Source organism: Notechis scutatus, chromosome 6 (assembly GCF_049901735.1).
Source record: "Notechis scutatus isolate UNSWTSFEM ecotype Mainland chromosome 6, rNotScu1.2, whole genome shotgun sequence".
Lineage (NCBI taxonomy): Eukaryota > Metazoa > Chordata > Lepidosauria > Squamata > Elapidae > Notechis > Notechis scutatus.
This window is the reverse complement of record NC_142014.1, coordinates 36,611,775-36,683,863: the sequence shown is the minus strand read 5'-3', so window position 1 is coordinate 36,683,863 and position 72,089 is coordinate 36,611,775. Positions and strand designations below refer to the sequence as shown.

The following is a 72,089-nucleotide window of genomic DNA, read 5'->3' as shown; positions in this document are numbered from 1 at the left end:
GTTGTATCATCTGCAAATTTAGCAATAGTATTACTAGTGTGAGTGGGAATGCAGTCTCATCCAAGGGAATGCTTCTCATCCAAGGAGCTTTTTCAGCTGACTGGATGGCGGGTTAGGATATCTAAAATGTGGCATTGGCTGACAAAATTTGCCCATAGTTTCAAATAAATGATAATTAGTCAAGGACTACCTGCATTCTGAAGCCTCCAGGTAATTGCATTCTTCATTATCCAGACATTTTTATCTTTATTATCAACAATAGTTAAGTCTGGGGTGTTGTGTGGCAATTGTTTATCTGTTTGTAGAATCCAGACCCAGAGCACTTTAGTTCCTCCATATTATTATGGTTTGTTACACTATATTTTGTTGCACAGTCAGCCTGATATTTAGTTTGAAGGATCTGAGATAGGTGGATGTGGATGTTTGATGGATTGCTTTGTATTTTTATGTGTTGTAAAGATTTCATAGGACTATCACATAGTAATTCTATTAACACTGAGGGTTTTTTGGGGGATGCTTGTATACTTGTGTCAACACTTAGTTTTTCATTCTAATTTTTGCAATGCCAGCTAATTTCCTACTTGGAGTTCACTCTTAAAAATAATCACATGCCCCATGTGTTTCATAACGTAAATCCAATGAAGGATCTGTTGAGGCAGACTCCATGTTCAGTCTGTGTCTGGATTTTTCCAATCTATTTAGAGCTGAACCTTATTTGACAATGCCTACTGTAACCCTTGTGTTCTTTATTGGAAGTGTTACAACACTTTCTCAAAGTGCTGGAGATTTGATATCGAGATAGATACAGACATATAGCCAGTGGCATCAGCAGGGTGTCTGTGCATGGTCAAATATGGCAGCCATGGCAATATAAATGGAGCCTTCCCCTTTTGAATACGCATCAGCATACAAAATAGCAGTTAAAAAAAGAGGGTAACATTTATATCTTATTTTTAAAAAATGTTTCATTCTGTTTATTTTTCTCATATTAACTTCTAAAGCAGGAGGGATAATTTTAGGACTGCATGAAATTCTTGGCTTAAACTTGATGAGTATTCTGACAGTGTGCTATTATAGACAGTTTAGCAACTTTAGAAATGGAACGTATTTCTCTGATAGTATAGGTAGCAATGCAATCTACAAAACTGAATGTTAACATTTTTCCATTCCACCATTAGATGGCAACCTTGTATATTGCTATTTTCTCTCCCTTTTTACTCTCCAAGTTTAACGTCCTTCAAGCCAAACTTAACCTGGAGAATCTTATTTAGGATCTTCATGATACATATTTGTCTATATTTTCCTATTTCAAATCAGGGATGAGTCTGCTTGGACATTTTTTTGTTTTTGAATATATGTTGAATTCTGTTGACTACAGTTTTCTAGGCAAGATTTTGGAGGTGCCATGCCATTTCCTCCTTCCCCGGGCTGAGAGAGTGTGACCAAGTCCATGGTCACCATCTTAGCTTCATGCCTAAGGTGGGCTCAGAACTCATAATCTCCTGATTAGTAACCTGATGCCTTAACTACTACACCAAACTGTCTATTTGTAGTGTTTGATTAATGGATATTTAAACTCTTGTCTCCTGTATGCTTTTCTTCGTAGCTGCTGTTTTTCTCATAAAAGAAAACAATTGTGGGTACCCATATTGCATGTATGTTTTGCAAACAAATGCTACAAGCTTAGCTATTGCTGCAACCTTGTTCCTACCAGAAAACAAATTTGCAATAATCTCAATAATGCAGATGACTTCTGAAAGGGTTTTCTTTGCAGTTGGTATGAGCTCCTTGCTCTTAGCTTTGCAGTCAGCCTTGAGCTGTTTCTACACAGCACACTGTCTAGTCTTGTTTTGATTAATATTACAGTTAATGGTGCTTCCTGGACCGGAAACTGCTCTGCCAGCAGAAATACTGAAAAATGGGCCATAAATTCTTCAAACTCCACTGTATATAAGATTAGAATTAGTTGGGGTGTATATTAAGTAATCTGGGTTTATATTTGTTTTAGCAGGTTAGCTAGTGTTTTAGCTTCTGTTTGCTAGTTTTGTCACTACAGTCAGCAGAGCGCACTCCCAATTTTTGATGCTATTGATTCAAAATAATCACAGCCATTTGCACCTACCATATAAAATTGTCATTCACAAGTAGATCCAGAACTGCATACATGCCTGAATCATTATCCAGTGCCAACATTTTTTCTCAAAGTTAGGTAAATGCTCCTATTTGCAAAACAGTAATTTGTATTACCGGAACAGCTCAACTTGGAAATCGACAGGGAAAGAAATATACATGGAGGTCCAGAATGCACAAGAAATAGGCTGTTGCACCTTTCTTGTAAATAAAGCAAAGGCAAAATTTGAACTGATGCAGAAAAGCAACCTGGGAAAACTCACACTGAACTGGGGTTTCTGAGAAAAGGTGTAAATGTTCTTTTATTCACTGCTAGAATATGAAAACCACTTTGCAGAATCCCTCTGTCAATTGTAATAAACTATGTGTCTGTGACCTAGAGTGTGTGTGTGGGGAGATGGAAGAATCTAGGCTATTGTCTTTGTAATTACTAATAGTAAATACTGCTATCAAAAATTTTATTGAAGAATTTTTGGTTTTTTTCTCAAGGACTTTAATGAAAGCATCCACAAGTTGTGCTGCCTATTGTTAGTTAATGCACATTCCTAGAATGAAACTTTGTTTTTTCTTCTTAGTAACCCAGAGGTACTATCTAGATTAGGTATAACAGGTTGAAATAATAATTTATCCTTCAAAAGGAGAAATTGCAAAACAGTTAACAATTAGAATATACCTACATGTCTTCAAAAAGCAATATTATTTTAACAAAGATAAAAAATATAACAAGTTGCTACATCAATAATACAATAGTTATCAAACTCTTCAGTGCCGGAAATTATTAAAATTTAAAATAGGATTGCTCCTTTTTATCACTTTGATATCACAAATTCAGCAATCAGTTTAACCCTACTATTTAATTTAAATTATTGGATTACTGCACTAGGCAACAGTGGACTAGGCGTCTCTTCCAACCTTGCCATTCTCCAGTTTTGATTCTGGAACTTAAAACTGGCAAGATTTAAAGGTTAGAAAAATCAGTCTGGTTCTATCACTGAGATCTTAAAACATAAGGAGAACTAGCTTGATATACCTCTTGACTATACATGGTGAAAGTCTAAGACCCTAGAGAATATTTCCCCTGGCAATTATAGAATATGTAATTTGTTTACTAAAATAATTTTAAAGACTTTGCTAGTTTGCAGGCATCAATTGTAATCTAAACAGTCATGTGCCTTTTAGAATTGGGTTGCTATAACGCAACTTTGTTCCCAGAATCCCATGGAACTAAGTAGAGTCATATATATATATATATATAATATATATAATATATATAAATATATAAATATATAAATATATAAATAAATAAATAAATAAATAAATAAATAAATAAATAAATAAATAAATAAATAAATAAATAAATAAATATTTGGAAGATTTTTTTTGCATTTTAAAACTTCAATTATGCTCATAACGTTCTGTAAAAAGGAACCAATAGTAGCTAAAGTGCCAGACTGACTGCCTGGCTGTGCAAAACCTTGTCAGTTGTGTTGTGGACCTTCTTTTATTCTCTGCCTGGACAAGCAGGAAAAGATGAGTTTTACACTTCTCTGTAATTTGTACAACAACTTAACAACCAGTTCTCATGAATTAGAGTGTGATAGCTAGATATTACCTCTCTGGCAACCTTGTAAGAAAAGGAACAAAAACAATGCTTTTAATATCAACAATCATTTTATTAGGCTTAAAAGGTCACCAGATAAAAATATTCAAGGTGGCACATAAAGTTAAATCTAAATAAATAAAAAAACCTCCCACAAACATGCAATACCAAACAAAGAGATGCTTTGGGGGGGGGGGGGAGGAATGTCCCCCCCCCTCAAAAAAAACCATGCACCAGCACCCTTTATCTACCAGCCAGAATCACAAATAGCCTGGTCTGTTTACAAACTCAGATTTTTGGAGTTCATGACGTGGTTGGAGCTGGGATGATATTCCAGAGGGCAGGAATGGCATCAGAGCAGTAAAATGGTCTCCATAAACAATTGCTCGTCTCCCTTGCCACCTAAGTGCATCCTGCCTTTCTAGGCCAAACAAACATAACCCACTTCATTTTGCATCTCATAAACATTTCTCTGTAAATCCTACTTTTGCTATCTCAATCTGTGAATCAATTCCTGCAATGCAACAAATTGGCAAAGATCAGAATATCCATGAGCACAAAGGACCTGTCCATCAAGGGAAGAGGATTAGTTGTATTATTTCAGTTTCATGTGAGTAGCTTCATGCTGCCCAATCTCTTCTTGGCCATAGGAGATGATGGGTACTAGTGGAGCTCCAAGAGAGATGTCCCACCAGAAAGGCACTGCAGCTTGGTTCTGGCATTCTAATTGGGCATGCTGCTATTCTGGCTCCCCTGGTCAGAAGATCAGGGGAAGTTGTAATATCTATCAGGGCTTGCCAGTTTTTGTAACCCTGTTGCTTCCTAAAGTGGGTTTTTGTTTTAGGGATTAGGAAATTATTATTGGTTTCTGCTGACTCCTCTGTATCTCCTTAGAACTAAATCCACTAAAAATGGAAGTTTGAATAGTAATAGTAAGAAGTTCATTAAATTCTTAATGCACTGCATTAAGGAATAGTGCACTACAGGAACAGGGCAAATAGAGCGATAAGCGTGCACAACTATCTTCTCTGTATGGCCACAATGAAAAATGTGCCAAGAAAGATTTTGACAAAGAATATGCTATTAAGACAAAAGGAAGAACTGGCAGACCTATTGAAAATTCAAGTCACGAATAAGATCAAGTATTTGGGGATATACTTGACAGCAAGATGTAGTACATTAAAAGAGAATAATTATATTAAACTTAAACAGCAGATAGTGCTAGATTTGGCGAAATGGGAAAACTTACAACTCTCACTAATAGGGAGAATCTCAACAATCAAGATGAATATATTACCCAGAATTTTATATCTGTTTCAAACAATTCCAATTAGGCTTGGAAAAGATTATTTTGAAGATTTAAATAAAATTGTGTTGAAATATATATGGCAAGGTAAGAAAGCGAGAATAAAGTTAAAACTTTTGCAAGATGCTAGAATTAGAGGAGGATTTGGTTTGCCTAATTGGGAATTGTACTACCAAGCTACAAATCTGATGTGGGTTAAGGAATGGTTAACACTAAGAAATGCTAGATTATTGACATTAGAAGGACATGATCTGTTGTTGGGGTGGCATGCTTTTTTTATGGTACAAAGGAACTACAACACAGGGGTATTTTAGAAGACATCATATACGGGAGTCTCTGTGGTTAAACTGGGAGAAGGTTAAAAGACAATGTTATTTGAAAATTCCAGTCTGGTTATCGACTATTGAAGCATTTTCGTATCCTATAATATACAAAAAGGAACAAACAGTTAGATATGGTGAAATACTGAATGAAAAGGGTGAACTTAAATCTATGCAAAAACTAGAGGAACAAGGTATGAAGATGAATTGGTTTTCATATGCGCAAATACATTCAAGGTATAATAAAGATTCTAAAACAGAAGGTTTCTATGATAAATTGACTGATTTAGATAAGATTTTGACAGGTACTGATGAAAAGGTGATTAAAAAATTGTATGGATATTTATTCGAAATTAAACTAGAAGAACAAGTTAAAGAAACTATGATTGCTTGGGGGAAGAATTTTGGATATGGGATTGATTTAGAGAAATGGCAAAAATTGTGGTCTCAAAATTATAAAATGACAATGTCAACAGCATATAAAGAAAATCTGTATAAGATGTTTTACAGGTGGCATTTCCCCCTGACAAGAATAGCAAGAATGTTCAAGAACAAATCCAAAAAATGTTGGAAATGTCATCAGGTACCTGGCTCATATTACCATATGTGGTGGACTTGTGCGGATGGCAAAAAATACTGGACTAAAATCCACATGTGGTTGGAGAAAATGACGAAAAAACATATAGACTTGAAACCAGAAATATTTTTATTGAATTTTACCTGAAATATATAGTAAAGAGTTGAAATACCTAATTGTAAATGTATTAACAGCGGCTAGGATTGTATTGGCTAAAAACTGGAAAAATGAGAAGATACCATCACAGGAGGAAACCATTAAGAAAATATTGGAATTGATTAGATAATAAAGTACAGTAATGAAATATGTAGATTTCTAGAAAATAATAAATATATAAAGATGTACTTCTTTCTTATTATAACTACAAAATGATTTTAGGATAGATTTGGGATGATAATATGAATTGTTATACAATAAATTAAGTAAATTATGGTTATCTTCTAAAATATGAATGAATAAAAGTATAGTCAAATGATTGATTAATAATGATACTAAGATATTTAGTTTTTGATTAACAATATGAGATTATATGTAATGTAATTGTAATTAAAGACTACGAAATGGAAGCACAAAACAATTTGTAAGCCAACCGGCACACTGTATGTACACCTATGGAAGACAGCTTGATGTTTTTATGTTTTGTTTGTTTATGTTTGTTTTTTAAAAAAACCAATAAAATTTTATAAAAAAAGAAAAGAAAAATGTGCCAAGCAAAAATAGAATAATAATTACAAAGCTGTCAGAAAAATAGTTATGAGAAGAAAGGCATAGATACCTAAATGAATAATATCAACATACACACACCAGAAAGCTTATTATCTTGCCATAGAGTTTATTTTATTTTTTTTAAAAATAATTCCTAGTGCAAGATAAGATTTTTGTGTTTATGATGATATTATTCATTTACATTTTTTAAATTATTTTATTTGGTTTTCAAATTATTAGGAGCTGTTAGATAACCCATTGATGGAATGATGCCTCTCTTGATTTTTCAATAATGTTAATTTTAGGTGACAAGATAGGTGACAACTCGCAAGACAACAGGAAATATTCTCAGCCAGAAACGAAGCCAAGAGCACTTCTGACTGATCAGTTCTGTTTAGATGAGTGAACAGAGAACTTGCTGGACAAGAAGTGAAAACACAGTATTTCCACTGCTGTGTTTGGAAGAAAAGATGGGTGAATACTCAAAGCTTTCTCTTTTATGCCTTTCAGTTTTGAAAAAGCTGGGGTTTCAAAGCTGAGGGTGACATCTTAGAGAAAAAAAACCACAATGCTTTGAGTTACTTCCTGGTTGATTTCTCAAAGAAAGAAAAAAAGAAAAAAGAAAGAAAGAAAAAAGAAAGAGTTCTATGTATAATAGCTCTTCATCCCTAACTGCAAGAACCAAGTCATTGTTGCTTGAAATACCAAAATCAGTCATAAAGCATCATTTTTTTCTGCTCAGCATTCTAGGGAGTGAGTTGAAATCTTTTCCAAGTGGTGTGAAGGATTGTCGTAATGACCCGCAAACTGGAACATTGCTGCTGTTTTGTCATTTTTGTAACATTCCCTGTTAACAAGGAAAACTACATTAATTTTTTTAAAAATCTAAGCGTAGGACATCAGCGGAAAAAAACGATTCTTTCTGCTGAAGAAGAAAATTTACTTTCCAGTGGGTAATTCTAGTTAGAGAAATCAAAATGAGAGAAAGAGCATTGTAATACGGCAGTAACCTCAACTATAGTACTGGAAGCCTAAGAGAAGCCGGCAGAGAAGCTTCTAAAAGAAATTTCTGTGCTTTAAACTGTCTATAATGAGGATGGACTGACTGCAAGGGGTTTCAGAGCCCTGTTTTTATGGTTCTTAGATCCTCCTAGTCCCTAGATTCCAACCAAATCAAATAGCTATTTGTATCACCTTGATAAGCTAAACATTTCTATGTTGGATGAACCCTGTTATCCTCTCCACCCCAAATTTCAACTTTATTTCTTTTAGGATGTCAATGAGTAAAATGTATACCCTTCAGTGCTCAGAGGCCACAAGTTTGCCCACTCTGAGTTACAGGAAGCCTGAGTAAAGAACTGACTTTTCACAAATAAACCACACTATGAATTTTAAGCATGCTCTACAGGTTATCACCGTGTAAAGTGATAAGAAATGAGGAACAGCAGTATTAAAAGTGGCCTAATAAAGTGGGCCTAACAAAGCTAATTTTTGCCAGCAAATCCCATACTTTTCAGAGCCTGACTACTGAGCAGCACGAGGCAGCCACCAGAGGCAATGCAGAAGAGGCCATGTCAAAACCTGTTTTCCATATGTCAAACTGGCCCAATTGGCCTTGACAGTAATATACTAAGCTTGGAATGGGCACCATTTGTGCAGATGATAATAGGGTTTTCTTACTGTTTCTGAATGCCACAGGAGTTTTGCTTGTTGTGGCAAGAAAATAAAATGGCTGTATCTTTTTAAAAAATCAAATGTGAAGTATAAAAGCTGATCTAAAGTATGTTTGTAGCTATTTAATGTGGGGTGAAGGACTTCTGGCCCCTCAGGATAGAAGGTGTACCCTGCAATGCAGGTAGTCCTCTACTTATGACCACATTTGAGCCCAGAATTTCTGTTGTTAAGTGAGACATTTTTAAGTGAGATTTGCCCCATTTTACAACCTTTCTTGCCACAGTAGTTAAGTGAATCACTGCAGTTGGTAAGTTAGTAACACAATTGTTAAGTGACTCCAGCTTTCCCATTAACTTTGCTTGTCAGAAGGTCTCAAACGATGATCAAATGACCCTGGGACACAGCAACAGTCATAAATATAAACCAGTTGCCAAGCATCTGAATTTTGATCCCACGATCATGGGGATGCTGCAAAGACCGTAAAATTTGAAAAATGATCATAAGCCACACTTTTCAATGCCGTTGTAACTTTCAACAGTCACTAAATAAACTGTTGTAAATCAAGGACTGCCTGTATCTAGTGGCAACAAGACGCAGCATGGATTTTCATTTGTTCACAATGCATCTACTGCTCAATGTATTCTACACAAGTGCTTGGAGTGAGGCTGAACGAACAATATGAAAGGCACCTCCTGTCTAGGACTTAAATGCTGTCAGAATGCAGAATTTTGCAGGGTGTGTATAGTTCAATGCATCTTGAAACCTCAGAGGAGTTGCAGATTGTTTCACATATGCACTTAAGGTGGGCTGGAAATTCTTCATAACAAATTTTTCATTAGATGGCTTGGTTTCACCTAAATTGTCACCAGTGGTTGGGCTGAATAATGACGGAGTTTCTCACCTAGTCATAGGTGGTAAATCTTACTTTGTATGGTGGCTTTTGTTTCTTTAAAAAAAAATCACCTCGCTTAGTCATTGTAGCTAAAAATGGCAATTTTATATGATGGAAAGTTAAAAAGAAGAGCTTTCCTGCACAGACATACCTGGAACTGTATATTCCCTTTCAAAATTGGGACAGTGTGAAATGTGCTTTCATTCTTTTTTATACACTGTTTGTTTTAGTTTTACTGATAGCTTAGGGGGAAAAAAAAGAAATAAAGTAAATTTGCCTATTGATAGTATTCATTTAGTTGCTGCATAGCAAACATTGGCACTTCACTAAAATGTAGCACTACAAAATTCCCTCTAGTGAAAGTCTGGAATATCAGAAGCTGCATGAAGGCATAAGAGAAAGTTCAGATACTCTTGGTAACCATCTTATTTCTTCATTTTTATAAGTGTAGTACTGATTTTTAAAAAAATGTATTTTCTATCATTGAGAACCAGTTTGGTATAATGGTTAACTATAGCTATAGAAACTGGGAGATCATGAATTACATTAGGCATGAAGCCAGCTGGGTGATGTTTGAGTCCTAGAATTAGGCAATGGCAAATCACTTCCAAAATTTGTCAAGAAAACTGCAGGGACTTGTCCAGGTAGTCACCAGGAATCAACATTGACTAAAAACAATAGCAATAGCATCTAGTGCTTTAGATGTTTCATAGTGCTTTACAGCCCTCTCTACATGCTTTACAGAGTCAGCATATTGCCTACAACAATCTGGACCCTCATTTTACAGACCTCTGAAGGATGGAAGGCTGAGTCAGTGTTGAGCTGGATAGGATTGAACAGCTGGCAATCAGCAGAGTTAGCCTGCAATATTGCATTCTAACCACTGTACCACCATGGCTCTAAAGCAATAAAGGAGAATATGTGTAGCTCAAAGTTGAAATGAGGAGTCCCTGGTACTCTCTGAGCTTGGTTGTTTTCTTGCAGATATTACCCAAACTAGGTAACATCATCATTGCTAGTCCTAGCATCTAGCACTATGATGTTACCTAGTTTTAGTAATGAAATATCTGCAAGAAAACAACCAAGCTCAGAAAGCACTAAGGATCCCTTACAAACTAAAAATGCAGCTTTTTGTTTATTTTTATTTCTTTATTTATTTTGTCAAGCGATTACTAAGATAACAGATATAAGCATAAACATAGTTATGAATACATGAAATGGATACATATAAGAAAAATAAAAAAGAAACAATAGGATAGGGACAGTAGGCACCTTGGTGCGCTTATGCACGCCCCCTATAGACCTCTTAGGAAAGGGGTGAGGTCAATAGTAGACAGTCTAAGGTAAAAGTTTTTAGGGTTTGGGGAAGAAACCACAGAGTCAGTAGAGTATTCCAGACATTGACACTCTGTTGCTGAAGTCGTATTTCCCGCAATCAAGATTGGTGCGGTTTACCTTGCGTTTATATCTATTGTGTGCTCTGGTATTGTTATGGTTGAAGCTGAAGTATTCATTGACAGGTAGGATATTGCAATGTATAATTTTATATACTATACTTAGATTGGACTGAAGGCGGCGTAGTTCTAGGTTTTCTAGGTCTAGAATTTCAAGTCTGGTGGCATAAGGTATTCTGCAATGAGTAGAGGAGTGGAGAACTCTTCTTGTGAAATATTTCTGGACTTTCTCAACTGTGTTAATACCAGATACGTAATGTGGGTTACAGACTGATGAGCTGTATTTAAGTACTGGTCTAGCAAATGTTTTGTATGCTCTAGTTAGTAGTATGATATTACCAGAGAAAAAGCTACGTAGGATTAGGTTAACAACTCTTAATGCCTTTTTGGCTATGTAGTTACAGTGGGCTCTAGCACTTAGATCAGTAGAGATGAGTACTCCAAAGTCCTTGACAGAGTTTGGATCATCAACAAGGTCTTGACTATTCAGCTTGTATTTTATTTTCTGATCTTTTTTTTGCCAGTATGTAAGACAGAGCATTTATTTGTTGAGATTTGAAGTTGCCATTTGTTTGAAGATTCTGATACATAGTCGAGGTCTTTTTGAAGGGTAGCAGTATTGTTTATGGTGTTGAATAGCTTTACATCATCAGCAAAGAGAATGCAGTTATTTATGTAGAGCATGAAGAGAGTTGGTCCTAGAATACTGCCCTGGGGGACACCACTGTTGACAGGTACAGAATTTGATAGGACGCTCCCAATTTTGACCATTTGTTGTCTGTTTGACAGGAATGCTTCTATCCAGTTATGCAGGTGTCCAGAGATACCATAAGATTTTAGTTTTAGGAGTAGTTTGTCGTGTACCACTGAATCAAAGGCTTCACAGAAGTCTATGTAAATTGTGTCTATTGCTTTGCCCTGATTGAGATGTGTAGTCCATGTTTTTGCAGTGTAAGAGTTGCAGATTACAGGATAGTTTTTTGTTGTTATGTTATATTTCAGTTATGTTCACCTTCTCTCTGAATTTGCAATGCACTTGCCTCTACTGGTTCCATAATTTGTAATTCCATATTATGGTATAAGCTTATTTGGATTCAATATATTTCCTTATAGGTTTTGTATATTATCTGATTCTTTAAACATGCTGCTCTGCCTTTTATGCAAAAGTCACAAGATTTCACACTGCCTAACATTTTAGCATGGCTAATTGAGTTATTCTAAACTGAAAAGTTAAAATAAAGGGTTAATTTGCATCCATACAATATTTGGTCCTCATGCTAGAATAACAGAGAATGGATGGAATGGCTGCCTGTTTACTTTTTTGGTTGATAGAACCACAGAAGTCCTAACATGTAAAATATATACATTTTCTGCAAAAAAATAAAGCCCACATGTCTAAAAGTTGCCAAGTTTAGAGATCCCTGTTCTAAATCTTCTTTAGAATCGCAGTTTTTTTTTTTTTTTTAAACAAGTTTTATTAAAAGTTTCAACAACAAACAAATCATTACATATTAAATCTTTCCCTGTCTTTCTACAATAATTTCCCCAATATTCTCATAAAACACAAACAAACACAAACAAACATAAAAAAATCTTTTAGTAAAGTACCTTGGCCCCAGTTACCTCTCTTTGCATGGGCTAAAATAATAGCGCATATCACTCTTCACAATTCTATCTTATTTAATCCATCTTAATTAAATCATTAAATTTGTATCTTTTGCCCATTCATTATCCCTCTATCTCTTCTTATAATAAAAGAATTTCTCCTGAAATCACTAATCAGAGTATGATGCCTTTCTATCCTCCCCTAAGTTAGTAAAATTAAAATTCAACATAACAAATACCCAATTTGGTTCTGCTTGGTACATTCTATCCACCAAAAATGTTTAAATACATTGTATCCTCCTTTCCTTCGATATTTTATTACATTTCAAAAATCAATCATTATTAAATCAATGATTATTAAAAACTTCAACATTTCAATTTTAAACTTCAACATTTTAATTTCTTATTCAATCTTAAACCATTCTAATTTACTATTTCAAATATAAATGTTACAATACCATCTTCTGTACCTTAGCAGAATCTTTCTTACAGAAATTTATATTTCATCCTTTGTCTCTAAAAAAAACCCTCTTCTCCCATCCAATTTTAAAGCTTTGAGGCTTTTCTCCGCCTTTCCCTTTCTTTCTTCCCCCACCAAATCTTCCTACCCCCTTCTTCTTCTAACCTCTGCCTTGCTGGGATCCCTTCTCTGTTGTGTTCCCTTTTTCTCTTGTTTGTTATCATTATATTTATTTTGCATCATATTTTTCTCTTTCTCAAATGTTTTTTAAATCTTAAGTCCTTCATTTTCCTTGCTCTCTTCCTTCCTTCTTCCTTAGATAAGTTTTGGGATTCAATGAAGATGGCGTCTTCGTCTCTTCCTTGTTGTTCTTCTTCCGTTTCCATCTGTTCCATTGTCTGTTGGTAATTGACCAGCGCCATTTCTAGAAATAGAAAAGCTTTTTCCATGCCATCTTTGCAGGCTGCTTTTGTTTGCTCATATTCATCCCTCAGGTCTTCAAAAGGAAAGCCATTATAAATAAATCTTTTCTTTTCTTTATTCCTCTTCCTTCTTACACCAACCAAATATTCCGAGAGAAAGGCAAAACAATCCCAAAATCCACAATCCTCAATAAATCCAAGCAAGCCAAAATTCCCCCTTCCTCTTCCAGGGGTGGTATCAAACAAATAAAAAAAAAAGAGTCCAAATCTATATTTTAAAGCCTTATTAAGATTATATTTCTGTCCTCAAGTCTTCAAGGCATCTCCTCCAACAAGATCCAAATTTATATATTTTCTTTATCCTCTCCCTTCCGGCTTAATTCCGTCGGGAGGGAGAGTAAACTTTCCCTTCAGCACCTCAAAATAGCCGCTTTTTTTCTCTTGTGGAAAAAATCATCAAAAAACCATCTTTTCCAGGAATTAAATTAGATAAATCTCAAAGCCCTGGGTAAACCAAGAAGAACTTTCACTTTCAATAACTTTCTCTTCTTCCTCCTGCGCATACTTGCCCGGCTGTCAACTTCTTTGTGGCGGCCATTACGGACCGCCGCTGCACCGTCCTGGTAAAAGGGGTTCTGCCGGCCAGGGAGGGGTCTGCAACACCCCCAAACCCTTCCTCCGGATCCCCTTACCTTCAGCTACCCCTGCAGGGCAGCCTTGCTCCGCACCCGTCCGGGTCGGAGCCCCAAACGAGCTAGCGCGGCAGGGATCGCGCCAGCCAGCGAATCCCTACCGCTCGCGAAGCCGACAAACCGGAAACCTTTAGAATCGCAGTTTTGAAAAGCAGAGAAAACTCCTTTTCAACCAGAGTGATTAAATAATTACGGCCTTTAAAGAGTGGTGGGGATTGGGGAAAAATACAGGAACACCAGGAGGAGCATGCTGATCAAAATGGGAAATATGCATGTCAAAAATTCCACACAAGAATCAGCCTATCAGCCTGACACCAATACATCAAGCTATCAGCCTGACATGAATACCTAGGAAAAGTCCAGAAAAAAATAATCAAGCAATGAATATATGAAAACCTAGAGGTTTTCATAGTCAAAAGCCAACATTGGTTTATCAAAAATAGATCATGCCAGACAAATCTTGCATTCTTTGACAAAGTGATGAAATTATTTTCAAATTCTGTGGATATAATTTACTTGGACTTCAGTAAGTCATTTGATAAAGTAGACTACAACCTTTTACTTGATAAGATAGAAAAATGTGGGTTAGCCAACATCACCACCAGATGAAATTGTAACTGACTGAACATGGTTCATTCATCAATGCTTTAGATCAGTGGTCACCAACCAGTGGGCTGGGGACCACTGGTGGTCCACAAGAAAATTTTGGTGGTCCGCAGAGAAATGTCAACCCCAAAGCAATTAATCCAGGGTGCACGGGAACACAAGGCTGCGCTGCCCACATGGCCCGTGGGAACAATGCAACGCTTGCATTGTGAACAACACAAGGTAGTGAGGGGAGGGGGGAAAGGGTGGAGTGGGGGAACTTGCCCCACATGCCTGGCCTGGCCACTGGGCTGTTTCTTTCCACTTCTTTCTTCTTCTGCTTTTGGATGCATGCAAGGAAAGCAGCAAAAGTCTTTCTCTCCCCCAAACTCTGCCAGAAATGACCCTTTGGGACCCTGCAAGGCATCCTGCTCCAAGAGGCTGTGCTGGCAAAGACTCATTTCTGGCAAAGTTTGGGGGAGAGAAAGAAAGATTTCTGCTGCTTCTGCTGTTTTCCTTGCATGAAGCCAAAAGTCTCTCTCTCTCTCTCCTCTTGAGAATGGAGCTGGAAATGGTATCCCATGATCCCAAATAAAGAATGATTGATCGGAAGAAAAACAGGGTGGGGGATTTTCCTGCAGACTTTTTGGGGATTTAAAATTAGTTTGGTCTCCCGGAGGTCCAAAAGGTTGGCGACCCCTGCTTTAGATGAGGGGATAGATGGGGAACTCATCAAATTTGCAGAGAATAATCAACACTCCAAAAGATAGGCTTAAGATGCAGAAGGATCTTGACAGACTTGAACATTGGGCCTCATCTAACAAAATGAAATTCAATGGTGAAGAAAGTAAGGTTCTACATTGAGGCAAGAAAAAACAACTGTACAGGTATATATGGGTTGTACCTGGCTCAATAGTAGTAACTGTGAGAGCGATCTTGGAGTCCTAGTGGACAATCACTTAGCAGTGTACTGCAGCTGCCAAAAAAGCCAACATAGTCCTAGGTTGCATTAACAGAGGGATAGAATCAAGATTATGTGAAGTATTAATATCACTTTATAATATTTTAGTAAGACTACACTTGGAATACTGCATCCAATTTTGATCACCATGATCTAAAAAAGATGTTGACACTCTAGAAACAGTACAGAGAAGAGCAGCAAAGATGATTAGGGAACTGGAGGCTAAAACATATAAAGAATGGTTTCTGGAATTGGGTATGTCTTGTTTAATGAAAAGAAGGATGGGGTAATATGATAGCAGTATTCTAATATCTCAGGGGTTGCCACAAAGAAGAGACGGTCAACCTATTCTCCAAAGCACCTAAAAGCAGGACAAGAAGCAGTAGATGGAAACTAATCAAGAAGAGAAGCAACTGAGAACTAAGGAGACATTTCCTGACAGAACAATTAATCAGTGGAACAACTTATTCCAGAAGTTGTGGGTGCTCGAACACTGGAAGTTTTTAAAGAAGAAACATTGGATAACCATTTGTCTGAAATGGTGTAGGGCTTCCTGCTTGAGGAGAGGTTGGACTAGAAGATCTCCAAGGTCCCTTCCAAGTCTGTTATTCTGGTTAAGAAGAAGGAGGAATGCAGGAATATAGTTTTATTTCCATACCTCATCCTATTTTCTGTGGTAAGGCTATACTCATCAATGATACAGTCTTGCCCAAGATATAAGATACAACATAACATCAATTTTGGTGAGAATTCATCCACCATGTTGTTATTATTATTTGTAATGCCCAATGGCACATTATTTCTCTTACCCATCACTGAAAAGCAATATTGCAAAAATTTACTATGGAATTACATTGGGTCAGTTTCCAGGTGGGTTGTTATAGACTTAACAGAGAACCAAATGTCAACTTTATCCTTATTTCTTGATTTTATAAAAAAATATGTAAATATGGTATAAACTCATCTATATATATATTTATTACATTATTTATGCAAAATGTGCTTTAGCCTTCTGGTTTTTTTTCTTTGAAAGATAAGGGGTTATATTTACTTTAAGTAAATAACATATGCTGCAAATGTATCAAACTGACCCATTAATGACATGAATTGAATATCTGAATGATTGAAATGCATTCTTTGAGCATTATTCCTCATATTCCAATTTCCTATCATGCACCTTTCCCCACACAGAAAGGGTACAGAGGGGTTTTCTTTCAAGAGGTGAGCATGGGGCTTCACAGGGAAATTTTATTCTGCCTTTTGCTGATGTAGTCATGCTTTCGAAGGATCCTTATAGGGTTGATTGCTGGATAAGTAATATTCAACACATTAAGAGGTTTGTCATTTAAAGGAAACTCTAACATGGTGAAATCCCACACCAGACCTACTAATAAAAACCAAACACCTCTTCTCTAATACCATTTCCTGAATTGTGTTAAAACACGTAATTCTCTTGGTTGAAAATTTTCAGTGATCAAGTATATATATCACCACCCAGAGAGGCAAAGAGCAGACTTGCAAGTAGATAACCAAGTTACTAGTAGATACACTACTCTGATTCTAGTTTCCAAATCTGCAGCAAAGTAGTTTTTCTATTTAATTTAGATATAATGGCTTGGAGGATTTGTCTCTTTTTCATTCTAATGACTACTTGTTCTGATGCCATCACTGGTTCAATTTTTGAACATATCAAAGACTCTATTCTGAAGCTAGAGAATGATTTTGTAAGTATGCCTTCAAACTTTATTTTAAATGTCTCTTTTCTCCTTTCAGTTGAATACTACCCATAGCTACAGCTATATTTTGGTGCAACAACCCAATTTGATGTAATGGGGCTGGATATAGACTTTTAATAATTTGGAAAACATTGCAATTTATTTCTTTGAGTTTGGGGTGAATTATTTAGAACTTGCTTTTACTAGAGATTCTGTTGACAAAATTTTTTGCAATTATAACTACTAGTTCACTTATACATTACTGTTTATTTTAATACATCTGACAAAGTTATAAAACTGGTGTATGTATGATCTTTTTTCTAGGAGTTCATAGTTAAAAATTGACTATTTAAGAGAAATGGGCAGAGTTGTTTACTTGTTCAAATACATAATCCTATCATTTCATTTTGAATGAGCAACCTCTACTACTTTTTCATTGACTAACACTAGAACATATAAGTTGGCTAATGCCTTCTCATAGTTCTATACAAATGTATTTTTTCTCCAAAGCTTTCATTTTAAAAAGTGTCAAACAATTATCTTATTTTGTACTTTATAATGATACAAGATTGTTGAAAGTAAAGATAGTTTAAGTGTTGAGCTTGACAGTTTATTCATATCATTCTCAACAGATTGATATCTTCACCCAAAGCAGGTTTTGGTGTTAATAAAATTTGGCTAATGTATCACACAAGCTGAATTACATACAGTAAATACACACTAGTGGTACTTCTCAAGGGATATTTTCATGAAAATACTTATTGACTCCACACTTGAAAATGCAGCCTATTTATCTTAATTTTTTAATGTTAAAAATAATGCCATATTTCAGTTCAGAAGAAGTTTTTAAGCACTAGGCTTCATTAAATGTTACAGTATACTAGCATTTTAAGGCATTCTCCTTGTTTGTGTTGTCAAAGTAGCTATAACTGGAAACTTTGTTTAACTATGTTGAATTAATTAGTGCTACATTTTCTTATCTAATTCTTGGAAAATAAGTTTTCTTGGAAACCCAGAACCAATGGAATGTAATTGCTGAATCTAATGCTTATATTTACTAGTTTATTTTTAAAATAATAACAATATAGCAATTTAGCATTAGTAATGCTTATGGATTAAAACTAAAAACAGCTGCAAATGGTGTGATACATTATTTTGCTTCTGCTAATATGCTGTGTTTGGGAAGTAAAAACCATTCCTTGAGTTCTTCTTACTTCTAATTTAAAAGGAAGGCAACAACGATGACAAACATGTGCTTACTTCTAAAACATTTATTTCATTTTCTAGCAGAAGTAAAGCAGAGACCAAGAATTACTGTAGCTTTTAAAAATATCCTATACATAGTTTGGATTTGAACTAGAGTTTTCACTTTAAAGATTAATTATGTTATATTGTGGATTGAGCCATTTGTATCTTGTATTTCAGAACACCAGTCAGTCTGACATAGCTGATAATGGATCTATTTTCACTCAGAGATTTAAAAGTGGATTATGGACAGAGGTAATTTCTTCCATTTGTTCGGTGGAGGGGGACACATATTTATCTCTAATCCTGAGTTGAAATATCAATTACTCCAAAACACTTGGCAATAGAAGATTTTCCCTATATTGTCAGCTTTGTTAAATTATGCAATACTAACATTTTTATATAAAACTTATATGTCAAGCAGAGGTGGTATTCAGCAGGTTCTAACCAGTTCTGGAGAACTGGTAGCGGAAATTATGAGTAGTTCAGAGAATCGGCAAATACCACCTCTGACTGGAGATTTTACAGTATCCTTCCCCTGCCACACCCACCAAGCCATGCCCACGGAACCAGTTGTAAAAACATTTGAATCTCACCACTGATGTCAAGGATGGAACTTTATCAACCATACTGACACAATTTTGGAGATACATCAGGACAAACTTAAGAAGTCACTTTGATTTCAGAAACAACTAGCCATTGTTTTGCCAAAGATATCAGTTACAGTGTGAGGATATTTCCAGCAAAATGAAAAAAAAATTAGACACCTTCTTTTTGAATTGTTCAAATTTCCGTTACTGGAGAAATGTCACTAATATATTTATTTTTTGTTGATTTTCTGGCAGGCCAATGAAAAAAAGATCTTACTTGCACAGATGATTTCCACATACAGCAACATGTTGAAAAACAAAACCAAAACTCAAACTCCAGAGCATCTCAGAGAGATAATAGAAGCCCTTGAACAATATAAAACAGAATTCAGTGAAAGTTTGAAGAAAGCAAATGATATTATTGAGGTGGCAAATCTTCCGGTAAGTATCAACAATTTGCTTTATAATATAGGATAAAATTAAAAGAAAATTAATAAATCAACACTATGTAGACCAATACTATTTCTATTGTAAAGTTATAATATTAGAATCCAACAAGTTTGTTTGTTTGAACTAAGAGGCTTGTCTGAGACTGAAGTAATCTGACAAACAATTATTAAATAGCAAAGACAAGTTCAGGCTTTAGTGCAGTAATTGTGAAAAACAAAAATTTCCTCATGTACATCCATTACCCCCACACAGGCAATGCTAGTTAGGGTGATGGGAGGCAAGACAAATGAATCTAGACCATTTCCTATTGGAGAATATTGATACTGTAGAGGAGTACTGAAATAACCATGAAAAAGAAATGTGAGAGCATTTGCACAAGCACCAGCTCAGGCCTGAGAAAGAGGAAGGGATGAGAAAGAAACTTTAGGTTGCAGAGAGAATAGGGACTGTCCTTGAGGAACAGGAGGAAGAGCCAAGCAATGGTCTGATAAAAGAAACCTGACCCCAGGGCAGGAACGCAATGTGAGTAAAAGTCTCAGATAGGGCCCTTAGTTCATACAAAGGAAGGAGGGGGAGTCACATTTCAGAATTGCAGGATTCTAATATTATAACTTTACAAAAGAAGTAGTGTTGGTCTACATCAGGGCTGTCATACCTGCGGCCCCTGGGCCAGATGCATCACCCGCTGGCCATGCCATATACCCGGTTTTTCCTGAAGAGGAAAAAAGTCATGATATATCACGTGACAACGCCATGGCAACATGAGATTTACACCCATCGTTTACATAATGTTGATTTCTTAATCTTGTCTACCATTTCTCCATAAAATAGCAAATGGGAAAACCAGCCAGGGGTCATTACAAAGATAGCCAGTGCAAAACAACAACAACAACCCATGTGTTAAGTACATGGTGGAAAAGTATAAGAAAATTAGACTGACTCAGACTGGCTCCCCCATGATTTGCTGAAGTATAAAACAAGGAATAGGTACTGAAAGGAAAGCACAGAACCCTTGCAAGGTTCTGCATTATAAGAATTATCCTCCTTGGATGCTCTTTGGTGTAAAAAGGACAGAGAAAACTCAGTCAAGCTTTCAAAATTAATGGTAACCCTTCAAGGCCAGGCCAGGAAGCTGATATCACAAGACTACTGGAACTGCTTTAATATAGCAGAATATAATAACAAAGTCTTGAAATCCTGTCAAAGTTTCTCCCTGCCCTCAAACATTACCCATGCAAGGTTATTTGGTGTCTCTAATTCACCACCACTTCTCTTTTTAGGGCTGACAAACATAATCTCTTCTGCAATTCTTCTTCAACATTGTCTCTGTATTCCCTTACGGAGTTTATACATCATAGCTCATACAGGATGAGACTGTTGAGGATTGCAGTTCAGCAGTATCTAGATCAGACTCCCAACTTTGGCAGCTTTCAGATGTGTAGACTTCCACTTCCAGAATTCCCTAGCCAGGAATGCTATGGTTGAGAAACACTGATCTAAATAATGCAATCCCCACTCCTGTTATAGCAGGAGGGAATAAAAATAATGTAGTAGTTCCTTGTTCCTTACAGAAAACAACAATTACTGGGATATTTTGAGGGGCTTTAGGGGACATCAAGTGCAATATAAATGATATATGGAAAACATCATTCATGTGAGCAAGTTCTGTTTTTTCCTGATTTCCTAATTTTAAGGAAGCATTTGAGAATATGTCATTGTTTTTGAAGTGTGTAAAAGTTATACATCATAGTTTTAATATGTTAGTTCCTGAACATGGTAGAAAACCATGCTATTAATTTTCAGTGGTCACATTCACAGCAGGCTGAAGAGGAATCTTCAAGAATTATAGGACCTGATATTGCAAATTTCCAATCCAATTCATTATTGGATTAGGGCATTGGAGTTTGAAAGGTCTTACTAGCTGAAAAACAGTTATTCCTTTCACTATTTCTAGCACACATAGTATTATTACCTATCACAATCTTTATTTAATATACTGTACATAGCATATATATTGCATTGCTTTATTCTCATAATCTTGATTGCTAATGTATTACTATTTTTAATTTGAAATAGATGAATGATGTGAAAATCCAACGCAAGGCAGTAGCTGAAATGTTTCGTGTCTTGTCTGAAGTGAACATTGAAGAAAATAAAAGACAAAGGAGAAGTAGAGGACAAAATCCAAGAAAGCAGAAGAGAAATATACTAAATTTCCGAGGATGACAATTTCTCTTATTTTAAGACAACCGTTTAATATATAACATTTATTTATTGATATTTATCAGTTTAAAATGTTAAATTATTTAAAATTTATAATGTTATCTAAATTAATCTTATTAAAGCCATATTTATCTTCTAATATTTTCAAAAGTTTTTATGGAATACATATATATTTAATTATTAAATCAAATTCTACAGTTTCCCAATGTTCTGGTTATTTATTTATTCCATTTATTGGTTATAAGGTGATAGTTTGCTCTTAATATATAGTCGGAATTTATTTATTTATTGAATACCCTTATGTCCATATACTATGTTTGTGACCTGGTTGTGGGTTATGGACACCAGTCAGTTGCCTTGTGATGTAGTCTCTTGATTAAAGATCTCAGGTTGCATGGATGCATGAGTGTCATTTAGTTTTGTTTGTAACATACAGGGCAAAATGTGCTGAAACTGCTCAGTGTGTAGCATACCTTGAATGATAGCATCAAACCATATATTTCATAATAATATAAGAATAATATCGGGGTGGAATTCTACTGGTTCTGACCGGTTCTATAGAACTCCTTGTTAACTTTCTTGCAGTTTGGAGGTAGTTAGAAGCAATCTCCTTTTGTTTTTTTCCACCCTTATTACATTCTTGCCAGTACGCCTAGACTTCCTGTCTCCGGAGCTTCTGGGGTTTGACTTTTTTAAAGGGGAAGGGTTGTTTTAAGATTTTTACACTGCTGTTGGGAGGAAATACTTCCCTGGACAATCAATCAGTACTTTGAAGAAATAATTGAACCATGAAGCAGAGCTGTCAGAAAGAAGCTTTTAATGACAGGGAACCAAGATGACTGACATTCAGCAAGGCTTCTTGGCTAGCTAGAAAGATTGACATTTAAATGTGAGTTTACATACCCTTTCTGAGTTTTGGTCTAAAACAAGGGTGGGATTCAACTGGTGTTACTACCAGTTCGGTGACTACATTTTGCGCTGATTTGTAACTGCCTGATTTGTAACTCTGGTTTGCAGGTATTTTTAATCTAATGATTAGTATTTAGGGCAGCTTTTTGCAAGCAAAGAAGCTTTTTGTATTTTTGTACAAGTAATCCTTGACTTACAACAGTTCATTTAGTGACCATTCAAAGTTACAATGGCATTGAAAAAAGTGACTTATGCATACTTATGACCGTTGCAGCATCCCCACTGTCATGAGAGGCCAGGCGAGGAGAAGCACCCCTTGACATGAGTGATGTCAAGTTGGCCATGACCACCCAGTCACATGGCCAACAAGCCACACCCACCAACTAAGCCACACCCACAGAACCAGTTGTTAAAAAAATTGAATCCCACCCCTGAATAATATATAACAGAATAGCAGAGTCAGAAGGGACCTTGGAGGTCTTCTAGTCCAATCCTCTGCTCAAGCAGGAAATTCTATACCATTTCAGACAAAAGGTTGTCCAATCTCCTCTTAAAAACTCACAGGAGGCAAGTTGTTTCACTGATTAATTGTTCCAATTGTTAGGAAATTTCTCCTTAGTTCTAGATTGCTTCTCTCCTTCATTAGTTTCAATCCATTGCCTCTTGTCTTGCCTTCAGGTGCATTGGAGAATAAGTTGACCCTCTCTTCTTTGTGACAATCCCTGAGATATCAGAATACTGCTGTCATATCAGTCCTAGTCCTTCTTTTCATTAAACTAGACATACCCAATCCCAACAACCATTTGTTATATGTTTTAGCCTCTAGTTCCCTAATCATCTTTGCTGCTCTTCTCTGTACTCTTTCTAGAGTGTCAACATCTTTTTTAGATCATGGTGACCAAAATTGGATGCAGTATTCCAAGTGTAGTCTTACTAAAGTATTATAAAGTGATATTAACACTTCACATAATCTTGATTCTATCCCTCTGTTAATGCAACCTAGGACTATGTTGGCTCTTTTGGCAGCTGCAGTACACTGCTGGCTCATGTTTAAGTGATTGTCCAGTAGGACTCCAAGATCGCTCTCACAGTTACTACTGTTGAGCCAGGTACTACCTACACTATACCTGTACATTTGGTTTTTCTGCCCTAAATGTGGAATCTTCCTTTTTTCACCATTGAATTTCATTTTGTTAGATAAGGCCCAATGTTCAAGTCTGTCAAGATCCTTCTGCACCTTAAGCCTATCTTTTGGAGTGTTGGTTATTCCTGTCAGCTTTATGTTATCTGCAAATTTGATGAGTTCCCCATCTATCCCCTCATCCAAATCATTGATGAAGATGTTGAAGAGTACTGGGCCTAAAGCAGAGCCTTGGGGCACCTCACTGCATACTTCCCTCCATGTAGATGTAGTTCCATTGAGGACTACACATTGAGTGCAGTTGGTCAGCCAGTTATAAATCCATCTGGTAGTGATGCTATCTAACCCACATTTTTCTTATCAAGTAGTAGGTTACACTTTACTTAATCAAAAGCCTTACTGAAGTCCAAGTAAATTATGTTAATAGCATTCCTCTGGTCTACTAATTTTGTCACTTTGTCAAAGAATGCAATAAGACTTGCCTGGCATGATCTGTTTTTGACAAACCGATGTTGGCTTTTGCTTATTACTTTGTTTGCTTCTAGATGTTTGTTGATTCATTGCTGATTCTTTTCCAGAATCTTCCCTGGAATTGAGGTCAGGCTGATAGGTCTGTAATTTCCTGGATCTATTCCCCCTCCTTTTTTTTGAAGATGAGAACTACATCAGATTTGGCAGTTCCTCAGTGCTCCAGGATCTTTGAAAGATATCGTTCAGTGGTTCTGAGATCACATCTGCCAGTTCCTTCAGAACTTTGGGGTGTCATCCATCTGGTCCTGGCCATTTGAACCCATCTAGGTTGGACAGGTGCTCAAATAAGAATGACTGTGGCAAAAGAAATAAAAAATACTGTCAGTAGAAATAGGTATTCTGGATGCAATCCCAAAACATTTGGAGTATGACTTGAATACCATTGCAATTGATAAAATCACTTTCAATCAATTGCAAAAGGCAGCTTTTCTTGGAACAACTTACATCCTGAGACGATACCTTTAATATTAAACAACAGCTATCCCAGGTCCTTGAGAAAGACTTCATAGGTGTACAAAAGTGCAAAATCTAACCTAAACATCTGGCTGAATGTGCAACCAGCCACAATAATAATAAACAAACTAAACTTTATAAACTATTTATAAATAATAAACTGGCAACTTTTCACTTCATTCTCTTGATGAAAACAGAATTTATTTTTATTTTTATTTATTTATTTGTCGAGTATGTATTAGATAACAATTATAAGTATAAACATGATTATTAATATATGAAATGGATATGAATAAAGGGAACATTAGAACAGGAATGGTAGGCACGTTGGTGTGCTTATGCACTCCCCTTACAGACCTCTTAGTATTGGGGTGAGGTCAACAGTAAACAGTCTGAGGTTAAAGTTTTTGGGGTTTGGGGAAGAGACCACAGAGTCAGGTAGTGTATTCCAGACATTGACCACTCTGTTGTTGAAGTCGTATTTCCTGCAATCGAGTTTGGTGCGGTTTACCTTGAGTTTGTATCTATTGTGTGCTCTCATGTATTGTTGTGGTTGAAGCTGAAGTAGTCATTGATGGGTAGGACATTCCATGATAATGGAATAATTTATAAATAAATTTATATAATAATTTATAAATAAATAAATAAGTAAATGGATAATTTTATGTGCTACGCTTAAGTCGGACTGAAGATGGCATAGTTTTAAGTTGTCTAGGCCTAAAATTTCAAGTCTGGTGACATAAGGTATTCTGTTGTGAGTTAAAGGAGTGGAGGATTCTTCTTGTGAAATATTTCTGGACTCTCTCGTTTGTATTAATGTCAGATATGCAATGTGGATTCCAGATGGATGAGCTGTATTTGAGAATTGGTCTAGCAAATGTTTTGTATTCTCTAGTCTAGTTAGTAATACAATATTACCAGAGAAAAAACTATGCAGGATTAGGTTTACAACTCTTAATGCCTTTTTGGCTATGTTGTTACAGTGGGTTCTAGCACTTAGATCATTAGAGATGAGTATGCCAAGGTCCTTGACAGAGTGGGGTGTCATCTACAAGGTCATGTCCATTCAGCTTGTATTTTATTTTCTGATTTTTTTGCCAATATGTAAGGCAGGGCGTTTGTTTGTTGAGATTTGAAGTTGCCACTTGTTTGACCATTCTGACCCTTTTTGAAGGGTAGTAGTATTGTCGGTGGTGTTGAATAGTTTTACATCAGCAGCAAAAAGAATGCAGTTGCTTTTAATGTGATCACAAAGGTCATTTATGTAATGTAAATATGTAAAGAGTTGGTCCTAGAACACTGCCTTGGGGGACCCCACTGTTGACAAGTACAGAATTTGATAGGATGCTCCCAATTTTGACCATTTGTTGTCTGTTTGACAGGAATGCTTCTATCTAGTTATGCAGGTGTCCAGAGATGCCATAAGATTTTAGTTTTAGAAGTAGTTTGTCATGTATAACTGAATCAAAGGCTTTACAGAAGTCTATATAGATTGCATCTATTGCTTTGATCTGATCGAGTTGTGTAATCCATGTGTTTTTGCAATGTAGGAGTTGCAGATTACGGGATAATTTTTTTCTGAAACCAAATTGTTTGTTAGAGAGTAGGTTGTTTGCCTCTAAGTGGAGGATAATGGATTGGTTAATAATTGATTCCATTACTTTGCAGGTGACATAACATAAAGAGATTGATCTGTAATTTTCAACTAGGCTGGGGTCTCCCTTTTTGAAGATGAGGATGACTGTAGCTAGTGATGATAGGATGGGCAAGGAGCTGGTCCTGAAAGATTTTTTGGAAGATTATGCTTAGAGGTTCTGCTATGGCAGTGGAAAGTTTTTTTAAGAATAAGGATCCAATAGACAGTGATGGTTTTAGATTGAGTAATGCTTTTTCAACATTATCTTCTGTAAAATCAATATGTATTAGATCATTGTAGTTGTCTGTGGTTCGACTAGGAAATACTGGGCATGATCCATTGCTGTTTACAAATACTGAGCCAAAGAACATGTTAAAGAGGTTGGCTTTAATGGCTTCATTGTTACAGTCTTTACCATTAGGTCCTTTTAGTGGTGGAATGGATCTCGAGTCTTTAAGTTTGTTGTTTACAAAATTATAGAAGGCTCGGGTGGATTTTGTGTGCAGAAGGTTTTCTTCTTGTTTAATGTGATAATTGGTGCATTCAGTCTTTATCTGGTGGCATAACATAACATAAGAATGTTATGTTCACATGTTATGTTAAATGTGGCCATTTAATCCTTCTAAAAATGAATGAAGCCAGGTTTAGTCTCCCAAAACTTTTGAAAACTGTACAGAAATAAACGAAATTTGGTGAGGGAGGAGAAGCTGTTAAAAAAAAAAAAGAAGAGAGAGAAAGAAAGAGAGAATTCATCAATCCTGCTGGGAGCTGCAGAGACCCCACCCTCCTGTCCAGTTCTCCAATACATCCATATTGAAGAGGCAATTGTTAGTAACTCTTACTCCTTCCTCCCTCATATTCCCTATTATTGAAGGAGGCATTTCCTTTTCATTAGGTCTGCTCTTGCTGATCAAATTATGGAGGCTGAAGCCAAACACACAGGTTTCCTTTCCATCATTTTAGGAGATTTCAATTAAGCAAATTTAAGGAAAGAGCTCCCGAAATATTTCCAGCATGTAAATTGTCCCACCAGAGGCAAAAATACTTTAGACCACTGCTACACAACAGTAAAAGATGCTTATAGGTCTTTACCATGAGCAGCTGTGGGACACTCAGACCACTGCATGATTCACCTTGTACCTGCCTACAGACAGACTTAAAACCATGAAACCAACAATTAAATCAGTGAAGACTTGGTCGGATGAGGCAAAGCTGAAACTCCAGGCCTGCTTTGATCGTACTGATTGGAATGTTTTTGAAGATGTCTGTGCAGACCTAGATGAGCTCACAGATACTATAACATCATATGTCAGCTTCTGTGAAGACTTGTGTGTGCCAACAAGGAACCTGCAAATATATAGTAACAATAAACCTTGGTTCACAGCTAAACTTAAGCAGCTATGTAGTTCCAAAGAGGAAGCCTACAGAAAAGGTGACAGAATACTATATAACCAGGCCAGAAACATATTAACAAGAGAGATCAGAGCAGCAAAAAGAAGCTACTGTGAAAAGTTAAGGAATCAGTTCTCAACAAATGAACCAGCAAACGTGGAAAACTCTTAAAAACCTCACTGGCTTCAGCAAACCTCCTTCCCAGGCAGAAAGAAATCAACAACCAGCAGATGACCCGAATGTGTTTTACTGCAGGTTTGAAACAAAACTACAGCCACCTATCTCCACAACCCACATATCAAACACACCAACAACAGCCAAGCCTCCTACAACTGGCCCCAATCCATTGGGTTCACAACTCTGGTGATCACCGAAAAAGAAGTGCAAGATCTATTATATGGACAAAAGCCAGGAAAAGCACCAGGGCCATACAAGATAACTCCTTCATGCTTAAAAGTCTGTGCTGACCAATTGGCCCCCATCTTCACTCGAATCTTCAAAAGATCACTAGAGATGTGCTATGTTCCTTCCTGCTTCAAACCTCTACTATCATCCCAGTGCCAAAGAAGCCCTCCATCAGGGAACTGAATGACTACAGACCAGTTGCTCTAACATCTGTAGTTATGGAAACCTTAACATCTGTAGTTATGAAAGGCTAGTGCTGTCACTCCTGAAAACCATAACGGATCCGCTGTTAGATCCCGTGCAGTTTGCATACCAAGCAAATAGATCAACAGATGATGCTGTTAGCATGGCTCTGCATTACATCCTACAACACCTTGGATCTCCAAATACCTACGCAAGGGTCCTCTTTGTAGACTTCAGTTCAGCATTCAATACCATCATTCCAGACACTCTTCTAAACAAACTAAACCAACTAGCGGTACCTGAAACACTTGTAAGTGGATCATAAGCTTCCTAGCAGACAGGAAGCAGCAGGTGAAGCTAGGCAGAATCACATCCGATCCCTGTACAATCAGCACAGCCCCCCCCCCCGGCTGTGTGCTTTCTCACTTCTCTTCTCCCTATATACCAATGACTGCTTCTCAAACGATCCATCTGTTAAAATACTGAAGTTTGCTGATGATACAACAGTGATTGGTCTCTTTCGAGACAACGATGAATCCACATACAGACAGGAGGTTATACAACTTGCCTCGTGGTGTAACTGGAACAATCTGGAACTGAACACACTCAAAACCGTAGAAATGGTGGTAGACTTTAGAAAAAACCCTCCCACACTACCACCTCTTACAATACTAGACAACACAGTATCAACAGTAGAGACCTTCAAATTTCTAGGTTTATTTATTTTATTTATTTATTTGATTTGCCAATTGTTTACAAGATAATAAGTATAAGTGTATACATAGTTGTGAATACATGAAATGGGTACATATAAGAAAAATAAAAGAATAAGAGAAACAATAGGACAGGGACGGTAGGCACGTTGGTGCGCTTATGCACGCCCCCTACAGACCTCTTAGGAAAGGGGTGAGGTCAATAGTAGACAGTCTAAGGTTAAAGTTTTTGGGGTTTGGGGAAGAAACTACAGAGTCGGGTAGAGTATTCCAGACATTGACCACTCTATTGCTGAAGTCGTATTTCCTGCAATCAAGTTTGGTGCGGTTAACTTTGAGTTTGTATCTATTGTGTGCTCTTGTGTTGTTATGGTTGAAGCTGAAGTATTCATTGACAGGTAGGACATTGCAATGTATGATTTTATATACCATGCTTAAGTCAGACCGAAGACGGCGTAATTCAAGGTTTTCTAGTTCTAGAATTTCAAGTCTGGTGGCATAAGGTATTCTACAACGAGTAGAGGAGTGGAGAACTCTTCTTGTGAAATATTTCTGGACTTTCTCAATTGTGCTAATATCAGATACGTAATGTGGGTTCCAGACTGATGAACTGTATTCGAGTATTGGTCTAGCAAATGTTTTGTATGCTCTGGTTAGTAGTGTGATATTACCAGAGAAAAAGCTACGTAGGATTAGGTTAACAACTCTTAATGCCTTTTGGCTATGTAGTTGCAGTGGGCTCTAGCACTTAGATCATTAGAGGTGAGTATTCCAAGGTCCTTTACAGAGCTTGGGTCATCAACAAGATCTTGACTATTCAGCTTGTATTTTATTTTCTGATTTTTTTTGCCAATATGTAAGACAGAGCATTTATTTGTTGAGATTTGAAGTTGCCATTTGTTTGACCATTCTGATACATAGTCAAGATCTTTTTGTAGGGTAGCAGTATTGTCTGTGGTATTGAACAGCTTTACATCATCAGCGAAGAGAACGCAATTGCTCTTAATATGATCACAGAGGTCATTTATGTAGAGTATGAAGAGAGTTGGTCCTAGAACACTGCCTTGGGGGACACCACTATTGACAGGTACTGGATTTGATAGGACGCTCCCAATTTTGACCATTTGTTGTCTGTTTGACAGGAATGCTTCTATCCAGTTATTCAGTTGTCCAGAGATACTATAGGATTTTATTTTTAGGAGTAGTTTGTCGTGTACCACTGAATCAAAGGCTTTACAGAAGTCTATGTAGATTGCGTCTATTGCTTTGCCCTGGTCGAGTTGTGTCGTCCATATGTTTTTGCAGTGTAAGAGTTGCAGATTACAGGATAGTTTTTTTCTGAAACCAAATTGTTTATTGGAGAGTAGGTTATTTGTCTCTAAGTGGAGGATGATGGATTGGTTAATAATTGATTCCATGACTTTACAGGTGACGCAGCATAAGAAGATTGGCCTGTAATTTTCAACTAGGCTTGGGTCTCCCTTTTTGAAGATGGGGATGACTGTGGCTTGTGACCATAGGTTAGGCAAGGAGCTGGTCCTGAAAGATTTTTCAAAGATTCTACAATATCACATGACCTAAAATGGACACCTAACATCAAAAACATCATCAAAAAAGCACAACAAAGAATGTTCTTTCTGCCCCAACTCAAACTGCTCAAACTGCCCAAGGAGCTGCTGGTACAGTTCTACAGAGGAATTATTGAGTCTATCATCTGCACCTCTATAACTGTCTGGTTTGGTTCTGCAACCCAACAGGACAGGCACAGACTTCAGAGGATAATTAGGACTGCAGAAAAAACAATTACTACCCACCTGCCTTCAATCGAGGATCTGTATACTGCACGAGTCAAAAAGAGGGCTGTGAAAATATTTACAGACCCCTCACATCCCGGACATAAACTGTTTCAACTCCTTCCCTCAAAACGACACTATAGAGCACTGCACACCAGAACTAGACACAAGAACAGTTTTCCCCCGAAAGCCATCACTCTGCTGAACAAATAATTCCCTCAACCCTGTTCAACTATTACAAAGTCTGCACTACTATTACTGTTAATCACTTTTCATCACTCCTTATCACTTGTCCCCTCCCACTTGTGACTGCATGATTGTAACTTTGTCGCTGGTATACTTACGATTTATATTGACTGTTTTCTAGTATGATTGATTGCTTATTGTACCCTATGACTATCATTAAGTGTTGTACCTTATGATTCTTGACTCCTGACAAATGTATCTTTTCTTTTATGTATACTGAGAGTATTTACATCAAGACAAATTCCTTTTGTGTCCAATCACACTTGGCCAATAAAGTTTTCTATTCTATTCTGAATCCCACCATTCTGGACAAATATCGTCCAGTTTCCAATCTTTGTGGGGAAGGTTATAGAAAAGGTGGTCGGATAGAAGTTCTGGAGGATCTTGGATAAAGGGATTATCTTTGTCTGATTTAGCTCAGTTTCAGATAAGGGTATACTATGGAGGCAGCAGTGATAGTGCTTCTCAAGGTGCTTTGTTGAGAGCTGATGATTTCATCCTTGTGCTCCTTGATCTCACAGCAGCTCTCAATACTGTTCACCATGAATTTTTTCTTTACTGGCTGTGGGGAATTAGAGTGGGAGGTACTGGGCTGCATTAGCTTGCCTCTTTCCTCAGGGATTGTTCCTGTGGGAGTGGATAGATTGCACCAATGGTATCTCATTGTGTGGTATCCCAGAGCTCAGTCCTCTCTCCCAACCCGTTTAATTTCTACTGAAACAGTTGAGTGAAATCATCCATGAGTTTGGGGTTTGATATAATCGATACTCTGATTCTATTAAGTGGGAACTGGAACTGGTCCTTGTCAGATTTGAAGGGTCAAAGAAAAATGTCTTAGAAGTAAATTATCATTTTATTTTTGTCACAACAAATCGAATGGTGCAATTTATAATGAAATGTGTTCTTTTAATTATAATGCAGTATCTGTATTGCCCTACAAAGTTATTGGCACAAACTTGCCTACAGAAAACATGGCTTCCCCTATCTTCTCAAAGGCTGAACATGATCTGTAGGTTGAATTTGGAACAATCCTTGTTAATGTGAAGTTCCATTTATACTATGGAAAACAGCCCAAACGGTTGGGATGGAATGTCTGTGGTTTATGCTGAACTTTCAATGGGATATTCTTGAAGCTCATTATAAGAATCTCTCTGGCAATTTGTCAGCAATTTGTAATTTCCATATGATGAGATAGCAAGATGGTTTTCAATGAAATACCTTAGTGTTCTGTGATACTTTTTGTAGCCACAAAAAAGGATGGGATTTTAAAGAGTGTTTCTCACAGGGTTAAAAAAACTCTCTACAGGAAACAAGATATATGTGGCATAGAAAGCTTTGCCTTTGAAAAGAAATGTAACCACATCCATCAGTACTAAAACCGAAGTCTTTAGTCAACAAAAGAGGGACTGAAAAATCAGTTCTAAATGCTTTGAAATATGGAAATCCCAAGAAAATACAATTATGCAAACACACCCTTACACACACATACAGAAACACAGAGAAAGGTATATTAAAATATTTAATTATACATTTACTGTGTCATAGTATATCAAGTTGCAAATCAAATAAGGTTGTAGTATATGAAATGATAATGCTCGTCTCCATTCACTATTTTAATAGAGACTGCCATGTAACCAGCCTGCATAAAAGGGGAACACTTCCATCATGTGCAGCAGAAGTATTTATTTATTTATTTATTTATTTATTTATTTGATTTGCCAATTGTTTACAAGATAATAAGTGTAAGTGTATACATAGTTGTGAATACATGAAATGGGTACATATAAGAAAAATAAAAGAAGAATAAGAGAAACAATAGGACAGGGACGGTAGGCACGTTGCTGTGCTTATGCACGCCCCCTACAGACCTCTTAGGAAAGGGGTGAGGTCAATAGTAGACAGTCTAAGGTTAAAGTTTTTGGGGTTTGGGGAAGAAACTACAGAGTCGGGTAGAGTATTCCAGACATTGACCACTCTATTGCTGAAGTCGTATTTCCTGCAATCAAGTTTGGTGCGGTTAACTTTGAGTTTGTATCTATTGTGTGCTCTTGTGTTGTTATGGTTGAAGCTGAAGTATTCATTGACAGGTAGGACATTGCAATGTATGATTTTATATACCATGCTTAAAGTAGCTGTGAATTTCAGGAGAGGTTACAACTATAGAGCACCCTCAGGAATCTCCTCTATTTTTTAAACACACATGCATAAGTATTTTTGTTAAGACAAATTCTTTCTTTTTCATCTCCCTTCTTCCTACAATGCCTGAATAAACAATAAGTGTGAGAAATTGTATCTGTTGATGGTTTGCATAGACAACAACTAAGATGCAAAAAAGTAGGATGTCTAACATACCCACCTATTTCCTATAAGGTTTATGTTGCCACTTTATCAGCATTTTTTTTTAGTTTTTCAGTAATATGTAATGTTACTGTTGATGTAAATGTGCTTGGGGCAGGGAATGAATACATGAAAAGACTAGGCAAAGAGCCATCCCAAGACAGTTTAGCACTGAAAACAAAGGGAAGCTAATATCTTTGCAAAGTTATATCTGCTTCCATTTAAGGGAAAGAAGCTATCCAAATCTAGGGCACATGGCCTTCTCTTCTACAAGAAGTTACTACCACTCAGCAGCTGCTACCTAAAGCAGCTGTCTCATTCTAATTGTTGCAGCCAGCTATATAAGAAAGGAACAAAACTTTTCGTATTTTCATTGATATTATACCTATTGTCTCAATTCTAAATATACTTTGTAATCCCAAAGAAAGCCCGAATGCATTCAATAAGGTTTGATCTCAAGTTGATCTATATAGGATTGCACTGTATATTGCTTACAAGGATGAGCAATTGCCCCTTTAACATTAGGAATATGAGTTAACACATAATGCCTTTATGCCACAAAAAAGAATCGTTGCTCCCATCACTTTTTCCCTATTGCTATACATTTCTGTTTCTAAGATTGTGGTCTGAGGTACATTGTGATGATGCGGTAATTTTATGACATGAATGGAATTTCCTGTGAAGGTTGAATATCTTGCAGTATAAAGTGAAATCAAACTTTGACACCTGAGGACAAAAGCTTTCACTTTCATTTACTGTCATTTACAAATCCTGGACTCCCAGGATAGTGAAAGTATTTTTTGTCAAGTTCCCAGCCAAAGTTGGTACACATTAACCCAAGAAATCCGTTCCACATATGCTTAAAACATTTATAAATGAAATAAGTGAAGATACTCATTGTCCAGAGGAGATACCATAACTTCTTCAAACAATCTAGTAACATCTGCTTTTCCTCCTTTCTTTTTGACAGTATTTTTCCTACATATATTGTTGAAGTGCTAGAAAAAAGAGAAAAGAGGAAGATTCTGCACAAATATCTGTAACTTAAATACAAAGAAGCTAACAAGGGGAAGCTAATGGTGGTGTCCATCAATTCAAACCTATTCTGTAACCCCCATCACCAATCAAGGCTACAGCACTGAATGGCAAATCGAAGATTTTTGGTAGGGCAATTTGTTGGCTTTCTTTCAAAAAAGAAAATGACATTGATATGTTAAACCATAGAAGCTTTAATATTTTATTTAATACAAAAAGTTATTTTTCTTTAATGTTTCCCTCCCAACTGTCTCTGTTCCTTTCTGCAACTTCATAGTGCAATTGCTATATCTCGTAAAGCCCTCACAAGGAAAGCAAAAATATTTTGATTCCCCAATCAAGAAAAGTTGTCCTTTGCTTTCTAATTAATATATTGAGTAATATATTGAACTCTGATTGGTTCTTTCTTGTCAGAGTGATTCCCAAGCCCAGTAGGGAACACATGTGTCCCCGTGAGGCAACCACTCTCCTATCATAACAGCAAGAGAGACATTTAATTGCTTCAGTTGTACTTATAACAGACTAACAGAATTGGAAGGGACTTTGGAGCAGAGGTTGCATTCAGCAGGTTCTGATCAGTTCTGGAGAACCAGTAGTGGAAATTTTGCATAGTTCGGAGAACCGGCAAATACCACCTCTGACTGGCCCCACCCCCATCTATTCTCTGCCTCCCAAGTCCCAGCTGATCGGCTGGGTCTTCTTTTGTTACCCTGCACAGGAGAATGGAACTGGAAAACGGGTTAATAGGGTGGAGAGGGAATGGGATTTTACAGTAACCTTTCCACAGGAGTGGGGACGGAATGGGATTTTACAGTAACCTTGCCGCAGGAGTGGGGAGGGAATGGGATTTTACAGTAACCTTCCCACAGGAGTGGGGAGGGAATGGGATATTACAGTAACCTTCCTCTGCCACTCCCACCAAGCCACGTCCACCAAGCTGTTCTGTGTTTGCATTCTTGTATACCTGCGTTCGGATTGGCTGAGACGCACAGCAACCTGATTGGTCGACTGTGCGGCACTGATTGGCCGTTACGAAGAAACCGCGATTGGCCGAGCCGATCGCGGGAGATTCGAACGGCTGCCATTGGCCGCAGCACCCTGTGCGAGACCAATATAAGCTGCTGCCGATCCAAGCCAAGCAAGCAGATCTACCTAACTAATAAAGAGCTTTTAAAAGTCACTCGCCTCGCGTCTCTTCTTTGGACCGATCTACCAACACAACACAAGCCACACCCACAGAACCGGTAGTAAAAAAATTTGAATCCCACCACTGCTTTGAAGATCTTCTAGTCCAGGGATCCCCAACCTTTTCGACGCCGGCCCGGTTCCGCGCCAGCTGGGCGCCGCGCCCGGTTCCGTGTCAGCTGGGCGTCGCCATTTTTTTACTAAAATCACTTCCGGTGACGTCACCAGAAGCGATTTTTTCGTCAAAAATGGCGGCGCGAGCGCTTCGGTGAGCTTTTCGGGTAGAAATGGCTTTCTACCCGGAAAAGCTCACGAAGCGCTGGCGCTGCCATCTTTTGACAAAAATTGCTTTTTTCCAAAAAGATGGCGGCGCCAGCAACCAGCGGCCCGGTAAGGCTTGTTCCGCGGCCCGGTACCGGTCCGCGGACCGGCGGTTGGGGACCCCTGTTCTAGTCCAACCTTCTGCTCATGCAGGAAAACCTATACCATTTCAAATAAATGGTTGTTCAATCTTTTCTTAAAAACCTCCAGCGTTGGAGCACCCCCATCTTCTGGAGGCAAGTCATTCCAGGTGCTTTTTGAAAATAGGTTGACCTTCTTTATTGGATTGGAAGTCAAACACCATCTTATATTTAGGTCTTCTTCACTACTGATGTGTATTTGTTTATTTATTCCCATTGCTACAGTGCTTCAATCAGGAACATAATATAACTATAGCAACATCATCAAAACAAAGAGTAATAGAGATACCTATTAGGGGAAAAATGAACACAACACAACACAACACACACACAAACACACATGCACAAACACAGAGAAAACCATAGTATAAGATAAACCACACATCTGTTACCAGCACTACTCTCTCATGTTAGGTACATAAGCTGTTTCAACTCCTTAGTCTCCCAATGATCTCCAGAAAAAGCTAGATTACCGGTAACTACTTTTCTGAATATCAAAAGGTAGGTGACAGCTCTTATTTTAGGGTCTCAATTATCACACCGTGTCAGGGTCATTCCCAGAGATGAGACAGTGAGTCCAATATTTTATTTACTTACACCTAATAGAATGGTGCCAAACTAAAACTAATGCTTGCTAAGTTAGTAGATATATCCTGAGAGATTCTAGTATGTGGCTACCCTGAACCTCTTTGCCCTTCTCCCCTCCAGCTTGGGACTGTGCAGTCTCTTGAACTGGGTGGGTCCCTCCGGGAAAGTTCTGAATTGTCAGAATCCTCTATGCTCCATCACACATATCAGAGAATGCTTGCCTCCATATTCCTTCTTGCTGCACCTCACAGAAAATGGGTGGAAACAGTTTGTTACATTTTCTGATATACTTTTAAAACTCAATTTATGACAGATAGCCAAGACTTCTGAGGCAGGCAAAGTGAACCAAAAATAACTCTATGAAAGCAGATCCAATGACCATGGCAAAGAGCAAGGAACTGGTGAATAGACCAGTTCTTTAGAATTTCTCCAGATAAGTAGAGGACAGGGTATCGCTCACATGTGCTCTGGGCAGTGGAAGGAGTGCTCCTTACAGTGTAAGGAGACCATAGAAAAGCAATTTTCCATGGGTTTGAGTTCCAGAAGATGATGAAATTAGGAAACTTTTTCGCAAGGCTGGCTGAGATTTTTAAAGGACACTAAATTTGCTAATCTCACTTTCTAATGTTTTTCAGAAATCACTCATTAACTACTTCTAAGCTAGTGGAGAACTTTGGAACAACAAATTTGAAAATGCTGAGTGAGTCTGCCTTCAATCCTGAATGAAATAAAAAATTTCATCATAAGCTTCAGAACGTAAATATGAAATACAATAAAAAACTAAATAAAATTTGATCTCAAAATGTTTTAAATGTACTGAGGGCCAGGTACAATTGGAATATTGAAACTTTTACAAGATTTTGGAATTAATTATAAAATACAAGTGGTTTATTGGATGAAATAGATGTTTTTGGTTTTTACAAGACACTGATAAGCAACTTCAATATTTCAAATTTTGGACACTATAGCATATGAAAGGTTTTATGCAGAGGAAAGTTTTAAAAGCCTATAAAATGATGCAAAATGCTATGACAATACTAAACTGAGGACTTTTGAAGAATGGAACAGAAAATAGAAAACACAATAGCAAAAATATCAGTAATAATGTATGTTTCTATGGATGTGCCTAAATTTTAAAGAAAGGACAGATGTAGGACAAATTTTACCTGACAAGATAGAGATGGTATCAAAAGTGGATTTACAGCAGACAGGCCAAGAGAATGATTTAGGATGTTTCACTGGATATACCAAAAACAAACAAACAAAAAACAATTGGATGAGGTTTTAAAATTTAAAACAGAAATAGAAATGGCAAACGATGAGTGTGGCCTGGATAATTTTTTTCCTGTTGGATTTACAAAAGAGATTTGTTTAAGCCTCAAAGAACTTAGTGCAATGGGACACAGAAAAAGAGAGAGAGAGGGAGGGAGGGAAGGGGACACACACACACACACACACACACACACACACACACACACACACACAACCACAATATCTGAATGAACTAGAGATTAAGATTGTTAGAAGTAAAAGGAGGGAGCATAAGGTTTGTATATTTTAAAGCAAGATATATTGTTACTTTTGGCAATCCTTTATGGGCTTTCTGCTTTATGGATTTATTTATAGATAACCAAGAAGATACGGGATTAAGAGATAAATATTTGTAATCCTAGAGGAGGTAAAGAGACATTAATGTTGTTTATACGTGATGAAGGTTGCAAATCACTTTATATTTTAATTTCTATTTTTTTAAATTATAGTCTTACTTTTCTCTTCCTTCTCTATCAATATTATAATCAACACACAGAGACTGTACACCAGATGGAAAGAGGGCCGTCAGAGTCCAGAAAGCCACTGCTATGAATGAAACACAGAGTACATCAGTAAGAGGGCATTGAAAGATGAACTGATGACAGAATGCCTGAGGTAACAGCAGGTGTGAGAGAAAGTTCAAGCAGAGGAAGTGCCCTGGCAAGACAAGACCTTGCATGGATATACCATCGACAGATAGCTAAGGTAACAGACATTGGGAAATGCTACCAGTGACTGGAAAGGCCTGAACTGAGGCACTGATCATAGCAGCATAGGACCAGGCATTAAGCACCAGGTCTATGGAAACAGAGGTCTGTCACACTGCAAAAAGACTCCAGAGTGACAGGAACAGCATACACTGAACAGCAGAACAAGTAGCTGATATGGACTATACCCCCCCTAAGTCTAGTTGGGAGTCACACAGAAGGTTGCGGAAAATAAGATGGCTAAGATTATTTGGGATTTTCAAATCCAGGCAGGCAGGCAGATACTGGCCAATCAACCAGACATCGTAGTAGTAGACAAAAACCAGAAGACAACAAAGTGATGATCGTTGTAGCAGTGCCAAGTGACAGCAACATGAGAAACTGGAGAAGTATCTTCTCAAGTTCCTGAAAGAGGAACTTGAGAGGATGTGGAAAGTAAAGGCCAAATTGGTCCCAGTGGTGGTAGAGCATTGGGTACTGTGACTCCTAAGCTGGGAGAGAGGCTCCAACAGATCCCAAGAACAACTGTCCAGAAGAGTGCAATGCTAGGAACAGCTAAGATCCTATGCATAAGGGTGAGAGGAGGATTTTTTAAAATTCTAGATTACAAATACATTTCTACTCAATAAATTTTAATTTACGCCTTCTAATGTGCTGTGGTCTGAATGTTTCAAATCAACACTTCCTTAATCTTTGTTCTTTCCCATTTCTTTAGGTATCAATTTAGCAACGCAATAAAATACACTAGAGCTGATGAAATCAAGTGCCCACATATCATAGAGACAGATTTATAAGAGCCATTGATCTTAATAAGCTTCACTTTTGGAAAAAAGCATACCTGGGATTGTGCTGCCAACATTAAATGGCTGGTTTCTTCTTTTTGTCTTAACATTTTGACCATGATTGAGTGGATTATAAAACATAATTAAATATACCAAAAACCATAATTAAAAATTTAATGCTATGCCCATTTTTAGGGAATTAAAACCGTTGAATTCATCTGGACTTAGATATGCAGGCACATATATAAAATTATTTTATCCAGCAAATTCTGGTGTAAATCTACTTATTGTACAATTAGGGCAAAGTAAGTATCTGAATTAATAGAAGTAATCTAAATAGTGAATAAGTGTTTGATTAAGCAGTTTTAAAAAAACCGCAACACCCACCTCCCTCAAATCCTTTTGCAGCAAGTAAAGCAAAGTCACTCCAGTTTGTGTCTCTGGGCATATGTGTCTATGAGAGAGAGGGATATGATTCATCAGTTACTTTTATATGTAGCTGAAGCTCTCAAAATGATGAACTATTTCAAACACTCCTACCAAAACAATAAAAACTAAAACAGCGCAAATAGCTGGACTGTCTCAGCCATTAGTTTGGTTTCAGCAGCAGGGAGAACAAGACTGCTAGATAGGCATCCCTCTATTAAGAAAAATGGAGGCAAGAGGTTTAATAAACAGCTCTCCCGGGCACTGGTGCGTTTAAGGAACGAATGGTATGAACATCCCGATTTGGCCTCTTCCATTCTCTTTCTGTCCATGTCACATAAATCTTCAAGGGAAAAACTGATTTCCTGGCTAAATTCTCTAATTGTCTCTTCTTTTTAGAAGCAAATGATTCTGGTCTTGTTTTCTACACCTCTCCTACCAGAAAGCCACTGCTTCAATTGAATTTTCCCAGGCTACTAAAGGTCTTCCCCAGAGCTATGAGCTGCAAACTATCTGGGTTTCTTCAGTTCTGCTTTGCCTTCCAAGAGCACAGATCTCTGAGCAGCCTTTGAGGGACTGAGCATGTTTGAATGCCATCACTGACTACAATCTCCTTATTTTGTAATGTTATGTTTACAGGAAATTACATGGCACTGTTATTATTAGGCTTTAACCTTTAAAAGTATATTTTACAGATCTAGGTGTAAACCACAATAGACAAATATTTTCTCTTGCAGACAATGTAGTATGCTAATTATCTCTTCTGTCAAACAATGTGCAGTTTGCAGATGACCTTTTCGACAATCATTTTCCACACCATGCTCTGAAACAGAGGAAAAAGTATGAAAAGAGTGACTGAGAACTGGCAGTGCTAGAAATGATACAGTTTTGGACTGACTGGATTCATAGCTAAGGCTAAATAGAAGTGGAAGATGGGTTTTACTTATTTATTTTACTGAGCTTGTAAGTAGCACAATAGGCTCATAACAAACTTTGAATTACTATATGCCCAATACGGTAATTGTATTAAAAAGAGATGCATAACAATTTATTATTACAAACTCAACACATAGATTAATAATCAAATCCCATTCGACATCCCCCAGCAACAAGAAATAAGTAAATATATCAAATCCTGATGGCATATTGAAAAGCTGTCTTTATAGCTTTATGAAAATTTAGCAGCTTGAGGTCTGTTCTAATGCTTGGAGAAATACTGTGCCAAATCCCTTCTGTTCCAGGGAAAGCCACAAGTGGTGGACTGATATTCATGAGCAGGCACTGATAGAATTGCATTGCATATTGCCATATAGTTGGACGGAGGCTTGCAAACTTCTAATTAATTGCTTTTGTTGTTATTTTAAAAATGCTACTGTAAAATTAACTACCATACTTAATTACAATTCTTGGGGAGCCAATGTGGCACAGTGGTTAAGGCATTAGGCTAGAAACTAGGAGTGCATGACTTCTAGTCTCCTCTTAGGCCCAATGCCAGCCGGGTCTCCTTTCAGCCCCAGGAAGGAGGCAATGACAAACCACTTCTGAAAAATCTTGCTAACAAAACTGCAGTGACTTATCCAGGCAGTCACCAAGAATTTGACACAACTGAATGGAAGAAACAAAATGACCATGCTTAATGGCAATATAGAATTAATATACACAATTAATTATCATATTTATAATTATCACACTTCTGACATATGAAAAGGTCAAGATGTGAAGCCAAACATAGTGGATATTCTCTCTAGAGTTTGGGTGATTTGAAAATTTGAGAGCCAAAAGATGCTGTCCTAATTTTGGGGTGATTTGGGGGTATTTAACAAATATTAATTTGAGTTTTGCCCCATTTTACGATCTTTCTTGCCACAGTTGTTAAGAGAACCCGGTTGTTAATGAACCTGGCTTCCCATTGACTTTGCTTGTCAGAAGGTTGCACAAGGTGCTACTGTCAAAAATTAGGAGCCAGTTGCCAAGCATCTGAATTTTGATCACACGACCATGGGGATGCTGCAATGTTGCTAGTGTGAAAAATGGTCATAAGCTACTTTTTTCAGTGCCGTTATAATCTAGAACGGTTACAAAACAAACTGTTATAAATTGAGGACTACCTATAAACAGTAGATTGTTGAACCAGCTACTGTGCCCTAGTTCACACATAACACCAATCTCTGATAGGTCTTGCAGCATGCCAAGCCGAACCAAACCAAATAAATCATATACAGTAAGCTGACTTAATGATACATATAAGCCAGATTGAGGAATGAAGCTGGGAATATTAGATGCCAATCCAACATAACTGGGAGTTGTTGTACAGGGGAAGTTGGATAAAAAGATTAGAGCATTGGAAAATGCTTACAGCGGGAATGAGTAACTGACTTTTCCTTTTTTGTTTTGGCCAGTGGTGCAAGCAGATAAATGTTTGTGCAAGCCAGACATTCAGATGACAAGATGACAGTTTTCTTGCTAAAAAGTCTGTGGGCAGATTTTTTCCCTGTACATTTTTTGAGTGGGTGTAATTTCAAAGAAAAGCATGCAAACAGGAAAAGAACTGCATCCAGACTTTGCACATTTGGAACAGAGACTGATAGTAGCACATTTTTATGGCAGGAGTCTGAAGTCCCATTCAGTGGATTGAGTAGGAAGACCTAAAACACATTTTAATATAGAAATGGAGGAAGATTAAGCTATGAAGATTAAAGTCTACAATTATCTGTCTGCACTTCTCCAGATAACAGAATAATTTATCTAGGCATTCAGATGGTCATATAAATGATATATGAATTTTAAAAAAACAGTAAAACACCAGCTGGTTCATACAGAATCTATGACCTGAGGTAGGAAACTGTCTATGAGTCCTGTATATATGCCTTAGGTTAGTAAATTTAAATTGATTTCCGCTTTGTAATACTGACTTAATCATGGATCCAGAGTGATTAACCTTTTTTCTCGTGATCATTTTAATCAGTGTCAGACAAGAAATTCTCTTTCATGTTAGGCACCACTTTTCATTCAGTTTAAAGGAATAAATTATTTCAAAGGAGAAGACAATTTGGGAAAAAATTCATGGGAATATGTGGCTTATTTTGAGTTATTTATCTACAAATTCCCCAAGTGATGTATGAGTAAATCCATGGGTAATATATTTATGCTGTCTTTCACCATGCATTCATTTCTCCAGTAGTCCACGGCAGTCTTTCTCAGCCTTGGCCACTTCTAAGGTGTGGACTTCAAGAATTTCAGAATTCTCTAGCCAGCATACTGGGATTGAATTTCACACTTCTTAAAGTGGTCAAGGTTGAGAAATTCTAGTCTGTGGCCTCTTGGCTTTTCATGCTGCAAGTGAAGTCTGGGGCCAATGGGTTTATTGTTACTGTCCATAGGGGAATTATGCCCTTGGTACATTGTTGCAGAATGTCCTTTTCACCTAACGAAATCAGGAAATGTATCAGTGGTGGGATTCAAATTTTTTTACTACCGGTTCTGTGGATGTGGCTTGGTAGGCGTGGCAGGGGAAGGATACTGTAAAATCTCCAGTCAGAGGTGGTATTTGCCAGTTCTCCGAACTACTCAAAATTTCCGCTACCAGTTCTCCAGAACTGGTCAGAACCTGCTGAATACCACCTCTGAAATGTATGCATTCCATTACTCTGATCACAAATTTGATGGAGAATTCCAAAAGGCCATTTTAGCCAGTTCTGGTTCTAATGCACATGGGTGAGATGAATAGGATTTTCATTTCTATTATTTATTATAAATAAAGACTAAAGTATAAGTGTTATTTCAAAGTAAATGTAAACTATGTTACATATTTAGCTATGCATTATTCTGTAAGGGGATATTTTTTGAACAAGCTTATCAGTAACAGAGAATACTGCTTTGAAAAGCTGTTTTTGTTAACTTTTAATGCTCTTGTTTTTAATGTTTTTAAATTTTATAATACTGTTTTTATGATGTTGTAAGCTGCCCAAAATCACTTGACAATGAAATGAGCTGCATATAAATTTAATAAAATAAATAAACATATGTATAAATAAATTTGCACTACCACATGGTGAGTGGTTAAACTGGAAGGAAAATGTTTCGTGAAACCAGCCCCAAGAAGAGAAAAGGAAAAAAAAAATCAAATGATGGCTTTACTGTATGTATTTCTTATGGTATTATAATTAGTCACAGATCAGCACCACATTGCCCACTGAAGCCAAGGAATTTACACTATGACATTATGATATATGCTGCGTTTTGTCCTATTGCTGCTGCTTCCGGTACTGTTGCTATAGCATTAGCCATTCTGCAAAGGCATACAGAACTGGTGCTAACTTTTTGCTCAGCTCCAAGATCTCAGGATCTATCCTTAATGTAATAATGGGAATAGTGGTAAATAAATGAAAGCACTCACTCTTTATTTGCAATGTCCTACACTGTTTTTAGCCCCATCTTCATGTGCTCCTACCCACAGCATGAACATGGGCCAGGAACCATTCTTCAAACCAAGTTCCAACCATGCCTTCATCTCATCAGATGAGAGACAGTATAAGGCAGAAAGAATGAATCCTTCAGGAATGTGGGAGTCACAGTAGATTACTTGCACTTGAAGACTGACAATAGAACCCCTTCTCAATTGTCCAATTTTGTGAGAAGTCAAGTTGGTATTTACTGCTGGAATCCAATGCTTTTGATATGAAACATTTTGCCCGGTGAAGTCCATCAAGTATCTGACTACATTTCTGGTACCAGTGACCAATTCAGATTGGATTCTGCAACATTATCCTGGGACACACATATTTGCCTTCATTCACAATAGATAGCATTGTTTTTTTCTGAAAGCAGAAAAAGTATTGACATTGATTTTCTTCAATATATTTTTGAAATATTTTTAATAAAAATGAAAGTTATAATTTTGTCGATAGGTTATCAATATATGCCAAAATACACTGCTCAAAAAAATAAAGGGAACACTTAAACAACACAATGTAACTCCAAGTCAATCACACTTCTGTGAAATCGAACTGTCCACTTAGGTTGCAACACTGATTGACAATCAATTTCACATGCTGTTGTGCAAATGGAATAGAAAACAGGTGGAAAGCATAGGCAGTTAGCAAGACATCCCCAATAAAGGAGTGATTCTGCAGGTGGTGACCACAGACCACTTCTCAGTTCCTATGCTTTCTGGTTGATGGTTTGGTCACTTTTGAAAGCTGGCGATGCTTTCACTTTAGTGGTAGCATGAGATGGAGTCTACAACCCACACAAGTGGCTCAGGTAGTGCAGCTCATCCAGGATGGCACATCAATGCGAGCTGTGGCAAGAAGGTTTGCTGTGTCTGTCAGTGTAGTGTCCAGAGCATGGAGGCGCTACCAGGAGACAGGCCAGTACATCAGGAGACATGGAGGAGGCCATAGGAGGGCAACAACCCAGCATCAGGACCGCTACCTCCACCTTTGTGCAAGGAGGGACAGGAGGAGCACTGCCAGACCCCTGCAAAATGACCTCCAGTGGGCCACAAATGTGCATGTGGCTGCTCAAATGGTCAGAAACAGACTCCATGAGGGTGTTATGAGGGCCCGACATTCACAGGTGGGGGTTGTGCTTACAGCCCAACACCATGCAGGACGCTTGGCATTTTCCAGAGAACACCAAGATTAGCAAATTCGCCACTGGCGCCCTGTGCTCTTCACAGATGAAAGCAGGTTCACACTGAGCACATGTGACAGACATGACAGGGTCTGGAGACACCGTGGAGAATGTTCTGCTGCCTGCAACATCCTCCGGCATGACCGGTTTGGCAGTGGGTCAGTAATAGTGTGTGGTGGCATTTCTTTAGGGGGCTGCACAGCCCTCCATGTGCTCACCAGAGGTAGCCTGACTGCCATTAGGTACCGATATGAGATCCTCAGACCCCTTGTGAGACCATATGCTGGTGCGGTTGGCCCTGGGTTCCTCCTAATGCATGACAATGCTAGACCTCATGTGGCTGGAGTGTGTCAGCAGTTCCTGCAAGACGAAGGCATTGATGCTATGGACTGGCCTGCCCATTCCCCAGACCTGAATCCAATTGAGCACATCTGGGACATCATGTCTCGCTCCATCCACCAACGCCACATTGCACCACAGACTGTCCAGGAGTTGGGGGATGCTTTAGTCCAGGTGTGGGAGGAGATCCCTCAGGAGACCATCCACCACCTCATCAGGAGCATGCCCAGGCGTTGTAGGGAGGTCATACAGGCACATGGAGGCCACACACACTACTGAGCCTCATTTTGACTTGTTTTAAGGGCATTACATCAAAGTTGGATCAGCCTGTAGTGTGTTTTTCCACTTTAATTTTGAGTGTAACTCCAAATCCAGACCTCCATGGGTTGCTAAATTTAATTTCCATTGATAATTTTTATGTGATTTTGTTATCAGCACATTCAACTATGTAATGAACAAAGTATTTAATAACAATATTTCATTCATTCAGATCTAGGATGTCTTATTTTTGTGTTCCCTTTATTTTTTTGAGCAGTGTATATATGAACCTATTAAAATAATGATAAATGTAATGCTAATTTCTCCTTAGGTAATAACTCTAAACATATTTTACATCCATACTACTCTGCATGGAAATCATATAACTGCATACCTGCTGATTTTTTCTTCACCTTCTAATGATATTTTGCATTGCATCATGGCATTTGTAGTGGTTACATTGAGATTAGATAAGAGGAGATATAGCTGCCTATAAAATATTATAAATACAGCATAGTAAAACATGAAAAGATTGAAAAGTTTCATTCTGCAGCATATTTGAGTAAAAGCACCCACTACTGGATGTGATAATCCAAACATATGAAACCATAATGTTGAATCCCACTTGATCTTTTATTTAATTTTAGCAGAACTAAGCACTGGCATGAAAAAGCAGCTATTTCAGAAATGCCTGCATTGAGACTCACTCTCAGCCCATTCCTTTCTGTTTCTGTAAGGTTAAGAAATATTTAGCTAAATCCAAACAAAACTAGTTGCAGGGAAAGGGTTATTCATAAAAATAGTGTGGTTCAGTTCAGGATTCAATTTTTTTTACTACTGGTTCTGTGGGCGTGGCTTGGTGGGCGTGGCTTGGTGGGCGTGGCAGAGGAAGGATACTGTAAAATCCCCATTCCCTCCCCACTCCTGGGGGAAGTTTACTGCAAAATTCCATTCCCTCCACACCTCACTAACCTGCTTTCCAGCTCCGTTCTCCTGTGCAGGGCAACAAAAGAAGATCCAGCCAATCAGCTGGGACTTAGAAGGCAAAGAATAGATGGGGCAAGGCAAGTCAGAGGTGGTATTTGCCGGTTCTCCGAACTACTCCAAACTTCTGCTACTGGTTCTCCAGAACTGGTCAGAACCTGCTGAATACTACCTCTGGTCCAGTTGCAGATGAATGGAATGGGATTGTCAGCCTTCAAGATTTTCTCCCTTTGCTTTGCATCTTTCGGCTGTCATAAGTAACGGGGGGAGGAGGGGGGATGTGGTTATGGGAAGTGAGCTGGAGGTGTTACAAACCAAAACTGTATAAGTTGGGGGAGGCGTAGATTCTTGCTTAGGCTTCTATCCTATGCTATGCGCAGCTGCAGCTCTTTATCAAAATATGCCAAGGTCAACGGACAGAGGCCTCATCACCACCTGGAGATGCCCACATGATGACACAACTTTTAATTGGATGAGCCAATTGAACTATTGGGGGTGGGAACATTGCCATTACTTTGTATATGTGATTTACGCGCTCATTTTCTCAGATTCAGAATTATTTTGTTGCTACCACTTGACTTCCAGTAAAAGATATCTTTTCTCTAATTAATGGAGTCTAAGTATTTCTTTCTTGGATTTTGAATGGAGCACCAGCTGACATTATTCTGAATATCCACATTACCAGCCCATCCGGAGAATTAATAAGTTTTCTTCTGAGGGGGTCTGAACACAATGTCAAATCCAGCCAGCGACCAAGAAGACCTGGGAGCAACTGGAGGACAAGATTCCCTACTGTTAGAGGCGGCAGGGGAAGCCGACTTGTTAGCAGAATTAAGTCTTGGCAAAAAACCAGCTGTAAAACCCAAATAGTCCCTGCGAGTCGGCTGGAAGGATCCTGAGGAAAAACCTCCTCCAGGAGTGACCACTGCCCATTGGCATGGAAGAGAAGAGCCATGGCAAGAGAAGGAAAGAAATAATTTTTTACTAACTCAAGCCATGCATCTTTTAAATGAAGCTATCGGAGAACCTCAAACTGATCAAACGTATGAGGGAGAGGAGGGGGAGGCAGCCCCAGCCAGAAGAATCAGAGCAGCCACCCCCATAAATCAACCTGGGCTAGTGCAACAGGCAGCAGCCGCCCAGGGGCCCCCAGTGGGGGGGAGTAATTGCCAGAAGACATAGAACTCCAAAGGTGCCTCCGTTGGAAGTAAAATATGGGGGGGATTCCAAGGAGTTAGGATTCTTCCTAGCACAAGTCTGGAGCCATATGGAGGAATATGGAGAGGATTTTTCCTCAGAAGCAGCCAAAGTTAGATGTGTTACAAGGGCTCTGGAGGGAACAGCTGCAAAGTGGATGGTGACTTTGCATAATGATAATGCCCCTCAACTGATGAATTATGACCTGTTCATGACTGCGCTGTGGGCCAGGTTTGAAGACCTACTTGCTGAACGTAAGGCCAGAATTAGGATGAAGACCATAAATCAGGGGCGGAGATCAGTGGCCGACTACACCCAGGAATTTAGAGAACTGGCATGTCATATTCGAGGCTGGTCCCAGGGAGCCCTGATAAAAGCTTTTAAAGATGGCTTGAATGAAGATGTATATCAAAGCTGTATTGCTAGAAGAGTGAGCTGCAGCTGTGGTACGTGCTGGCAGCAGAGGTGGAAATTGATCTGACCCAAAACAGATGCTGGGGGGGGGGGTCTTGGTTGGAGCAAGTCCTCCCCCACCAGCCCTCGAGAAGCCTTAAAACCTCAAAAAGGAGGAATGGCGGCCAAACCCAAGACCACTGCATACTTCCGGTGTGGAAAGGAAGGTCACCAGGCTGCTGACTGCCATGCCAAGCTAGAGCCAAAGGGGGTACCAGGAGGAGGAAGAAAACCTGAAAACACCCCAGCAAAGCATCGCGAAACGGCGCTTAAAGCAGAGGAGGTTGTAGAGATCGCCCCTCCGAAAGGAGAGGAGCTGGGAACTCCAACCTTTTCTGAAGAGTGTGAATCCAAATTGGAAGACAACTCACTGGTAAGTCCAAACAAGGGCCCTATGAGCATTCCAGTGAGATTAAGGGTACTCATGTTGGGAGAAATATTGGCCTTGTTAGACTCTGGGTGCACAAGGTGTGTAATCAGCTCGGAGGTAGTAGAGAAAATGGGCTTAAGGCTAAAGACTTTAAAAACACCCATAGCCTTTTGACAACTGGATGGATCGGTAGCTGGGCGCGGCCCTGCACATTTCATAATGGAACCAGTAGAAATGATGATGGGGAAGCATAGAGAGACTGTGTTTTATTGTGGTTCCTGGGATGGAGTGCCCCCTAATACTGGGTTTGCCCTGGCTCCGGAAATGGAACACCCACGTCAATTGGAGGAGGGGATCATTGCGCATACGTACTGACCAACGCCCAGAAGGGGAGGGGCAATCTCAACTGAAACTCAAGAATTCCACTGAGCTGTCCTCCACTGGCACCGAGAGTCTGAGGGGGGAGGAGAAAATTCCAGAGGAATATTGGGACTTAAAGGAGGTATTCAGTGAAAAGGCCTCAGATGAGCTTCCCCCCATCGCTCAACAGATTGCAGCATTGAAATTTTGCCAGGAGTGAAACTCCCAAAACCGAAACTGTACTCGATGACACCGCGGGAGCTAGAAAAGCTGTGGTCATTTATCGATAAGAATTTGGAACGTGGTTTCATCCAACCTGCTAGACCTGGGTAGCAGCCCCAGTATTGTTCCATGAAAAGAAAGATGGCTCTCTTCATTTATCACACATAAACCTCAACTACAGAAACCTCAACGCTATTTCGGTGGAGAACATGTACCCCCTCCCCTTGGTGAAGGATATGTTGGCTCACTTGGCCAAAGGGAAAATTTTTTATGAAACTCAACTTGAGAGAAGCATACTACCGAGTTCGAATTAAAGAAGGGGATGAATGGAAAACTGCTTTTAACTGCTCAATGGGCTGTTTCCAATTCAACGTTCTTCCATTTGGCCTACAGGGGGCCCCTGCAGTATTCATGCAAATGATCAATCAGGTGTTGCATGAACATTTATACAAAGGGGTGTTGGTTTATCTTGATGATATTCTTATCTACACGAAGACTTGTGATGAACATGTGAAACTACTGCAGTCAGTTCTGGAAAAACTTCGAGCTGCTGAGCTGTACACAAAGTTGCCCAAGTGTGAATTTCACCAGGAAAAAATTGACTATTTAGGCTATCGCATATCACATGATGGCATAGAAATGGATCTGGGGAAAGTTCGTTCCATTTTGGAATGGGCCCCTCCCCACACCAGGAAACAACTTCAAAGTTTCTTGGGATTTGCTAATTTTTACCGCTAATTTTTACCTGCTTTTGCGAAGATTGCAATGCCTATCACAAATCTCCTAAAAACCAAAGGGGAAATGAAACCGAAGCCTAGTAAACCACTGGAGTGGTCCATGGAATGTCAAGCCGCTTTTGAGAAGCTGAAATGACTGTTTGCTACTGAACCAGTACTCAAGCACCCGGACATGGATGCTCCTTTTGTAATCCAAGCCGATGCGAGTGACGTAGCAGTCAGGGCAGTGTTACTACAAACAAACAAGTGGGGGACTCTGCAACCGTGTGCATATACTTCCTGCAAACTAACTGAAACCGAAAGAAGATGGGCCATCTGGGAAAAAGAAGCTTTTGCAGTTCGCTGGGCTCTGTTAACCTGGAGGCATTTCTTAGAAGGGGCAAAACATTCATTTGAGGTGTGGATGGATCATAAAAATTTGGAGGCTTTGAAAATGCATTGAAAGCTGTCTCCCAAGCAAGTTCGCCGGGCACAGTACTTTAAGTGCTTTAATTTTTCATTGAAGTACATTCCAGGGGGGGGAAGAACTTCATGGCGGATGCTTTATCTAGATTACCTCAATATAATAGTGCTACGGCCTATTGTCCCAACCAAACAGTTGGCAGCTCCAGTGGTTACCAGAGCCCAGAAAAAGAAGGAAGTTGACTTATCAAATGATTTAACTGCACAATTAAAAGAAGCTCTAAAACTTGATGATTGGTTCTTTGCTCATTCAAATCACTGTACAGTTAGAGATGGATTGGCATGGGTGGGGGCCAAATTATATGTGCCAGCATCCTGGGAGTCAACACACTTCCCAACATGCTTTGCCTCAGTCATGAAAACCTTAAAAATGGGATGAATTCTAAAGACATTACACAAGTTTGGAAAATATCTTTTTCGGAAATTATAACATTTAAATGAAAAACAATGGTCATTTCTTCAACCTTCTACCCCAGGTTTTCTTCCAATAGGTTTCTTCCAGGTTTTCTTCCAGCTGCTACTGATGCACTATGCATTTCTACCACTAGATGAGATATGTTTTTTTTCTTTTTAGCTTCATACACAGTGCAATATTAGCAGAACTGAGATATGAAGAGATCATCATGTTTGATCTGATTTGCATCTGAAATACAATCCCTATCAGCAGGTTTCTCCTGTGGAAGCTTGGGTATGGGTACAAAGTCTTGTCCCAAAGCCACTTTAAATAGAGTAAACCCAGTACTACTATGTACCGAATTGTTATATGCCACCTCAGCAAATGGCAATAGGTCAGCCCAATTATCTTGCTGATAATTTATATAACATCGAAGATACTGTTCCAATACCAAGTTAGTTCTCTCACAAGCCCCATTGGTTTGTGGGTGGTGGGTGGAGCTTAAGCCCTGGGCGGAGCCCAATAACTTCAGGAACTCCTTCCAAAAGTTTGAGGTAAACTGGACACCCCTGTCTGAGATTATGCATTCAGGAACCCATGTAACCTGTAGATATGTAAAATAAACAGTTTAGCCAACGTTTTCGCAGATGGGATTTTCGGACAAGGTATGAAATGTACCTGTTTGGAAAACAAATCGGTTACTTCCCAAATAACTGTATTCTCCCCACTTTCAGGTAATTCCACTATAAAATACATAGAAATTTCCTTCCATGGAGCAGTTGTAATAAGCCTGCTGGTTTACCAGGAGGCCGTTTGGCTGAGGCACAGATAGGAACAATGGGATAAATGTATCATTACATAAAACTATGGCAAAATCCTTGAGGTTCTTTGAGATTTATAAAGCATTAAATTATATTTATTTTTCCTTTAAATTAATAGCAAAAATTGCTATGGGGAGAGGAACGGGTATTTCCAAAGTAACACTATATCTTTTAATGCAGAAGGTTGCTCAAATAACTCTTAAATTTGGAGGCCTCAGCATCTGATTAACCAGTTACCACAAACGTTCATCTAGTCATACCTGAAATATTTAACCTATAGTCATTGCTGAGTCATCAAGTTCTTTAGTTGCCATTTTAGAACTTAATTTACGCATGGAAAATTAACAATTTCAATTCTTGTGAACAAATTCTCCCCAACTGAAATATGATCATAAAAGCATTTTTTCCATCTATATATGTGTGTGTGTGTGTGTGTGTGTGTGTGAGTGTGATTTTTTATTTATTTATTTATCTATCACATTTGGGAACCACCCATCTCCCTCCCAGAAGTACTCTGGGTATTGTATAAGTAAAATGTTAAAAACATAAAAAACCCAAATATAAAAATTTTAAATAGAGGCAAGGTAATTAAAATTTGACATTAAAAATTAATTGAAAGGTGGAGGCAGAGTTTTCAGGGTGCTAATCAGCCCCATGGCTGTTGCTCCTCTCAGAGCCCTAAGCCAGTGATCCCCAACCTTTTTGACGCCGCGGCCCGGTACCGGCATCAGCTGGGCGCCACGGCCCGGTACCAGCATCAACTGGGCGCCGCCATCTTTTGACGAAAAGTGCTTCCGGTGACCTCACCGGAAGCACTTTTTCATCAAAAGATGAGGGCGCAGCGCTTCGGTGAGCTTTTTCGGGTAGAAATGGCTTTCTACCGGAAAAGCTCACTGGAAGCGCTGGCGCCGCCATCTTTTTTTGATGAAAAAGTGCTTCCGGTGAACTTTCTACCCGGAAAAGCTCACCGGAAGCACTTTTTTACCAAAAAAAGATGGCGGCGCCCAGCAACCAGCGGCCCGGTAAGACTTGTTCCGCGGACCGGTACCGGTCCGTGGACCGGCGGTTGGGGACCCCTGCCCTAAGCGATATCTTTAGATATTTTTTAAAGACCAGGAGAGTGGTGGTGGGGAGAATGTCCCAAAGGGCAGAGGCAGCAGTAGACAAGGTTCTCTTTCTGTTGAGCAGAAGGAGGTGGTTCAGGTTGTTTTGCTTTTAAAGTCAGCTATGTTTCACCAGATGATTTTTGCAACAAGTGTGCACCACTTCAGAAGCATCTGTGTTTCAAGGTGTTCATCCAAAATTGTGATTCTCTTAAAAAAAAAAAAAACTGCTGTGAATTCTGAAATATAGTTTCATGTCCAGTAAAAGACTGCTCTTTGGAGAATGAATTGCTTCCAGAAAAATCAGGTTCTGAAAAAACAGCTCAATAAAGATGTAATGGTATATGACAAAGACCTTGACAGGCAGGGCAAAGAGATACTGCCTAGGAAATAGGCAGATAAGAGAGGGCATAACCCTCAGCTGCCTAAAGGGAAAGAGTTTCAGAAGGGACCTTCCCCCAGTTTCTCAGACCGTAAAGGAGACAGCAGAAGATTAGTACTTTCAGACTTGTAAGATTCTGTTACCGTAGCCTTATAATAAAGCAGAATTAGCTTGGTTATTGTCAAGATTGACTCACAAGGCACCTGTCAACCTTGTAGCTATTTTCCTTGGTGTCTTCAGGGCTGCCACAGTGGTAGCTGGCTGAGCTGTGGGAATGGGAGGTAGAGATAGCGAGGGCTTTAAAACCCAAATAAAATTCTTTTCTCTGAGAACCAAGGACGTTCCCACCAGGTGTGAGGAGGCAGGATGTGAGTCCGGATGAACTTTGGACTGTGATCTGATTGGGCCATGTGATGGTCTGCAGGGGCAGGAGGAGGAAATATATATTTTTAACTAGGGGGAAACCTGAGGGACTTTACAGTCGGAATTTCCCAGATGTGCCAATATGACATGTCTAATAAATCTATACTTCGAGGAATATGCCTGCCTCGGAGTTTTGATTCTGTTGGGGGTGTTACTTGGAACCCTGACAGCACCCTGACTTTCTGCTTTCCATTTGACAAAGAAGCAAAGGGAGGAGGGAAAAGTATGGGTGGGATGTGTGGGGAGTTGGGAGGGAGAAACGGAATTTATGTGAACCATTTGCAGCCTGAGAAAATCTCGAAACTTCAAGTTCGTACGGTGAGAACTTTTGGAAGGCACAGACGGTTTCCCAAAACAAAATGTTTAACCTGGAATGGTGGACAAGGGACAATGGGTGGCCCAGGGAAATAAAAGGTTTTGTTTTTTAACTATATTGTGTTTCGTGTCAAAACCTTAAAACTGACTTCTGTGCCTCTATGGGTTTATCAGTAAAGTTATACTTTTGGGAAATAAAATGTCCCTGGAGTTTCTTTTGCTGTTCATGCCAATGGAACAATTGACATAAATGAAACACAAAACAATGTTTTCGGTGCCACAAACTGGACTTTTGGTGGCCAGCTGAGAATTTAAACTGGTGGGGGAATGTACTGGAATAAGAAGAAAGTTGTCTGAATCTCAAATCACCCAGAAACAATGCTAAGAAAAAAGTCACTCTCAGGGATCCAACTCAGTGATCTTCCATCCAGAAGATTTGGCTTGCTTCTCCTAGTTCTTGTCCATAATTGATGGATTTTCTGTAGCTTTTCAGTTTATACTCAATCAGGATTAGTCTTTTGGATAAGCTATCTGACTTTAAATGGTTGCACTAAATAGTTCAGCATGTTGGGTAGAACTGTCCTGGATGTGTTACTGGGTCTTGGATTAAGTATAGATGCCAATTTTCCAGGGCCCAGCACAGATTTCTACTCTCCTCCTCCTTGCTATTAAACCCAAATGCATCATGTTGTTTTTAATTACTGTCCTTCAATCTCTTGTCAGTGTTGCACACTAAAAAACAACAACTTCCCAGCTTTTTTCTACTAGGAATCAAAGAACATTCGGACAATTAGAAAGAAAATAGAACAAAGATAAGATAGTAGGTAACATATTGCTGTACAATAGTAAATATGACAGAATAGAAAATATGGGGCTTCCATATTACTCACATGTTGCATTTATTCCTATTCTAATTCCTATTATTCTTAGAGTGGTAATAGCACTAAAACTCAACTGATCATAGCAAAATTGGAAAAAGGAGAGGTGGGATTGAAGACTACAGTACTGAAAAACAACTCCAAAGAATGGCAGTAAACAGTAGCCTAAATAGGAATAAAATTATTACAGAAGGATGGGAAAAAGATTGCACTATCTTGAAAAGGAAGGCAATATTGCAGACTAATTTTAATACAGTGAATCTCACTAGTTTGTACATTCTGCCACATGGTGGTGAAACAAAGGTATCACATCCTTGTTATGTATTCTGAGATGAACAAATGATTTTTTGGGGCTTTAAAGGTCACATGTGTTGCCCATTAAATTGAGACATGTATGTATGTATGTATGCATGTGTTGTGGCCCCGATTCCTGAGCCTATGCTGTCAGAGGAAGAGGACCTGGAAGATGAGGAGGAGGAACTGGGAATGCCTTCCTCCCCAGGACCTTCCTCTCTGGCAATGCCTTCCTCCCCAGGACCTTCCTCCCTGATAATGCCTCAGGTTCCATCAGACAACCGAGAGGAACAGCCTGAGATTAATCAGGAGGAAGGCATATTGGAGCAGCCCCTGACAGGGAGTAAAGAGGAAGAGTGTTGGCTCAGTCCTAAGCAGCGTCGTAGGGAGAAACGTGAGCAGCAACGTAGGAGGCGTGGGAGGGTCAGAGAGTGAGCTGAGTCATTGAGCCACACCCCACAGGGGATAAAAGTGGGTGTGTTTTCTCCTGAAACTTTGTACGTGACAAAGTTTAACCTTACTTCAGATTTTCTTTGCGGACTGCCTTGTGATTTTCTGTGAGTAAAATTTTATTTGCTATCAGTTCGGACTTGGCAGGCAGGACGTGTTGGAATGCCAAGAATATTATCAGTTCCAAAGAATTAACTCTGCGAAGTCCGAGCCAGCTTGCCTGCCTGTGTTTGTGTGAGTTTGTACTCTTTCATCTTTTGGGAAAGAGGAAAGGTGAGACAGAACATGTATGTATGTATGTATGTATGTATGTATGTATGTATGTATGTATTTATGTAGCACATATATGCTTACACTTGCACACAATATATACACAAGCATAAACACACACATTTACACGCTGGTTCTCCCTTCTAGGGTAGAGATACTGTTTCTATTGCAGAGAAGAACTAACATGCTTCTCCGTTCCATGCTACATTGTTATTTATACATGGACTTGGAGATTATACTGCACTATTATTGACTGATCATTGAGAGCTGGGGAAAAAAGGAGCAGGTTATCCAGAGCTGTTCAACAGCAGGTAACAAAACCAAGGAATTAGATGAGCTGTGGGTATAGGGCTATATAATTGATGATTGCATTATAGATAGGTTTTGACTTATAACCGGTTTGCTTAGCAACCATTTTAAGTTACAACCATCACGAAAAAGGTGACTTATGATCTGGTTTTAAAGTTCTGAAGTTTGGGTGCTCTTTCAGGTCACGTGACTGAACTGGGCATCCGGCAACACAGCTGCAGTTACATCCATTTGTAGAGTTCCATGGTAATGTGAGTGCATTTTACAATGGTTTCACCAACAACTGGCACTTAACTTCTGGTTTTTGGCACAACCATACCCATAAAGAACCATTGGCTTGCCTAACAAACATGGTGTTCACTTAACATGACAAAAAAGGCCACAACAACTATTATGACATATGATTGTAATAAGCTGGCTCCACTATGGTCATATGTTAACTACCTGCACTACTTAAGTACTAGAAAGCAATAGAAAAATTTTAATCTTCCAAGTCAAATATAAGATTTAATGTATGTTTCCCTTGCCATGATACTCAGGTCATTTTGAGAAGTCACAAAACTCCAGAGGGAATAGCAATTGCTTTTGAGGTGCTGGCTAGTGCAGTGGATATTGCAGTGTTATAGAAAGAGGCAAAAGAAGGCAGGCATTCAATGTGATTAAATGGTGTAGGTAGATAGAGAATTTTGTGTTTGCTTAGAGTTGTGCCATAATGGACATAAAGTAGGGACACATAGCACAGTCTGCTACACAGCACAATAGAGACAAGAAATTGCTCTATGAATATTTTTTTCTAAAATATAATACACATGCTAATCTTACCATTACTTCATCTGCCTCTGTATATGGCGTTGCTTGACACCTGCCTTGCAACCAATAATCTGTAATTTGAGCTTCTTTGTTTCTGTAAAATAGATATAGCTTGTATTTGGCAGTAAACTTGGAGCATGGCCCACATATCCTTTGGGTGATTGCCCAGCCTCTGCAGACCTTTACAAATAAACTATTTGGAGTCTGGATTTTGGCTTTGTAGTCATGATTGAGTAAGTGATCAGATTCAGCACCCACTTTGTATATTATAGTTGAGGAAGGAGAAAGGAGTTGCAGACAGTGAAGCAACATCATAATGAAGCAGGGTTATAACATTTTAATTAAAAAGTAATGAGTAAGAGAAAATATGCAGATATCACATTTTCTCTCTCCCTTGAGCAATAAAATCTGACCCAGGAAGTGAGGACAAAGGTCTAATGAAGTTGAACTGGGCAAGTGAAAGAGATTGCAAATAAAGTATTCTTTTATATTCTAAAGTGTTACTACTGCTAGTTAAAAGAAATGTTAATTATTGATATATAGATTTCCATGGTATGGAAAATAAGTCAAGCTGACACTATTTAACTAAAGTGATTTGAATTTAAACAGAGAAATAAACCATAGGAATAACCTAAAACAGTCTTGTTTCACTGCTGAAAATATTAGAATTTGGCCAAAGTATTTTTCTCCTCCAAATAATTGTCCTTCTTATATATATTATTTGAGGTGTGATGGCTCAGCAGTTAAAGATACTGAGCTTGTCAGCTGGAAAACTGACAACCCAGGTTCAAGACCTGAATGCTGCTTGATGGGGTGAGCTCCCGTTACTTGCCCCAGCTCCTGCTTAATTTGGATTTTGAAAGCATGCAAATGCAAGTAGATAAATAGGTACCACTTTGATGGGAATGTAATAGAATAGAATAGAATACTTTATTGGCCAAGTGTGATTGGACACACAAGGAATTTGTGTTGGTGTAAATACTCTCAGTATACATAAAGAAAAGGTACATTCATTAAGAATCAAGAATCATAACGTACAACACTTAATGATAGTCATAGGGTACAATAAGCAATCAATCATACTAGAAAACAGTCGATATAAATCGTAAGTATACCAGCGACAAAGTTGCAGTCATACAGTCACAAGTGGGAGGGGATGGGTGATAAGGAGTGATGAGAAAATTAACAGTAATAGTAGTGCAGACTTTGTAAATAGTTGAACAGGGTTGAGGGAATTATTTGTTTAGCAGAGTGATGGCTTTCGGGGAAAAACTGTTCTTGTGTCTAGTTGTTCAGGTGTGCAATGATCTATAGCATCGTTTTGAGGGAAGGAGTTGAAACAGTTTATGTCTGGGATGTGAGGGGTCTGTAAATATTTTCACAGCACTCTTTTTGACTCATGCAGTATACAGGTCCTCAGTTGAAGGCAGGTGGGTAGTAATTGTTTTTTCTGCAGTCCTAATTGTCCTCTGAAGTCTGTGCCTGTCCTGTTGGGTTGCAGAACCAAACCAGACAGTTATAGAGGTGCAGATGATAGACTCAATAATTCCTCTGTAGAACTGTATCAGCAGCTCCTTGGGCAGTTTGAGCTTTCTGAGTTGGGGCAGAAAGAACATTCTTTGTTGTGCTTTTTTGATGATGTTTTCGATGTTAGGTATCCATTTTAGGTCATGTGATATAGTAGAACCTAGAAATTTGAAGGTCTCTACTGTTGATACTGTGTTGTCTAGTATTGTAAGAGTGGTAGTATAGGAGGGTTTCTTCTAAAGTCTACCACCATTTCCACGGTTTTGAATGTGTTCAGTTCCAGATTGTTCCGGTTACACCACGAGGCAAGTTGTATAACTTCCTGTCTGTATGCAGATTCATCGTTGTCTTGAATGAGACCAATCACTGTTGTGTCATCAGCAAACTTCAGTATTTTAACAGATGGATCGTTTGAGATGCAGTCATTGGTATATAGGGAGAAGAGAAGTGGAGAAAGCACACAGCCTTGGGGGGGGGCTGTGCTGATTGTACAGATATCGGGTGTGATTCCTCCTAGCTTCATCTGCTGCTTCCTGTCTGTTAGGAATATTAGTATTTCATGAGCCCCAATGTATAGTTATGGTGGCCACATGATCACAGAAATGTCTTCAGACAATGCTGGCTGTTTGGAGATGAGCATCGTCCCCCTAGAGTTGGACACAACTGGACAGGGGTAACCTTTACCTTTACCTTGGTATATTAGTTAAATAGGTTTGTGATGCATATTTTGGGGATGCTCTTCCAGATATTCTCATTTATAGTAAATGGCATGTTGAGAGAGATCAATTTAGGGTGGATGATTGTCTGATGAAATGTTTCCTTTATACACAATGTTCAGAAAATATGCAGATTTATTTTTATGAACTTTTTATTCTCTAAGGGTGACTAATGACCTTTGTTTTTATGAGTTTATTATTTTTAATTGATGCTTTATTTAATATATTTACAAACTGCTTGTCATTCAGTGATTCTCTAAGCAACTCACACATTAAATATGATAAAACACTGTTACCAAAACATAGGCAAAAAGAAATGGCATCTAGTACAGCTGGTGAGTGGAGAGCCCATATTGGTGCCCATGTAAGAAGGGCCACAAACAGTAGCCTAATCTGGATTTTAAATCCTGGAGTTAGGTTGGATCAGATGCTTTTCAATATGACTCTTTCTTCTTTTTCCAAACCACAGAACTCCATGAATTTGATTTCTGCATAAATATGTGAAGATTATATTCATATTTTCAATGATAGACCCTAGAACAATGGCCCTCAGCTTTTTGAGGACCAGGGACTAGTTCCATGGAGAGAGATTTTTCCACAGACTGGAGGGTGCATGGTTTCATGCATCCTGCATCCCAAGGATGGGGCTTCGCTTGTTTGTGTGGTCCAGTTTCTGGCATGCAGTGGACCGATGCCAGTCCACAGACCGGGGGTTGGGACCCCTGCCCTAGAATATTTTTGCATTGCAAGCTGATGAGTTTCAAAGTAATCCAGAATATCAATACTTCCATCAATGCTTCTATTAATAACTGGTTTTATATTGCAAGGGCATCAGTCCTTCAAAGTTGGTTAGGTTAGGAAACAGACATTGCAAGAACTACTGGTATTCTACCTCATTGTTCTAAGTTAAAATAACATAATTTTGGAAGTCTGCATAATTTCCCTTTCCCCCTCTTATATGAAACAGAATCAAGACAGGATTATTTTGAGTTTCTTTCTTATACTCTTTTCCTTCCTGGATATGTTATTTTTACTATCTCTTTCATCTGCCAACAGTAAAGTTGCTTGCTTTTGCCAACCTTGTGTCTGTTTTTCTTTGCCCTATTTCTCCTTCTGGAACTAATCTCTCTTTGCAGACATATTGCCATGAGAAACCAGTACAAACCCATTCCCCCACCTTTGCTTGGCAGTTACTCAATGTCAACAGACATGTTTTCTTCCAAAGAATCAGATAGATGGGTGGAAATTTCTCACCCATTCTTGTAAACCAGTACTGGAGATTTTATTGTGGTAGGAATCATGATGTGGTCCTCATCCTGGGGTTTACTATCTATTGATAGTGGTCATAGATGACGGAGAATGAGTCTTCTTCAGGGATTTCAGATGGAACTGGTACAGAGAAAGAACATCTGTTGCATTCTCCCTCAATCTCTCAGATTCAGGGGAGCGCTTCCAATGAATAAAATATTTCAAACATCTCCTTCTACATCTAGAATCTAAAACACATTCAATTTTTTCTTCCTCATCCACCAAGATAGGGTTGGGGGAAGGGGGCTCCTCATAAACAAGCAACTATGATGGAAGACTAGATAAAATTTCATGATACAAACAGAAGGCCACTAGGTCAATTCTGAGTAACAGAAGGAGCCAATAAATTTCAAGTCCAAGTTTACAGATTAACAGGCAGAAGATAAAAATGTAGTAGAGAGCAACACCAGATCTCTTATTGCAATTGTCTGTATTGTAAGACAATTGTCCTATTGTCTGTATGCAACTATGTCATATCTGTGCCACAGAGACAGGACTGTGGAGGAATTTATTAAGTTAAATTCTGCAAATAAAAGTCAGCAGGTTTTTTTTGTTTTGCTGATAAGAGACACAGCACCTCAAGTACTGTTTTAATAATTGATTTACTCCATTAGTGGGTGGATTGTGCAAGATGACAAATGAATCTGAATATCCCATAGATAGAAGAGGACCTTCCAAAACTTGGTTATAATTTGAGATCCATAATCCAATTTGATGCGATTGACTAAGCTCCTACTTATAGAAATGCATAGAAAAAGTTGCTCCAGTTTCTGAGCTGATGAAAGGGCTTTGTAAGGAATAAAATATCTTGGTAAACAAACCCGCTTGCACAAAAATGGTTGTATAAGCCAGTATAGGAGAAAGATCAGTAATAAAATCCATCAGAAGTCCCAAGACCCCAAGAGTAAAAAGAGAGGGTAAAGCAAAAATGTAAATATGACCAGAAATTTACATGTCATGGCAGAATTGTAATACTGTATCTCTTCCCTTATAGCAAGGGAAACATGCTATATACATGACACTTGCAAAGCAACTGTTCATCATTCACAGATGAAAGTAAAATTTTCACATCCATTGGAACATGGACATATCAGCCCTGTTATTGAGTTACTCTAACAGATCTATTGCTTCCCAATATTTCTGGTATCTGGGGGTCTGTTCTTGGGTTGTGGCAAAGTTGCTTAGCTTTGGGATAATAGCTGGGAAAATGGAGATGAAAGATCATATTCAGATTTAGATGACAGTGGATCGAGTAATGTCTTTATGAACGAGGAACATAAATAAATAGGAAAAAGGTGTGTCTAATGGGACATGAGGATTGTAGGTACTTTTTGTAGGTGTTCCAAATATTTGTGATCCATGCATACTTGCAGTGGATGAATTGCTCTCCAAGAAATGTTTCTTTTGCTGGAATTCAGATTTTATTGCAAGCTATTCCTTTGAAAATATCATAGTTCCCTTCATCTGCGAGAAGCACTCTGCCATAAAAAAGCACATGGCAGAAAATATCCACTCTCCCCTTGATGCTTGGAGGAGAAGGGTTTCTAATGCTGCATCTGATGCATCTGTTTGATAAAAAGACTTGAGATGCTCAGGATGTCTGAGCAGTCAGGAAGAAAAATAATTTTCAGATGTTGAACCACTGCTCGCCTTTGAGTAGACCACCTGAACTTATATACCTTCTTTAAAAATTGAGAAAATAGCATTGTGTGGTCTATAAAATTAGAGATGACCTTTCTACTTTGCAAAGTCTACAAAACACTGGGCATCATTGACATTTTTAGGTTCCCACCATGAAAGAATGAACTGTACTTTTGCAGGATCAATTTGATACCAATTTAGATTGTTTAGATCAGGGGTCTCCAACCTTGGCACAGTCTTAAACTTGCCAAGTCCCTGGTTTAGATTGTTCTCCTACCTTTATTTTTATAAATAATGAGGTGGCGAGCATACCTAATATTCCTTTGTCCTCGCTTTCCCCTACAATAACAATTACAGGGTTGAATCACTGGTCCAGAGTTACCAGGCAGTTTTCACGTCTAAGGTAGGACTAGAACTCACAGACTCTTGGTTTCCAGCCTGGTGCCTTAATCACTTTTAATCAGATCTTTTGTAGGGATTTGGTAATCCAAACAGTTAATTGAGGAGGAGTAAACTTATTTTTTCAACTTAGCAAAATGTTTGTGTTTGTGAAGTGACTCTAAGACATTTCTGATATGTCTTTTTGAAGATGGCTCTTCTAAAAAAAAAAAAATCTCATTCAGGTACACTATACGTGGCCACACAGCAGAATATGTATTATTTTTAAATCTGAGACCACATCACAATTAACCAATCCAAAACTGTATGTATTCACTGTGTGTATTCAAATTTGCCAAAAGTAGTATTAAAGGCAGTTACATATTCATAGCATGCCTTTTGAATGGGATCCTATAGATCCGAAATAAGAGGTGGTTGCTAGTGATTCCTAATGATTATATTATCGAGGTGCCTATAGTTATGAGCAGTCCTAAAAGAAACGATCTTCCTTAAGGACAAAAAAATGAAGGTGCAGATGTGGGAAATGTAGAAGAGTGAAGAAATGAAATATGTATTCAGGGTCAAGATGGCATTTACATATTTTATCAGCTAACAGTTCTTCCATATCTTTATGTTATGTCCCACCTTCTAAAATAAACAGTTAAGGCTGAAAGCAGCAGTCCTTGTAAAGAAAGGCAGCAAACAGGAATTTTCACAGATAGCTCCAATAAGTAAAATTTCCAACGAACTAAATCCAAGACTCAACAAGATTCTTCAGATCAAAGTCCTTCACAAAATAATTCCAATAAGTAGAAGTTCCAACGAATTAAATCCAAATCCCAACAAGATATTTCAGATCAAAATCCTCCAAACTGTGCTCTTCAGTTCTCTCTTGCAAATAGACACTTTGTTCCGGACAAAGTGCAAAGTCATATCTCTCCCTTTATAGAGTAACTAATTAGTCTAATTGCTGGTCTGCTCTCCTACTGTAACCTCGTTGGTTCCTCCTTGTCAGGAGACGTCTTGTCCTGACATCTACTCAGCAATCATCCAAATTATCATCTTCTTCACCTGAAGATAACATTTGTTCCTCATTATCACCCGTTCCCGGCTGACCACCTAATTGAAGGGTGGAGGAGTTTGAAGGTTCAAGCCGATCTTGCAAATCAAATGCATTCATCTCCTCCTCATCGTTAGAACTTGCTGATTCATATAAGTCCTCCTCGCTGGAGCTGTCATTCAAAAACCTGTAGCAGATGCCGGAATCACAACACTATCCTCACCGCAGGGCCCTTCCCCGGGTCTGGCGATCTGGATGCGGTTTCAAGGGAGCGTACATGAAAGTCTCAAGCAGATCCGAAGCATGAAGTGTAGACGCATCCGTCCAGGAACAAACCTCCGAGTCATCTACCCTCCTCCTGACCAAATACTGGAAGCGACCTTTGAACCAACGGGAATCAAGGACGCCGACCACCGTATCGCCAACAGCAGGCTCCTCAGAAGGCAATGATAACGGACCCGGTTCAGCAGAATCACGTAATCGACAAACAGAAGAATCAGGAATCAAAAGAGATCGATGAAAGACGGGTGAATACGCATGGATCGTGGCAAAGTGAGGCGGTATGCCACGGGATTAATAACTGCCTCAATCGGGAACGGACCAATAAACCGATGATCAAGTTTTCTAATAGGGCGATCGACCTTCAGATGTTTTGTAGATAGCCACACTTTATCACCCACAACTAACGGAGGTGTATCTCGACGGGACCGATCTGCAAACCGCTTATAATCTTCTTTTGCCTTGTTCAATTGTTGTATCAGTAGACGGCGAACTGCTGTGTAGTTCTTCCAAAAACTCTCGGGTCTCAGGAACCGGGAATCCATCATAGTTAATGGGAAGAAACGCGGATGATAACCCATATTTGCAAAAATGGCGTGACACGGGTGGAGGTATGCTGCGAGTTGTTAAACGAATTCTGCTAACGGGAGGTATTTCACCCAATCGTTTTGTCGCAAATTAACAAAACATCTCAAATATTGAGTAAGAATCCCAATCACTTTCTCCGTCCCGCCATCAGTTTCTGGATGGTGCGCTGACGCTAAACATACTTTCACTTGCAAAGCCGCCATTAACTGTTTCCAAAATTCTGCCGTAAACTGGACCCCACGATCAGAAACCACTCTATCAGGCAGTCCATGTAGACGGAAGATATGTTGCAAAAATAACTGAGCCGTAGTGCGGGACGATGGTAATTTCCGACAGGGAATGAAATGGGCCATTTTAGTCAACATATCCACTACCACAAGCACTGTTGTGAACCCGATGAAGACGGTAAATGTGTCAGAAAGTCCATAGAGATCGCTCCCCATGGTCTACTTGGAGTCGGCAAGGGTTGCAAAAGTCCAGGAGGTGCACCGGATGCTGCTTTCGCTTGCCTACATTGAACGCAAAGAAGCGACGTAAGAAGACACATCATGACGAACTCGAGGCCACCAAAAAGTCCGAGTGACCAAATGCAAGGTCTTGTGTAATCCAAAATGACCAGCGGCTGGGTTATCATGACATTGTGTCATGATGAGAGCCCTCAACGGTCTGGTAGGCACATATAATAAACCCCGATATCGAAGCAGATCGTCTTCAAAAGACCATGGAGAAGTTGGGCCAATGTCCTCCCGTCTCTGCTGCGTCCACACATCCAAACGTTGCGCCTCTCGTAGTTGGGCCCGTAAATCTACCGGTTCCTGCAGTACGGCTAGAGATTCCGGTGGTAACACTGTCCGTAAAGGAAGAGGATCTTCGGCATAAGTATACTCCGGTTTCCGAGATAATGCATCCGCCCTCCGGTTCTGACCACTTGGGCGTAAATAACCGAGAAATTAAATCTGGCAAAAAATAACGACCAACGAATCTGCCTTTGATTCAATTTCCTAGCCGTGGTCAAATGTTCCAGGTTCCTATGATCTGTCCGAACCTCCACCTTGTGTCGAGCTCCCTCCAAATGATGTCTCCAAGTCTCAAAAGCAACCTTAATAGCTAACAACTCTTTTTCCCAAATGGTATAGTTGCGTTCCGAAGCTGTAAGCTTCCTAGAATAATAAGCGCAAGGAAACAAAAGAGCGCCATCCTCCGAAGCTTGTAACAGCACTGCTCCGATAGCGACATTAGAAGCATCTGTCTCGACCACAAATGGGCGATCCGGATCAGGATGCTTCAATATGGGTTCAGTTATAAATGCTTTTTCAAAGTGTCAAAAGCCTGTTGTTGTGGAGGCCCCCACACAAATGGAACCTTCTTACAAAGAAGCTGGGTTATGGGATCCATTATCTTCGCAAAACCTGGAATGAAAGTCCGATAATAGTTGGCAAATCCTAAAAGTCGTTGCACATCTTTAACCCGACGAGGAGCTTCCCAACTACACAACGCCTCAACCTTTTTGGGGTCCATAGCAATGCCCACAGGAGAAATAATGTGTCCCAAGAATTCGATAGACGACTGAAAAAAAACATTTTTCTAATTTAGCATAAAGTTTATGTTCCCGAAGACGCTGAAGCACTTGACGCACCTGCTGAAGATGTTGCTCTTTAGATTTTGAATAAATCAAAATGTCGTCCAAATATATGACAACAAACTTATCCAACATGTCTCGAAAGATATCGTTCATTAAATGTTGAAATACAGCAGGAGCGTTGGTCAAACCAAATGGCATAACGGTGTACTCGAAATGACCATAACGAGTGCCAAAAGCCGTCTTCCACTCGTCTCCCTTACGCATCCGAACCAAATTGTAAGCTCCACGTAAGTCAAGTTTCGTGAAAATTGTAGCTTCCCGTAACCGCTCCAACAATTCGGAGATGAGCGGTAAGGATAGCTATTTCTCACAGTGATAGCATTTAAGCGTCTATAGTCACAACAAAGCGAAGTTCTCCCGACTTCTTCTTGACAAAGAGAACGGGTGCTGAAAGAGGGGATGACGAAGGTCGAATAAATCCCGAGCTAGATTTTTATTCAAAAATTCTCGAAGTGCAACTAGTTCAGGCTCAGACAAAGAATACAACCTCCCTTTGGTAATGGAGCGTCCGGTATCAAATCCACGGGACAGTCATAAACACGATGTGGTGGTAATTGATCTGCCTCCTGTTCACTGAAAACATCGGGAAATCCGACAGCTCTGAAGGAATCGAGGCAGCAGAAGCGACAATATGTTGGCCTGCACAGACATGTCTCAGGTGGTCCACACATTGCAAGCTTGGAAAAGAAACAGCGTTCTGCGCCCAAGCCACCAACGGATCGTGTAGACGCAGCCAGGATACTCCGAGCACCAAAGGAAGATGGAGGTTCAAGTGATATAAAACTTATCGCCTCCTCGTGATCCCCAATACGCATACGCAGTGGTTGGGTGGCAAGCGAATAGGTCCCGACTTGAGTTCGCGCCCATCTCACGGTTTCCACCTGCATGGGGGATTCACAGGCACTAAAGGAACTTTGAAATGTTTTACGAAATCATAATCCATAAAGCTAGTCGTAGCCCCTGAATCCACCAGTGCCACGGCAGGGATTCCCTCCTTCCGAGATTGCAAGAATATGCGAGTGTCCAAAAGTAAATGTCGAGGAGGGCCAGAATTAACTTCAGCAATTTGAGATGAAAGTGAATACTGTGCCCGACCTAGGGTTTCCCTGAGGTCGGGCCTACCCCGTTTCCGACGGACCAGCAATGGGTTTTGATACAGGTCCACGAGTCCCCTTCCGAGTGCAGGAATTTGCAAAATGTCCCGAACCCCGCAATAAAGGCACAAACCTTCCTGAAATCTTCTCGATCGTTCCTGAACTGTTAAACGAGGGCGGAGTGCGCCTATCTCCATCGGCTCCTCTGCTGGAATTCTGGATTGGAAAACCCTCATAGACGGGGTGCGTGAGCGAGGAAACACAGGTGGCTCTGCAACGGTCCGTTTACACCCACGATGTTGTAGGCGAGCTTCAATACGTAAGCATTGAGTAATCAATGTGTCCAAAGTTGAAGCACGCTCTGCATGAATTAGTTCATCCTTGATAATGTCGGACAAACCCTCTTGGAATGCTGCCATGTGAGCTGGTTCATTCCAGGTGGAGTCCATACACAACAAGCGAAATTCTGCAACGTATTCTTGCAATGAATGTTTACCTTGAATAATATCCCTCAATTTTCTGTCCACAGTTTGAGATTTAATTGGATTCTCAAACATAACGTTCATCTGTTGAATAAACCCCTGGAAATCGTCCAGTAATGGACTATCTTGTACTAATAAGGGAGTAGCCCATTTGGCAGCCTGCCCGGTTAACAAACTAATAATAAAGCCAATTTTAACTCGATCGGTTGGAAAATCCTCCGGCCTCACAGAAAAATACAATTGGCACTGACCCAAAAATGTTGAAAACATGTCTGTTTGCCCAGAAAATTTATCTGGCATAGCTATCGAATTTTTCTCACAGGGGGTGCAGGGGGAACTCCAGCTGCAGCTGAAACAGTTTGAGAATTGGCAACGAACGATAATAATTGTGTTACCTGATTTTGAAGGGATACGTTGCTCTGGAGTAATTGATTTATTTGCATCTGTTGCTGCTCCACCAATTGTTGCATTTGAGTTGAATCCATCGTTGCAAAGATGGTCTGTTAGGTCCGGAACAAAAATGTTATGTCCCACCTTCTAAAATAAACAGTTAAGGCTGAAAGCAGCAGTCCTTGTAAAGAAAGGCAGCAAACAGGAATTTTCACAGATAGCTCCAATAAGTAAAAGTTCCAACGAACTAAATCCAAGACTCAACAAGATTCTTCAGATCAAAATCCTTCACAAAATAATTCCAATAAGTAGAAGTTCCAACGAATTAAATCCAAATCCCAACAAGATATTTCAGATCAAAATCCTCCAAACTGTGCTCTTCAGTTCTCTCTTGCAAATAGACACTTTGTTCCGGACAAAGTGCAAAGTCATATCTCTCCCTTTATAGAGTAACTAATTAGTCTAATTGCTGGTCTGCTCTCCTACTGTAACCTCGTTGGTTCCTCCTTGTCAGGAGACGTCTTGTCCTGACATCTACCCAGCAATCATCCAAATTATCATCTTCTTCACCTGAAGATAACATTTGTTCCTCATTATCACCCGTTCCCGGCTGACCACCTAATTGAAGGGTGGAGGAGTTTGAAGGTTCAAGCCGATCTTGCAAATCAAATGCATTCATCTCCTCCTCATCGTTAGAACTTGCTGATTCATATAAGTCCTCCTCGCTGGAGCTGTCATTCAAAAAACCTGTAGCAGATGCCGGAATCACAACATCTTTATTTCCATTTTCCATTAAGAATTATCATAATTTTAGATGCAGAGAAGGCCTTTGACAACCTGAATTGGGGCTTTATGTTTAAAATGCTGGAAGAAATGGGCTTTGGAGTAAATTTTATGCAAAGAATTAAAGCAATTTACACATTACAGAATGCAAAAATGTTCATAAATGGTGATTTAACTATTCAAAAGGATATAAGATAAGGATGCCCTTTGTACCCTTTGCTGTTTACTTTGGTTTTGGAAGTCTTGAATACAGATTATCAGACAGGATGACAAAATCAGAGATATAAATATTAAGAAAGAAGTTTATAAATTGAGAGCCTTCGCTGATTATTTGTTTGTATTTCTACAGGATTGAAAAAATAATATAGAATATTTGATATGGAAATTTGAAGGAATTTGGGGCTCTGGCAGGTTTTAAAATAAATAAACAGAAAGCAACAATGCTGATTCAGCCTATGTCTTCTCAGGATAGTGATATATTGAATAAAAAGTCAGGTTTTAGGGTCAAGAAAAAGGTAAAATATTTAGGGGTTATGTTGCCAAATACAAATATAAAACTGTTTGAAAATAACTATGTCCCTTTCTGCAGGGATATTAAACAGGACTTACAAAGATGGGATAAATTGCATTTATCACTACTGGGAAGAATCTCTGTAATTAAGATAAATGTTTTACCAAAGATGCTTTTTTTATTTCAGACATTACCAATACTCACAACTGACAACACATTTTAACAATGGCAGATGGATATCTCTAAGTTTATATGGCAAGGGAAAAAACCAAGAATTAGACATAAGTTATTGCAAGATGCCAAGAAAAGAGGGGGCAGGGTTGGGTCTACCAGATACGAAATTGTATTTTGATGCATGTTGTTTGACCTGGGCAAAAGAACGGGTGAGCTTTCAGAACAAGAGGCTACTCGATTTAGAGGGCCATGAATTAAGGTTTGGATGTCATGGCTACATGGTATGACAAAAGTAAAGTTAATGTTAATTTTAATAACCATTTTGTTAGACGTGCCATAATAAGAGTTTGGAATAAATATAAAACTAGGCTCTCTACAAAGCTGCCCCTTTGGGTGTCACCACAGGAAGCTTTTTCAAGAAAAGAAATGTTGGCAAAGCCAGATTGGCTGATGTATGGTAAAATTTTATCTTTCAACTCTGGTGACCCAATATTAAAGCCGAGGGAAGAATTTGAATCAGAAGTTATGTTTGCCATTGGTTTACTTATGAAAGAAAGGTTTAAATTGGATAAAAAGTGCTACGGATTTGACTTTGTAAAAATGAATTGAAACTTTCATTATGTGGCAATGATAACATATTATTGCTAAGATTTATAAAATGATATTAAAATTGAATTTGGAAAATGAATATGTAAAATATTGTATGATTCAGTGGGCAAGGAATTTTGGATATAATGTGATGCTTGAACAATGGGAAAATATGTGAACAAAGGGTTTAAAATTTACATTACTTTATAATCTAAAAGAGAATTTCTATAAGATGGTGTATGACTTAACACCAGATAAATTATCCAAAATGTATAAAGGCTTGTCAAATGAATGTTGGAAATGTAAAAATAAAGAAGGAACTTTTTTATCATTTATAGTGGATGTGTGATAAAGCAAAAAAATTGAAGTATGATTCATATTTTAATACAGAAAATTCTGAAAACGGAGATAAAAATGAAACCATAACTTTTCCTTTTGGGTCTCATGGAAAAAGAACTGTGGAAAAAATTTGGAACTTTATTACCATAAATTTTGACAGCAGCAAGACTATTGTATGCACAAAAATGGAAGGACATTTCAATTCCTAGCATGGAAGAATGGTTGCGGAAGTTGATGGAGTTGGCGGAAATGGCAAAACTGACTACTTTTATTAAAGAAAAGAACATAAGTACTTTTGTTTCCACATGGAAATCGCTTCTGAACTTCGTGCTTGATGTGGAAAAGAATATAACTCTGACTTTGGGTTTTACAGATTTGATTGATAGATCTTTATAGAAATGATTTGTGTATACTCTTATGGCAAAGCAAAAAGCTGTGTTTTGATGTTAATGCCTTATTTTACTGTAATAGAGAGAGTTGGAAGTCAATACTTCTTTTTCTCTCCCCCCCTATTTCCCTCACTTCACTTCCCCTTTAACCTCCCCCCTCCTACTGTTCTTCTATTTATATTAGTATTTTGTAATACCCTATGACTTAATAAAAAAATGAAAAAAGAATTATCATAATGTGTACACCTACATGCATCTCTCTCTCTTTCTCCCTCCCTCCCTCTCCCTCCCTCCCCCTCTCTCCCTCCCTTCCTCCCCCCCTCTCAATATATGCATACCTCCTTACAATATACATTATGCATTAATGGGTGCTATCAAGCTCCAGGAAATAAGACTTAAGGTTATTTTCAGTTGCTAGGGACTGTAATACATCCACTTCAAGAGCTGACATTCTTGTTCATAAATTGCTAGCAACTGCAGTAGTTTTGTAACAAGAAATCAATGGTTGAAATTAGAGAAATGATTAAAAACATTTAAGAAGACCAAGTTGTCTAATTCCAGAACTACAAGCAGCTAGGCTGTTAATTAAAAGTTAAATAACTTTAATTTATAGTAAAACTTTTATCTGGTGCCTGGGGTTTCCATTTAGAAATTCATTCTATTAAGAGTCCAATCTGGTGAAATTGCATTCCACCAGATTGGACTCTAATAACAAATGATATCATATATACTCAAAAATCAATAATGTTTACTTCTAAGAAACCGAACTGTAGTCTAAATAGGAATTTCATTTGCACATTGAATCCACAGACTGAAATTGGTAGTTTGTATATTTCCCTAGGCAACATAACTGTTGACCATACTGGGAGAAATATAATGGAAATTGCAGTCCAAC

At 38.7% G+C, this 72,089-nt stretch overlaps 1 protein-coding gene and 1 long non-coding RNA gene across 2 annotated transcripts; both read left to right on the top strand.

Moving 5' to 3' along the window:
* Positions 1–16,831: 16,831 nt before the first annotated feature.
* IFNG (interferon gamma) lies at positions 16,832–21,803 on the top strand. The gene is made up of 4 exons (XM_026667670.2): positions 16,832–17,107; positions 18,524–18,598; positions 19,189–19,374; positions 21,460–21,803. Exons 1-4 carry the CDS (start codon positions 16,994–16,996, stop codon positions 21,607–21,609), a joined length of 525 nt encoding a protein of 174 aa, XP_026523455.1. The 5' UTR covers positions 16,832–16,993; the 3' UTR covers positions 21,610–21,803.
* Positions 21,804–56,014: 34,211 nt separating this feature from the next.
* Positions 56,015–71,214, top strand: LOC148130170 (uncharacterized). The gene is made up of 3 exons (XR_015750214.1): positions 56,015–56,189; positions 56,334–56,497; positions 70,857–71,214. It is a non-coding gene; the product is annotated as an uncharacterized LOC148130170 (long non-coding RNA).
* The last annotated feature ends 875 nt before the right edge of the window (positions 71,215–72,089 follow it).

Bases quoted from the DNA above. Each gene is read 5' to 3' on its own strand.
- IFNG (XM_026667670.2), top strand. From the start codon at position 16,994: ATGGCTTGGAGGATTTGTCTCTTTTTCATTCTAATGACTACTTGTTCT. The intron at 17,108-18,523 runs GTAAGTATGCCT...CTTGTATTTCAG, and splicing joins TGAAGCTAGAGAATGATTTT to AACACCAGTCAGTCTGACAT. The intron at 19,375-21,459 runs GTAAGTATCAAC...AATTTGAAATAG, and splicing joins TTGAGGTGGCAAATCTTCCG to ATGAATGATGTGAAAATCCA.